This window comes from Nelumbo lutea, chromosome 1 (genome assembly GCF_056320005.1).
Source record: "Nelumbo lutea isolate HS-2025 chromosome 1, American lotus-T2T, whole genome shotgun sequence".
Taxonomy (NCBI): Eukaryota; Viridiplantae; Streptophyta; class Magnoliopsida; order Proteales; family Nelumbonaceae; genus Nelumbo; species Nelumbo lutea.
Window position 1 is genome coordinate 67776945 of NC_142684.1, and position 72089 is coordinate 67849033.

The following is a 72089-nucleotide window of genomic DNA, read 5'->3' on the forward strand; positions in this document are numbered from 1 at the left end:
ATGAGTCAACAATTCAGCTTTTGTGTCAAATGCAACGTTTTTGAACCGTCATTGACCCGGACGGTTGGACCGTTCAACCTAGAAACCATCGAAGCAAATGTGTAATAGAAAACCTTGGTCAAATGTATCAACCCTAAATGTCATAATTAAATAATAATAAAACTTAAAAATAAAAACGTGTAATAGAAAACATTGGACATATTATTAAAGAAAAAATGAACAAATGAATAGGATCCGGTTAGTTTTGGGGAAGCATCTATGAACAATTAATGCTATACAACAGTCTTGAATCCTGGACAAAAAATCAGCTCAAAGTTAAGAATTTTTGTTTGAGAATTCAGAAGAGTTTGCTGGCGAATTCTTCTGTTGTCTTCTTGTTTCCTCTAGACGATGACAACGATGCAAGATCCCTAAGCTCCGATAGGCTCCTCCCAAGCTGTAAAGCGACCTTAATTTCAAACAGTTCTCCATTTTCTCTCTTCTCAACCTTTTCTTTTAGAGTGGCTTCAACAGACTCTTGCATAAGTCTAAAGAATCCGGCAGAGCTCCTGTACATCTCGAAAACCATTCCAACTTGTCCACCGTGCTCCAAGGTGTTCACCACGCTTGCCAGAGCTCCGGCAGTGACACCTAACAACACTGCCCATGTGGCAATAGGAGATCCCACGAAAGCTGATCCAATGGCGCCAAGGGCAGTTAGTAAAGGACCAGTAATCGCCAAGATCCTGTTCATTTTCAGAGCTACGTTGGCTAACCTCAGGTACTCTGCACTATCCTTTCTCTTCAAAACCCCAACCATCTGCTTCATTTCCTCTTCAAGCTTCTTAGTCCAGCCATTTCTCTCTACATTGCCACCAGGGCCACGTTGTCGTTGTTGCGGCCACCATACAGCGGGTTCTACAGATTCAGGGAACTTGTCAAGCATCGCTCCAAGCAAGGGAAGTGGATAGGCCTTGTCAAGCGCTAACACCTTATCCATCGCGTCCTTTACGTCCATTGGAGTAGGAGTGCCAAGAGCAAGGGTTGTTCGGATCTGCCCGTGAAGCTGCTTGAACAGCCTTGCTGCGTTGCGTTGTTCTTCGGCGAGCTGAGATGGTTGGATCTTGTTCATCACCAACAACAATCCAGTAGCGCCCAAATATAACAGAGTGGATGAAAGCTTGAGTCCCACAAGAGGGGCTCCCATTCCAGAGGTTGCTGCAAGTCCGGTCATGGTGGCAGCAGCCATGGTCATTGTGTTGATGGATGTTAGAAGGAGGTGGTTCCAGTTATTCCTCTGCTCTTCAATGTTTGCGTGCATCTCGGCTCTGTCAGCAACAGCCTCCATTATAGCGGCGTATAGCTCGGAAATCGCAACGGAATTGGAGCTGGAGATTCCCTCATCGTCTCTCGTGGCTGTAGTACTAGTAGTAGTAGTAGGAACAATTGGTATGAAAGGGCATGTTTCGATTTGAGAACTAGTAGTTCTGGCTGTATAACCAGTTCTCATATTCACTTCCTCCACCAAGTCCCCGGCCGGAAGCTTGGGAAGAGAGAGGAAATTGGATGGGGCTTCTGGGGCCTGGAGAGTAGCTTGTATTCTTCTTTGGCGACGTGATGATGACCGGAACGACGAACACACGAGACTAGAAGATCCAAGCGCTTCCATGTTTAATAATCTGCTACTTGCCTTGGCCTTTTGTTGCTGTTGTTTGATGGTGGGTATTGGAAGGCTTTTGGATTAATTGGCTTGAAGATGTGTGAGACGATGAAGCAGCTGACTTTCCCGATCACATTTATATAACGAAGGAGAGAAGAGATCTAGAGAAATGAAAAGATAATAATTCAGTCCTTGTCAACATTTTGAATGGATCAGAGGTTGGACTGTTTCTTTGTTTTGGTTGGTCTCCCCTTCTCTGCTGTGAGACGGGATCTGCTGTCTGCATTCTTATGTTTTGACTTTCAACAGAAAATAAACAGTGAAACGTTGAAACGGGCGGACTGTACTCTTGCCCCCGTTTGGCACGTCTCTCTCTGCGTTCAGTCTGCTGATCGTCTTTGCGTTTTATTATCCGTTTGGTTTGTAGTAGATTTAGTTGTTAAAAGCTAATAAGGTGTCAAAAAGATGCAAAAAACCCGTTTTAGGCTATTTTAAGAAAGTTTCAAATGGAGCCTTTTTATTATTTTTGGGAAATTGTTCAAAATTCATCATCCATTTTTTATGACCATAACTTTTCAAAATGCACTTAGTTTTCATTTTCCAAAATTCACCATCCGTCAAAGTATCGTTAGTATTCATCGGCGAAAATTGTCTACGTCAGCACAAATACAATTTTTATGACCAAAATACCCCTAAATGGCGAATACTGTTCATCGTCCCGAACAGTGGCGGCGATGGATTCAAGTCGCCTCCATTTATGACCAAAACATCTACTGTTCCTCATTTTTTTTCTCAGTTTTTCTCTCTCTCCCTATCTCTTCCTCATCTCCATCGAGCTGAAATGTCAATCGAAATCACTATTCTTCGTCTTCAATTCCGTCTCCATGGATTCAAGTCGCAGCGGTAGTTCCTCCACTCTGCGGTGTCGAACGGGACGGCAAAGGAAGGGTAGTTGAGATCAATGACGCTACTTTCTTGGTGGCGTCACACGTGAATACAATAAGACCAGGATCATCAACGGTGATGTCGTAGACAAGACCAGGATCCCAACCTTTTCTTTTCTATCTTCATAGTTTAACGTTCTGTACTCGGAAGTCCACCAGTCTCAACGTTCACTTCTCATAATTTCAAAATGAATACAATAAGAACAAATTCGAATGATTAAGTTACCGAAAATCGCAATAACAATGCCTTGCCCATCGTATTCAGGATGAGCTTCGACAAATCGGTCGGCTCCGATCTCCTTCATGGGCATCAGTGAAGCTAAGAATGTCGACTCTGTTAGTTTGAAAGAATGAAGAGAACCATTTTCTTCAGCAGATACAACAAAGTTGGAGAGAATAATTTTCATATCTCCGGTTTTCTCACCCACTGCAGTCGTCGGCAATAGATGCACGTCGGCCACCAGTCTCTCGTTCTTATCTAGTCCGATCCCCCTTTTCCGTTGCGATCGGATTGCTCTGTAAAAGTTTCTGGTCCGATGAGGTGTTTTGGTGTTGCGTGACCGATCGACAGGACAAGCCCATCAAAGAGGAAGAAAGACGATAGATAGGAGGAGACAAAGAGAGAGACAATAGATGGGAGGAGATAAGGAGATAAAAATAAGGCGGAAGGCGGAAGAGCGAAGAAACCATCGAAGAGGAAGAAAGATAAGCAGGAGATAATGAAGGCTAAAATAGTAAATTAATGATGACTGTTAATCAAGTTACCGTTATCTCACTGACATGATATTTAAGAGAATTCATAAAAAATGATGGTGGGTTTTAGATAATTATTCTTGATTTGTCTTTACATGTAAAGATTTACAAAAGATATGCCTGAATCAAACGGTGTTCAATCTGTCAAAATCTTAATATGCAGAAACTCACTGCACTGGATCACCTGCCCATGTTTACCCATAACACACTACGGGTGAATTGGGAATATCTCCCCTGCATATAGCATGTACTAGGATATTCTTCATATGTGACTGTAATGTTATATGGGTAGATGTGGGCAGATTTTGTGTGGATAGAAAATCGGGATTCTCTTTTTACTATGAGAATTATCAAAAAAAGACTTATCAAATGAGACTGTCACTTCAATCTCGACATGCCATTTAACGCTTTGAATTGGCCTTTCTCGTTCTGATTAGACTGTTGTTATAAGGAATTTTTATTTAAGAGGGATCAGAATTTTTAAGCCCAAAGTACATTTGGGGTAACTCTGAATTAATGACAATTCAGAGTATTTGACATTTTGAATGTTTATAAATCTGAAGTGGAAATAAAAAATCTGCAATGAACCTGTCTGTATTTTTCCGTTTTTATTTTAAGAGACTCATCACCCAACGCAACAGTGAGACCTGGACCGGACAAGTGGTCAGATCGTTTATATCATTTCGTGGCCCCAAAATTGGGTAGAGGGAGAGGGGGTATCCGGTGTGCATGTTCCAAATAGTTGAATTAGTCAAACTTGAGGGTAGATACATAAAATTTTACAATGCTGGAAAGTAGTGTTTTCAGTTTATTTTTTTACATAGTGTTTGTTGGCCGGAAGAATCAATAGGACCATCGACACCAACTGGTGATATTTATTGAAAAAATCAATACATGTCAGACTCAGACTTTGATCACACATGTAATCATTTTAGTGGCTGGGTCATGTGTTAAATAGTCTGACTGGCAACGATAATGGCAACAGTGACGGCAAAGCGGTGACAACAAACACATATCTGAGATTCATGTTCTCTGATCTTCTTCTTCCTCGATTTGAGATATGAATTCAGATATGATTTCATATGTTTTTCTCTTACAGCTTTATACTGTCCGTGGTCAAATGAGTCAATAGTTTGACCATCCAGATCAGCGACTTCCAAAACATTGGTTTTAAAAACCATGATTATCAGTTTGCATTTGATCGTGTTTATTTCTAGTGTAAATATGGATTGTTATAAAACTCTTTTTCCGACTTATATTTTCATGTGTTTGTTTTCAATGTAAGGTTTACATTGAAAATCAATGTAAATCTCCCCATCCTTTGTATTTTACATTGACAATTGATATACTTTTACATCGGTTATCGCATAAAAATTGTTCCAGCAACAGTTGACTAAAATTTTAATCCCATTGGCATTGAACTCCACTAATTGACTTTTACATCGATGGAATTTATGCACAAACTCAGCCTTAGGGGTTAAAAGAAAATTTCTATATATCTTTTAAGATCACATGATGAACCTTGTTCTGATAACCAATTTAGAAAGACAGTAATGGTTGGATTCTTGGCTAATAAACTATTAGGAGAATAATAACAATAAACAAGTAGCCATTTCGGTGGGTCTTTACGTCAATACATCTATGAAAAAGACAACAAAGCTTGGTAATTAATTAAAAAGGTGTAGTATTCCTGATTAAAGGTGCAAATGGGGTACCCAATTTGAAACATTTACATCAGGCCAAGGCTATTGGAAATTTAACAAAATCCCAACTCAAAGTTGCTCAAATTGTACTTTTATTCTTGATGATTTAGTATATTTGATGAATTTGAATTAGTTGAACGCTTTAACTGTGTAGCGGATTGTGGAATTAATGATAACGTTTTCACCCCATTGATGAAAGTAGATCAGATAAATACAATATTGTAAATATGTTCGATGAACATTTAGAAAATATTTTGACATTTATATTTTAAAATATTTACAGTTTATCCTTCAAAAAGATTAAAATTCACTTTTAATAATTGTCAAAATATTTATCAAATATTTACTATATTATGCCTACTACATCCAGCCACTGATAAACGAACCCACATTTTGGGGTTAAATGTTTGTGGGTCTCATGTATTTTCTAACTGATGTGGAACATTATTCTTGATTAATAGCGCATATTGAATAGCTATTACTTTCAGCTAAACCCATCTCATATTTGATAGGTGTTGGGACCTGCTGCAAACACTTTGTATAATAGGCTGCAAAGTCAATTACAGAGGAACATATTCCAGTGTTCCGTATGTATGGACCCATATGAGCCCACGGTATTTATAAATGCCACGTATATAGAATAATCTTTAATCAAAATTTTGGAAAAAAAATGAATTAATCATTTATGGTGAACAGAAAACAAATGATCATATGTAATTGGATGAGGATGTGATATGTAACTTGGACGGGACCATACAAGTAGAACCATGCATGGGAACCATCAACTATCGATCAAAATGTTTTGTTTTTTGTTTTTTTTGCTTTTCTGGTTCTTGGTAAGTTGGTTTGGTCAAATAGTGTTATATACTCTAATATTTATTCTTTTAAGTTTATATTGATATACCTATGAAAGATTATAAAAAATTAAAAACTATGTTAATTTTATTTTAAATTTTAAATTTTTATTTTCATTTGAACAAATTGAACGATTGAATTGGCCATCCTTTTATTCCCTCCTTCCCTCTTCCTTCTTCTTCCCTCCTTCGGTTGTGTTTGGTAGAGGTGAACTTGGACCTCGAATCTGTGTTTGTTGCCACCACTTCGCCGTCACCGTTGCCATTATCATTGCCAGTGAATGTCGAATAACCATCCTCTTCCTTTTTATTCCCTCCTTCCCTCCTTCTTCCCTCCTTCGGTTGTGTTTGGTAGAGGTGTAAATTCAAATTTACATGAATGGAAAATTTGATCCCAGTTTAGTGATCAATCAAAAATTGAACTGTGGTGTTTTGGAATTCTTATCTCATGTTGTTTGATTGTTTCGATGTAAAAGTGAAACTCTGCTCTGGAACTTTGAAACTCTGCTTTGTTTTGAAACTCAGTGCAAGCATGGTAGCATAGAAGAACCTGGAACAGACGTTCTCAGGCTTGGGGAAGGAGGAGATAATAACAAGGGAGATTGCTCGAAAGGTTCACGACTGAAAGATGCAGAGGAGTTCCTCAACGATGATAAAGCATAGAACAAGATGTTATTGGCCAAGGTCCAAGCTTGCACTGCCAGAAAAAATACTGCAACTGTAGAAGAGGAGATGACGAAAGGAATGTTGCTACGCTACAAGAGCATAACAAGCTTTTCTCAAAGAATCTCCTCAGATCCTTAGATGGGTATTGATTCTTGACGATGAAGCTAAAAGAATCATAGGATACTCAAATGCAAAGAAGGATGTCAGAGATGGTCTGGCGGTTTCAGGCAGCCTCAAGAGGATTCACTATTTCCGACACCGAGTCACAGAATGCAATGAGTGGCAGAGAGGGATTGAGGAGGAGCTAGTAGAGTTGGAAAATATTTTCCAACGATTAGAAATGAAGGTTTGTAGGTGAGGCAGTTCAGTCTATTAAATAAATAAACCTAAAGGTTAGAGCCGACCTTAGTGCATGAAACCCAAACCCTTTGCCTTAGGCTTGGTTTGGAAGGAGATCTGCTCTGAAACTCCAAGGAGTTGAAATTGAGCCTGTGGATCTCTTTCTCCATTGACGACAAGGATTTCATCTCCATAAGCCCGCGCTTTGAGTATGTCAATGGCTGGTGATAGAATGTTAATGTCCGACAAGCTCTTCTTTGGACGGAGACCATTGGATAGAGGGGGATTCTCACGATCAGTGGAGAGGAGGTCTTCTCACTCTCTCTTCGATTACATCGATTTTATCAATGTAAATTTTTCATTGTTTTTCAATGTAAATATTGGTGAGAATGGACTTTTACATCGATTCATGAGGTAATATTAACACCTCTACCAAACATGTGTAAAATCGAACTGGGGTGTAAAATTTACTCTAGTTCGATTTTCCACCTCAAACAAACGTGGTCTTCCTTTCCTTTCTCTTCTTTTCTTTTTTTACTTTCTCCTTTCTTTCTTTCTTTTCTTCTTTCTTTTTTTTTTCTTTCTTAGCCGACAACATCTCTTCTCTCCTTTCTCAAATCTCATAACTCATATAAAATATTTGCCTTAATATGCAAATCGTCCAAAGTTCGACCCGGATGGCTGAACCTTTAACCCAAAAACCGGTAGCTAGAGCGGTTCCACTTCTAGGTCGGTTAGTTATTTAAATATTTAAATAATCTATAATATATATATATATATATATATATATATATATATATATTTGTTATTTGAATGTTATTTATTTAAAGCTATTACATATTATGAAATATTTGAAAAGCATTTAAATTGATAATCTAGAAAACATAATTTAAATTGTTAGTACATAATTTCATGATATATTTTGTAAAAATATAAAATTATTTTTTGTGTTTTTAATAAATGTGTTAAAGTTATTATATAAGTTTGTTTGAATATTTAAATAATTCTTAAATTTTTTAATCCAAACTTTTTTATATAGATATTGATAAAAAGTAGGGGGAGAGGATAAATAGGAATTAGAGATAATTTAAGAGAGATATTAGCTACCAAATTAGAGATAATTGTGGAGATAAATAGGAATTAGAGATATTCTGAGAAAGTAGGGGAGTTAGTTTAGGATAAATTTTAGGAGAATAGATTATTTAGGTTATTGGGAAAATGCATCTCATTTGCTATTTCAAAAATGACATGGAATAAAAAACAAAAAATTCAAAAAAAGGAGAAAATTTCTTGACCATTTTTTTAATATATATATATATATATATATATATATATATATATTATTTTTTGTTACATTAATTGATAAATATTGTTAATATAAATTTTTAAAATTAATTAAAAAGGATTTATTAGAGGTCATGATCTACTTATATACAATTTTGAATTATAAAAATAATTAAAATTTTTAAGTTAATTAACTTTAAATAGATTCTTATTAAAGTAATGACTATTCAAATTCTATTTAAAAAAATAAAAAATATATTAAATAAGGGAAACATATATACAAATTTTACAATTTTATAAAAGTATTGATAATTACTGTAAGGCTTGATTTCATTTTCGACAGATTAATTAATCTATGATATCCTTAAGGCTCCACGACAACTTTTCCTACCAAAACCATTATACCGGACAAGTCTCGACAAATAAAATATTTTTATATATCAGAATTATAATATAAAGTAAAATAAAAATAAAAACTAAAAACGTGTGTCCAAAAATAAACAATACGAACATATTAGCTTTTCAATTATAAATTTGAATGCCATTTAAACATAATAAGAACAAAATTACCAAAACAATTTTAAACATTTTAAAAGAACAATTATGCATATTTTACCTTTTTTATTATCCATTTAAAATTATATTTTCCCTATATTCAATGATAATCAATATAGATGTTTATTGCAAGTATAATATACTTATACACAATTAAAAATAGCATAAATAAGTAAAATTTACAAAATCAATAATACGAAATGAGTTTGTAGTTATAATTTAATTACTTTTTTAAATGAATAACATTAATATAATATTTCAAAAACTAATTAATAAAATTTGTTAAAATTCACGACCTACTTAGTAAATACACCATTAAATTCGACACTTGGCAAATGTTTTCTTGGCCATTTTAGACACATACCTCACATTTGTTATCTATTTCATTAGTGTAGGAGATCAAGCCAAGTTTACTCATGATCTTTATGGATTTAAAATTCAAGTATTTTAATCTATCATGCCATAAAGAAAAAAGAATTAACAATATAAGTAAAACATTTTTCTTGGTTAATGCTTAATTTGAACATCCTATTACAATCATATCTATTTCCAACAAATATTTCATTCTTAGATATAATTAGTTTGTCAGATTCAAAGACAACTTTGAATCCCCTTTGTAAACAAGATTTATTGAGACCAAATTCTTTCTAATATAAAGAACAAGAGAACATTTAAGAGAGTCAATGTCTTTTCGAAGGTGAAGTTCAATTCTACATTGTCATTTTCAGCAACCTTGGCACATGTTTGGTTTCCCATATGTACATCCTGGCTATTGGTCACTTCTTCATATGTTTTGAATAATGACTTGCCATTCAGACATAGATTGTGGTGCTTGAATCAAACCACCATCCAGAAGATGATTCTTTCATATTCACTTTAGTGATCTTGGCCATTAGTTGGTCTTCTACCACATTTGCGAACTTGTTACCACCTTTCTGATGTTAGTAGACTCGAGCATAGTGCCCCTTCTTTCCACAAACATAGAATGATCATTTTCTTATTGTTCTTATTCTTGAAGTTCACGTCCTTCTTCTTCACTTGCAATACAAGGGAAATGTTCTTCAATCACAAGTTACCCTTGGAGTTCAACATATCGGCTACGATTTTATCCCTATTGTCTATAATTTGAGACTCCTCTTCAATATGAAGGTGTTGTTGAATTTGCTCTAAGTTAAATTATTTTTCCTTGTACAAAAGCTTCTTCTTGTAATCCTTCCAAGATGGTGAAAGTTTGACAATTATTGCTCCCACTTGGAAAGACTTAGAAAGGGTGATGTTTAGGGATTGAGTTTTGTTGAGTATCACTTGCAACTCGTGAACTTGCTTTAGTATGGGCTTGAAGTTAAAGCATTCTAGGATGAGATGTTTGTTCGTACCTACTTGCACCTTCCAATGCCTTCCAGATTTCTTTAGGAGATGAGAGTTCTATGTAAAAGCTATAGAGTGAGCCTAACAAGGCGTTCAGTATGTTTCTTCAACACATAAGTTAATATTCTTCTCGTTTCACTCTTTCTTTCTTTTAACTTTTTTGTGTCTTTGTCAGTGGGTTCAAGAAGAGGTTGTAGATTCGAATCTATGAGATAGTATAGTTTCAACATAGTCAGGAAGAAGATCATATTGCCTTGCAATCGACTGAAATTAGCCAAATCAAACTGGTCAAGTTGAACAAAGTCTTGGTTTATCATCTTGATTGAAGTCATGCTTGTTTCCACTTTTATATCACAAATAATATTCTAAAATTGTTGGAAAATGAGGTTATTGAAATATGGAGGTGAAGCTTTAAGGCATATGTAAAGACAATGTCTTTAAAACATTATATGCTCCCACTCTGTTTAATGAGTTTGCTATTAGGTTATTATCAAATTCATTCTCAAGATACAATAGAGTCTTGGGTGAGAAACTGCAACTAACAAAATTGAAGATTCTCCAATGAAACCTTTTGTGAGACAATAGTAGATCGAACTAAAAGAGACAAGAGTGGTTTGTAGTAAGAAGTGAAAATTTGTGTGTTTAATTCACCTTAGTTTACATCCTTTTATAGACTTGGAGAGTCATCTTGAGAAGGAATGTATTGGATCAAAAGGGTTCTTTGCTTGGTCATGATTTCATACTTTGTGACTATTATCAATTAGTTAACAGTTAGTGACCATTAACATTTGAATGAGATATCTTTAGAGCAATAGGGTAGGAGGCAGTAAAAAAAATCTGGGCTGATCACGAAACTGATTACCAACACTTTGATACCATGTTACTGATTCAATTTGCATAGGTTTCACTCCTAGAATGAGAAATGATGAATCAATTTTTGGTGAAGTATCAATCTTTTGTGCTAAGTACCTCGTCATTTGGTCTGCTTCCAAGTGGCCGATGACTTAGAGGCCTAAGTGGAGAACTTTTGCTAGATGAGGACCTAGATGCTGAGCTGACCAGGCCGAACTAGGGGCAGATTTGGTATCGAGCTGACTGAGCCAAGCTGGGCAGGTTAGGTGCCGAACTGGTCCGAGCTGGATAGGTTAGGTGCCAAACTGACTGGATCGAGCTGCATATTAGGTGACAAGCTGACTAGAGGGTCGAACTGCCTATTAGGTGCCGAGCTTACTAGAGTGTCGAGCTGGATTGATTGTTGAGCTTAGTAGTTCTTTAGAGACCTACGGGGAACCAATGTTAGAGGACCCAGGGTGGCTAACCCGACGAGGTCGCTCCGATACTTAAATCAGTACTCTCATAATAGACTGCGAGCTAAAAATCACAAAGTATGAGAGCTAGAATATGCTTACTTGCCCCCCTCATGTCATTGGGGTTGGTGCCTTTATATAGGCATTGTTTGGCATGGTATTCATGCACCATACCCGAGATTTCCGAGAAGTCATCTAAGTGGTCCGAGATTCCCTGAGGCAACTGCCATGCACGTTGACGACCCTCCAGATCTTGGGCCAACTTCCAAGGATCATGGGAGTGTTAGGATGTGCATGCCGAATTTGTCGGCCAACCGGCCTGGCCTAGGCCTCTAGGTTGTGCTTGGGCCAGGCTGCCAGTTCGCACCTATGCCAAGCCGCCAGGTCGCACTAGGGCCAGGCTGCCAAGTCGCGCTTGGGCCAGGCTGCCAGGTCGTGCTTGGGCCAGGCCGCCAGGTGGGGCACCATCAACTTGGCTAAGGCAAGTCATTGCCTAAGTGGTTTTGGGTGTCACCTAGTTGTTCCGAGGCGCCATGTGTCACAATATCATTGGAGGGCCAAATCCGCCCTCATCATTTGCCCCCCACTCCCGAGTTGAAAGTAACTCGGCGAAGGGAGTAGATTGCTCCTTTTGGCCTAAAATGACTAATCTGATGAGCTCGTAAGCATCGATTCAATTCCTTAGGCTCTGGGAGTGACTCGCAGTCCACTCTCCTTACCCTTGATTTTGCCTATGCCGAAGAGGCGACTGGGTGTTATGTGGTGCCAAAGTCTTTACCAGTTCGGCACTTTAGCCCTTAGGCTCTAGGAGCGACTCGTAGTCCATTCTCCTTGATCTTTGATTTTGCCCATGCCAAAGAGGCAACTGGGTCTTATGTGGTGCTGAGGTCTTTTATCAGCTCAGCACCTTAGAGCTACGGTTACGCTGCATCAGCCTTGTTGGTGACATCGGTTACCCACTGCTACAAGAAGCCACTAGGAGCTCGACCTATGGGGGTAGCACTACTGACTTTAGGTCACCAGCTCGCATGGTAGCCTTGGAAGGCTCGACCGGCAGGGGCGTCCATGCAGTCTGTTGGCCGCCTACTCCCGCGTAAGCCACGAAGAGCTCATCTTTGTAGAGGGTACCTCGCGAAGAGGACTGATGAGGCTTTGTCCGAATTGAAATAAAGTTGGTAAAGCTGCTTAGTCTGTTGGCCATCAACTTCGTGCATAGTCTTTGAGTTCATAAAAAGTGGAAACTAGAAAGTGAAAGCTTTTAGTTTCTAAAATGTGAGAACTTAGCTTTCGGGAAGAAGAGGACTTAGCCTTTCGGAGGATGAGAACTTAGCTTTTTATAGCGTTTCCCACAGACAGCGCCGATTGATGAATCAATTTTTTTGTGAAGTATCAATTTTTTGTGCTAAGTATGTTGTCATTTGGTCTGCTTCCAAGTGGCCGATGACTTAGAGGCCGAAGTGGAGAACTTTTGCTAGATGAGGACCTGGATGCCAATCTGACCTGGCCAAACTAGGGGCAGATTTGGTGTCAAGCTGGCTGAGCCAAGCTAGGTAGGTTAGGTGCCGAATTGACTAGGTCGAGCTTCATATTAGGTGACGAGTTGGCCAGAGGGCCGAACTGCCTATTAGGTGTTGAGCTGACCAGAGTGTTAAGTTGGCTGGTGGCGAGCTGGATTGATTGTTAAGCTTATTTGTTCTTTAGAGACCTGCGAGGAACCAATGTCAGAGGACCCAGGGTAGCTAACCCGATGAGGTTGCTCCGATACTTAAGTTAGTACTCTCATAATAGACTGCGAGCTAAAAATCACAAAGTATGAGAGCTAGAATATGCTTACTTGCCCCCCTCATGTCATTGGGGTTGATGCCTTTATATAGGCATTTTTTGGCATGGGCTTCACGCACCATATTTGAGATTTCCGAGAAGTCATCTAAGTGGTCCGAGACTCCCTTAGGCAACCGCCATGCATGTTGACCACCCTCCGGATCATTTGGAACGTGGGCCAACTTCCCAGGATCGTGGGAGTGTTATTATATGCATGTCGAATTTGTCGGCGAGCACGTCTCGCAGGTCGCCAAGTCGGCACCTGTGCCAGGCCGCTAGGTCGCATCAGGGCTAGGCCGCCAGGCCGCGCTTGTGCCAGGCCACCAGGTCGCGCCAGGGCCAGGCCGCCAGGTGGGACACCATCAACTTGGCTAAGGCAATTTGTTGCCGAAGTGGTTCCGAGTGTCACATAATTGTTCCGAGGTGCCATGTGTCATAATATCATTGGAGGGCCAAATCCGCCCTCATCAAAAAAGAAAGAAAAGCAAGAGAGAGGGAAAAAGGGAAGACAAGAGAAGAAGAGTTGGGAGAGAAAACCCTTAATTGGATGTAGAGAGAATTCAGTCATTCTCTAGTCGGCCAAATTACATTTTTGTTTTTCATATATATATATATATATATATATATATATATATATATATATGAATTAGAAAGATAATTATGCCCCTAATTAAGTGTGGGACATAACACTTAAACATAAAAGGCATAACATTACTCACTTAAAGAAGACAAAAGGATGCCCTTTAACAGCTGGCTCTAACATGAATAATAAAGTAAGTCCAATTTCAGCAAATTAAGGTAATGTTCATGGATACGATGTTTCCATGGCCGAGCTAATTTCCATCGATATAACTCTATTTAGACCAAAAAAAAAAAAAGAAAAAGAGCAATCAAGTATTTTTTCTTTTTTCGTTTTCTTCTCTGGCTATGCAATTCAAATAATTTGGTCTTTCAGAAAGTTGCACGTAATTCTTTGTTTAACCACTACAAAATAGACAATGGTATACTAAATGTTTTCGCACCTGTCCATTAATTCCACAGGCACAAGGAAGCACATAATACACAACATCACAGAATTCTGATCGGGGTTTGTATGCATGTGGCTTTTAAGAGGGGATGAGAGTAACTAATTTTGGTACTTCTTCTACAGCCTTATCTTTCAGAGCTTCAGTCACTTTCAGAGCCTTTATTTCACCATGGGCAACTCCAAGTTCCTATGATAATGAAGTTTGAGAGGGGAGTTACTTTTCATACTAGATGATAAAATGGAAATTTATAGTACTTTTTTACATATGCAACTAGACCTAGCAAAAAGTTGATACAATCCAATCTGAAAAAATAGAGTTAGGGTCTCATATTTAGCTACCCGAATTTGATAATGGTTCAAACCGATTCAACCTGGAAAAACTGGGTTGGGTTGGGTCATGGGTCAACCTGTTAACCCAATTGTCATGTCTAATTGGGACTATTTATGCATTATTAGATGTTTTCACTCTTTAATTTTTACTATTCAGTTTTTACTCTTTATTGTTTACTCTTTGAATTGTTAAATGTTCAATTTTTTTTTTTTGAAATTTTAAAGTTAATTCCTTTAATTTTGACATTTTCATGTATTATTTCTTTATTTTTTAAAATTTCATTTATTTTTTGAGATGACTCAAATTGACCCATGGGTCAACCCTAACCCAAACATTTAGGTTTTGTTTGGTTTGAAGGAAAAGATAGGGAAAGGAAGAGAAACATAGGGAAACCTATGCAAGGTTTGTAAAGGTTTCCCTACATTTTCCCTTCCTTTCCCTACTTTTTCCTTCAAACCAAACACAACCTTAGGGTTAGAACTTAACACATGAAAACCCAACCCAAAATTCAACCTGACCCAAAATCAACATAAACTGTCTTCACCCAATCCAAACCCAATGCAATTGCCAGGTCTATATGCAACATCAAAGATGCCACGAGCTTAAGCTTTGATCAGAATTTCTTATATAGAATAAAAATAAAACTATAAAAGACAATAAGGTAAAGTTACTAATATTCTACCTCTTGGGTTTAAAGTGTTCACGACTTTCTATAATGATTATAATCTGTTTGGTTAAAAATAAATAAGTAAACTAATTATATTTTCCAATCATCTGAGGGTAATCAGTGAGAACATGGATGCCTTAAAATTAAAAACACACAAAACAGAAGGTATCAAAGTCCAAGTCTTAATGTACTTTACTCCCTCCATAAACATGTAGACAATTGGTGCTAATTTTATTTAAACAGTGAGATACAAAAGGAAGGCAGAAATCTCCACCTCCACAACCCCACTAACACTCTTTTAAGTTGTAGAGAAGGATGAGGACAAATTAAATAGGGAGACATGATATGATTAACATGTGGGTTTGATGTTTGTCACCACTTAGCTGATTAGCTTTTTGAAAGTAGTGGTATCAGTCTATTACTATCTGTCAAAAGCTAATTAGCCAAGGCTTATTGGATTGGATAGTTAGCCACGTTGAGTGGTTGAGATTGGTTTGAGTAGGTGGCTCTAACAGCAGAGTAGTATTAACTTCATACAACAAGGAATGAACGAAAGATAAATTCCTATTACCCAACCAAAAATCTCTACTAAATAAAGTGTTTACACGTCAATTTATAGGCCCAGAACCAATTTTCTAACATTTGTATAATAGACCTGTTCACGGGCAGAGCTTCGGACTTGACTTTACATTTACACTGTATTGAAGTCGGGCTTCAGACTAGTTTCATTGAAATTTTGACAAAAGCAAAGCCCGAACCCGGCCATGAACAAGTCTACTGTATAATTAAACAAATAAACTCTAAGAAAGCAAGCAAATGAATAGATAAGGATGATGAATGTCTTCGACCAATGGTAGTCGGTGGGTAGTAGAAATGAGGGGCTTAGGCATACAAAGGTAGGTTTGATCTTAAGGCCATGTTCGGCGTGAGAATTTATTCTGATAAATTTATAATTCTAAAAATCAATTTTTAATTGTGAATGCTCCTTCAAATAGGGGGAACTTTCCTGGCTTTGATTGCTGGCTTCATTGAGGCATTTTTTCGAACAGTGGGGTGGGTTGGCGGGTAAGCAATGTAGGGGGTGTTCTAGCATGGTGGCATCATTTCGTTGCAACCCATTCAAAACACATACAGAGGTAATCAGCTTTTCTCACTTTGGTTGCTGGCCTCATTGAGGCATTTTTTCGAAGGGGTGGACTGGTGGGTAAGCCTATGGGTTGAGTGTGCCCAAAGGGGAGGAATGCCAAACACAAGGGGAGAGGGTCTTTTGTTTATGCTGCACATAGAGAAGGGGATGTTTGGGCCAAGCTTTGCAACCTAGTAGCATATGGGGGAATTGGTGTGTGGGTTGCAGATGATTTTTATGGACTTGGTCCATTGATACAATTCGTCGAACAGGTGTTGGCTATCTCTGTTTTCCAACCCAGAACAATTTGTAGAAATTGCTGGTTATTAACAAAGTAGAGAAGGGAAAAATGGGGTTTTCGAGAAAACAAATAGGGGTATGTTTAAATTTATCCAAAATAAAAAGTTAAAATTACAAGCCTGACCTTGCTCGAAATCAACACTAGATCTACTGGTGTTGTTTTGAATCTGCTGGTTTGAAGCTTCGCAGGATTAAATAACTTAACCCAACTAAAAAATTATCATCTTAAATATTATTTTTCGTATTTAGTGGAACGCATGAATCCCTCACAGAGGTAGTATTTTTTATTATTTTTTTCTTTTTTAAATAGCACAGCATCACATTAAGCTTAATTTGGAAGGAGTACAATTATACAAATGCAACTTTGTAAAGTATAAAACCTTGTATTTTGTATGTATTTATATTTTACATTTGTATTTTTTTTAAACTGAACCTTAATAACTCTCCTTCAAAGTGATGATAGTGGAAACCAAATCTAATTTTGCTTGAACAAACCAGCAAAATTACCAACTGAGCCACCCCTCAATTATCATCTTAAACGTGTAACATAGCATGAGAGAGAGAATTGAAGTACCTATAGACGTTTTGTCTATCAAAAAATAAATCAGTCATCCAAGCGAATTAGGATGGATTCCCCACAGAGCGCCCCATGTGCAGTACTCTACATGTACATCCAACCATGTATTATAAATGTCTTCAGTACTTGACAAGGGAATTCCCGTGCAATGCACGGTTGGATGTGCATGTAGAGCGTGCTCCATGAAGAGTCCACCTTGAGCAATCCATTGGCTCTAAATCGAACTGAGGGTTATGGGTATAGGGGACGGATTAGAGCCACCCCGTTGTGTAGCCTATGAAGCCGAATTAGGTTATGGTTATCCATTGGATTAAATTGGGTTTTGGATAAATATGAAGTTTTTTCTTCTCTTTTTTTCTTTTCCTTTTATTCTGATAGGCAACTAAACGAAAAAGTTAGTTTACATAACTTTTCCAACTCCTTTTTTTTCAAATGAGGTCGATAAAAGAAGATCGGATTGCTAACCCATGTATAAAATTTGTTTATTAGGCTGTGTTAGGTTCGGCCTCAATGGGAAAATGGAGCACCTAACAACGCTTCTTCACAGACCAAGAACTACTAGATCACCCCTTTCATTCTAGGGTGACGGAGGGATCGTACCATTCACGCCTTTTTTTTCATGCTTTTTCCGGAGGTCTGGAGAAGGCTGCAATCAATTATCTCTTGACTCGAAATGGGAGCAGGTTTGAAAAAGGATCTTAGAGTGTCTAGGGTTGGGCCAAGAGGGTCTCTTAATGCCTTTTTTACCCCAAATAGATATTAAATAGAATGAGCTATTTTTTTTGCCACTGTAATTTTGAAAATGAACATTTAAAGGCCCTTCAAAGGTAAGTAAATATATCCGAAACATATAAAATGCAGTTAATCCCATTGTGGAACAAGCTATTATCGCGAAAATCGGTGAATACAACCAACTATCATTAAGAATTTCATCTTTTGACCAAAAACAAGCAAGAGGTGGAATACCACAAAGAGAAAGTGTACCTAATAAAAAAGCAGTTTTTGTAATTGGCATATAATGCAAAACTATGGCAGGGCAAATGTTTTGGGTGTAAATATTAATTTATTTCTGTTTCAAATTTAATCTTACCTTGTTTGGTTACAGTACAAATGATGTAAAATAAGGCTTAAAGCAGAATAAAGTAAAGGGGAAATTCCACTTTAGTACCCTGAACTTTGGTGGTAGTGTCAAGTTAATACCCGAACTTTCTAATGTGTCACTGCAGTTCCTAAACTTTCAAAAAGTGTTAAGTTGGTCTCTACCGTTAATCGACCGTTAGTTATCTATTGAAAATGTCGAAACTACCCTTCAAAAGAAGACACTGTTCATTGTCTTCTACCTTGAGATTGAATCGATTATCTTCAAAGAAAAAGAAAAAAAACATGAAATATGATAGAGGGAAACAATAACTAGAAGAAAAGAAATAACTAGACAAGAATATGTTTCAGAACAATGTCTTCTTTTTAAGGGTAGTTTTGACATTTTTAACAAATAACTAACAGTCGATTAACGGCAAGGACCAACTTGACACTTTTTGAAAATTTTGGTACTACAGTGACACATTAGAAAGTTTGGGTACTAACTTAACACTATCCCCAAAGTTCAAGGTACTAAAGTAGAATTTTTCTTAAAGTAAAATTGAAAACAAAATTAAACTAAAATTTGCATTTTTTTTCATTTATACTAGTGCAAATAAAATTGCACTGCAATCAAACACAACCTTAATGGATGTGATGCTTGGTGGATGGATTGGCTATTAACCCCCATCCAACCCAACCTAAACGATCCAATTGTCACCCTTAAAGCCATATTGGTGAATTAATTCAGAAAGTTGATACAGAGGAAATTTTCAATTATATAAAGGCAAGATATGCACCCTGAGTTTTGTGAATGATGGTTGCATTTGATTGCAGTGCAAATCTTGACTAGGTGCAAAATTTATCCCCAGTTCAGTTTTGCACTCATTAGTAGTGCAAATTTTATATTCCAAAAATCAATGCAAATTTTACAATGCTTTCTTTTTATCTCATTTCTTTCTCATATAAGATGAGGATCACATCTTGCATCCTACCTTATTCTCAAATAGATAATCCTTCTCTAGCCTCCATTCCTTTTTATATAAACTGGAAGTCATTTATCTTACTTTTTATTTTAGGATAAATTTTTTAAACTATCCCTACTATTTATCTAATTGACAAACTGTACCATTATTCTTTGACTATTCTTTAACTACCCCACTGTTTTTGACAATTGACTACCTCTACCCCTGCTGTTAAGGTCAGTTAAAATTGGTACACACTTGACACTAAATGATGTATAATTTTTTCAAAACCCTATATCACCCTTTGGCCCTATTCTATAAACCGGGTGTCTATTGTCGGGACGTCGGTCTTTATGGCACTTGGAGTCGCTTGTGGGGATGAACAGGGATTCCCTACCAACATCTGAGCTCTTGGTACATGGTGATTGAGATGGCCACTGGACGCCCGTGGACGGAAGCCTTGGTCTCTTCCCTTTATCGGGTAGACATGGTAACATAAAGATCAAATATCAAAAGGGAAGAGCAAGAAATCCAATACCTAGTTGACGGAAATGGTGTATGCTTCAGGAGACAAGATTGGTTTAAGATTCATAACATCACGTCACACCCTTAACACCCGATTCATACTACAAAAACAAATGGAATCACGACATTACAAAAAAAAAAAAAAAAAAGGGAGAGAAAAGAAAGAGATGGAGAATACAGGGGAACAATAGAGCAGCTGGAGCAGTCGTTAGGATTCGGGAGAATACAGGGGAACGGGGAGAGAAAAAAGAAAGAGATGGAGAAAGGGTGTGTGTTAGTGAAAAAGGGAGAGAAAACCAAAGGGAAATCTAGAGAGAATGGATGAGGATGAGAGGAATTGGAGAGAAATTGCCGCTACTTTGCATTCCTCTTCAAGTCGAAGACGATGAAGATTTTTGAGAAATCTTATTTTTCTGAGAACATGAGAATCTAAGATGTCCAACTTCTACAAGCCCCAGATTTCATTAGGAATCTTCTCACCAATGAAATGGTTGAATGGTAACACGGATTTCAACTGGAATTTCTCCATGTAAGCATTGCATTTCAATAAACATTGAGCAATGGGAGAAATTAGAATTTGAAATTTCTCCAATGCACATAAATCCAAGCATTTTTATTTTTTTTAGGGAAATTGTCTAAAATTCACCATGAGTTTTCAACATCTCTTAAACACAGCACAACTTTTTAAAATGTCTAAAACTCACCATATTAGTAAGTTTTTATTTTCCAAAACACGCCTTCTGTTAGTGCATCATTAATGCTTCTTAACAGAGGTGTCCATGTCAGCATAAATAACAATTTTCATGACCAAATTACCCTTGAATGGTGAGTTAGAGGAAAATTCGTCTTTTTTAGTTTTCAATTTTCTTGTTTTTTTGCATTCTTCTATTTTCTACAATCTATAAAATTTCCTGTATTTTTGTTATTTATTTACAGTTTCTGTGTTTTTCTATAATTTTTATTTTCTGATTTTGTTTTTCAATTTCTATAGCTTCTATAATTTGAAAATAATTTTTTATTTTGTTTGAAATTTCTATTTTTTTTGTAATCTCTAGGTTTTTATGTATTTTATATTTGAAAATATTTTTTCAACCTTTTCCCTTTTTCATGTTTAAATATTAAAATGGTAATATATTAACACCCATTAATTTATTTTATAGTTTTCTATGAAGGTTAAAATGGTAATATATTAACACCCGTTAGTCTATTTAAAGTCAATAGTGATATGGTGAGTTTTAAACATTTTGAAAAGTTGTGGTGAATTTAAGAGAAATACTAAAAACTCATGGTGAGTTTTAGACAATTTCCCTTTTTTTTAATGTTTATTCGATAAACATTAAAACCAAACAATGGTTTCATGCACAATAAATGAATAAACACCAAATGCCTAAATAACACTAATGTGACAACATTTTTCCAATAAATGCCTATAGAAACAAACATAGTCTAAATCTAAGAATAAATCATGTTGAATGATGATATTGTCCATCTAATTGAATTGTATAATAGTTATAGAGCATTCAAGATAAATATTTTAAATTTCAACTTAGTCCGTTGCTCATGATAATCAATATCTCTACTTTTCAAACTGGAAAGATCATATCCTCCAAATTCGCTTCAACAAAGAATAAGTTGTATTTGATTTGAAAGCAATCTTTACTCCGGAACAAGAAGAATATATAATTCATTTCTAAAAGAAAATATTCTCTAACTTCTTAGATGAAGTTATTCTTCCAGTATATAACAAGGTCTTGGCTATTGGCCCTTAGGTCTAACTTCTTAGAAGAATATATAATCTTTATTCTAGTTCTCAATCCATAGAAAAGGTTGGGGGGTCTTAAACTCTTAGGTCTTGGCTATTGGCCCTTGGGTTACCACTTACCACATGCAAGATACGGGCCTTTATTCTTTACTTGATATTTTTCTTTTCTTTTAAAAAACATCTAAAATGCTTAGGAGTTGGAGGAATCCCTTGTGAGCAAGCCAGTAGCCGACAATGCATGTCAGAATCAGAGATAGATGAAGGTAAAGGGTACATACAATACATCAAGAAAGTTTTCTTTTTCTTTTTTTTTTATTTTCTTTAAAAAAAAAAAGAGAGTATAGAAAGGAAATTCCCTTGAACTTGATTGTGTCGTATTGGCCGTTATACCCAATCTGGCTGGATTGTGGCCCTACCTCATCAAATAATCTGCTTCACTCTCAATCTTCTCATGCCCTTGCTTAAATCTTAAATCACTTGTCCACCTTGCGGAGTGTGGACCATCTGATCTATCTAGCTTCACCGTCTGATTGTGATTTGATGGTGATGTCGCAACAGATCTCTCTGTTTCGGTTAAACAACAGAAGCTCCGACGCATGCACTGACAAATTGTGCCCAACCAAAATTCATTTTATGCACAAGTGGATATATAGATCATAGATAGATGCATTGCGAATTATCCGGGGGTAGCCAATCTTTTTTTAATTTGCTTTGAGGAAAGGGCAATTATGTCATTTCGTATGAGGGTACTTTTGGAAGCTACGCCTCGGTTAAAACTTTAAATATATATTACAGTGCTGGAAATCCGAAAACAAACATTTTCTCATCAGAGAATCTTTGCAGAGGGGGTAATCTCCTCTCTCTCTCTCTCTCTCTCTCTCTATATGTATATATATACAAAAAGCCTCTTAAAAAGGAGACCAATATCGATCGTATTGTCTCCCCTTGTAGCATCGTTGATCTAAGCCATGGAGATCCCGGAAAAGCTTCTGAAATTCAAATATCACTTCATCTTTGGGGCGCTAGCTTCCCTTGTACTTGTCGCTCTCATCCAACTTGCGCCTAGGTTTGTCACCGTTCTGGCATACTTTTGGCCGCTTTTAGTGTCCACAGCTTTGTTCCTGGTTGCCGTCGTGGTGTTTGGCCGGATTTCGCCGACGGCGGCTGATGGTGCAGGGGAGAAGACGGGCGAAGGGCTTCTGGATTACGTTGCGGGGCATCCATAGGGAGTGGAAGAGCCCCCGAAATCGGAGTGAATAGCTCTCTAGCTGATGCTGATCCAGCTCATTGAGTTTAAAACAGATGAGTAGCTTCGAGCCCTTTTACTCGCGATTCTCTCTTTATTTTCTTTTTCTGGATGTTGCATCTTTTTGTTTCTCCATCTCATTTTGCCTGTAACTTTCTGTATCTTGGCTACCTTACCTAATCGGTTATCTTCTAATCTAACCGAAAAGGGCATGGAAATGTAAATTTCGGAAGAAAAGAAAGAAAATGATGTTAATGACAGTTCAGTCCTTGCTGCTCGAGGCATATATAGTTGATTTGTAGCCAGCGAGATTCGACTTGAGTTGAGAATGCCCAACCCAAACCAAAAGGATCAGATAACTACCATTAATGCTCGTCTCGTTTTCCTTCTCGCGCACCATCGTCATCAATCATCCTGTGAGGCTGTGACCTGCTGTATGTATATGTTAAGACTTAAGACTAAAAAAAAGAGTAGAGAGTGCGGACTACGCACCTGGCACCACTCTTCTACTCTTCTCTCACCTCACCCAAACCCAATCAAATCTGAGAATTTCTACTTCGTAATTCTAAAATTAAATATTATATTTTATATATCATATGATTGCTTAGCCCTTAATTATGCTTCTCACGTAAGCCCTAAAATCACGCCCACTACATACAACAAATTAGCATACCTTGGTATGGTACGTCGGTACTCGGAACTCGGAAGGGTAGAATTAGAATTCCCGTGTCCAAACTTCATCCCCTATTCCCCTCCCATCTCCACCGACAATTAATTTCTTTCTTTCTTTTTCGTCTGGGTGGATGTGTATAAACAAACGATGGATTTGTAAAGTTGAGTAAAGTGTGTTTACGATAGTGTTTATTTTTCCAAATATTAGTGTACATGTACATAGTACTACATACACAAATGTTATGTTATGGTGGTCTCGAACACTCTGAACCGGGCCGTGCACGTCTTGTATAATATAACTATAAGCTTTAGTAGTAGAGGAGTACGCTGTAGCCGTACTCTGCTTGAAGTTGAGACTTGAGAGTGGAGACGGGAGAGAATAAGCGAGATAGCACGTCGTCACTCGTCCGGATACACGTGGTGTGGGGGCCACCACCTTGGCAGTATGTTTAAGAGTAACATCATCAAATGGTAGTAGTAGTAGTAGCAGCACTATCACCAGCTCGTATCTCGTATGTTATGTAGATGTCCTACGATAGGAAAGAGCGACAGCAGTAACAAGTAGCAACGGTTGTGTTGAATTGTATCTCTACGACTCTACCCCCAGATCCAAATCAATGTTTTCTGTGGCCGCACTAAGCACTACTACCACTCCTCGCCTCGACCCTCGACCTCGAGGCCTCCAGTGTTTTTCCTTTTAACATAGCACTCCTGATTCTTCATCCACTTTCCCTTTTCTCTCACTGTTGCCAGCTGTGCAATTTCATGTTGATTTTTGTCGGGTTTCATCTCCTAGCATGTGGGACCCGTGCAATGGTGTCCTGATTGTCTGAAACCCATAAAAGTTGCGATTTGTGACGCGACACCATGAAATGCACGGCCACACGGGAGGGATGACCTTGGGGCAGGGCAGAACCAACCCAAAGTATGTGGTAGCGCACGGTATCAAAATAGTTAGTTTGGCACCGGAGCATTTTACAGGCGATTCGAGTTCTAAAACACACAACACCCCCACCCCCCCGATCTCCGAACTTTAAAACGTGATAATTCAGCCTCAAAACTTTCAAGACATGTTAATTTAGTATCTATCTTTACTCAGTCGTCAGTTATATGTATCATGTAATATCATGTGTGACTTAAAATTTTTGAAAATGTTCATCATTTTTCCCCATCTGATTTCCTGCACAAGTTCTTTCAACTATGTTGATCTGAGCGACTCTGTTTCCTAGTGACAGTATTGTGCCTAAAATTGCCAATTCCATAAAGCAGATTGGTTTGGTGCATCTCTGTATTGAAACTAACATGCTAGAGTTAATCTTCAAGAACCTTTCTCTTCAGGAGAAATTGACTAGCTAGGTTTCCTAGCGATGGTATCACCATGCTTTGAACCTAGATCAATACGGGGTGTCTTTGGTTCAGATAGAGATTTTGGAGGGAGATTCAAAATTTCAAAAATCTCTCCTCCCTCTCTTGTACTCTTTGAGTTTTATCTTTTCCTCTTCTCTCCTTAAATGCATGGAAAGACCTCTTGTCCCATATTGCTTGAGAAATGAGTTGAGTTTGAGTATATCTATAGACTTGCTCTCTCTATGGGTAGGGACCCATAGGAGGAAAGCATTATTGATGTTCACATGCATGTGAGGGGGTTGAGGGTATTTTTCACATGAGCACACCGAGTTGAGTCGGGCCGAGTCTGGACAAGTCGTAGGCAAGGGCAAGGGCATGTGTACGTGTATATGCGCGCTACACTAAATCATTTTGGTTTTGATCGGACTTTTGAATTTCAAAATTTATTTTTAAATGTTTTCCTCTTCTTCTTTGTGTCTCTTCGAATAGGTGCATTGTTCTAAAGAGACATCTCTCTAAAAGGACACTCCTGTGTCTATTCGGGTGATTGAGAACACTATATAAAAGGAGTGTTGGTTGATCCAGAAACACAGAGCAGTGCACACAACACAATTTTCTCTCTTTCTCGAGTGTCGATTTTCTAAGCATCATCCTTGGTGGTTTGCGGAGGTCTGATAAGCGAATGCATGCCTACTAGTGGCTTGTGGGTTGTTTTATCTTGACAACCAATTTGCAATCACCCAGCTGCACCGTAGGGGGAAAATGCAATGTTAAGGAGAATGACCAAGTGTGTCACGACTCAGACCTCATTCTCTCTGCAATTTCTCAAATCTACAGTTCTCAACACAACAGTTCTACAAGTTCTCAGTTTAGAAAGTGATTACCGATAATTTTCACTCTGCCTTCTTTATTATTTTCCAACAATCTTAAAACCGCATTTATGGAACATATCTCTGCTAACCCCTTCATGAGGAACCGGATACTGTTACCAATTCCCGATTTCTCTATGACAGAACCTTTCAATGGAACCAACTATAAGCGTTGGAGATAACGCCTTCTATTTGCCTTAGAGCAGTTAGGGGTAGCCTTTCCCTTGATTGAACCGAACCCATTGAACATGGAGGAACTAGTCCATTCTGTTTTTGTGGAACACTAGATTATAGCCGACCACCTCTATAAAAACCATATCCTCAATTGCTTATCCAATGAACTATACAATGCCTACTCTTCCTATAATTTTGCCTATGAAATTTGGAATGCATTGGACAAAAAGTATTCTCTAGAAAATGCTGGGAATAAAAAATATGTGATTGTCAATTTCCTATATTTTACAATGAAAGAAGACATGAACATGCTTTCCCAAATATATGAGTTTCAAGTGCTTGTGGGGGAACTAGCAAAGGAAGGCATGATTTTGCCAGATGAATTTATTATTAGTTCTCTCATAGAGAAATTGCTACATACATGGAATGATTTCAAAACAAGTATGAAGCATAAGAGAAATGACACTACTATACCAAGTAGTGATCTGAATTAAAATAGAAGAAAATAATAGAAAAGAAAGATGAGGATGAGAAAAATCATATTTTCAAAACCAATCTAGATGAGGAAACGACTATAAAATTCAAAAAGAATTTGAATATGAAAAATGATAAGAAATTCAAGAAATAACAAAAGAAAGGAAAATACTATATATGCGGCAAACCCAGACATTACAAGAGAGACTGTCGGTACCAAAAGAAGAAAGACTTTGGAAAACCAAAGTTTAATTTGACTAATGATGTTATTGCAGCAATGGTAACTAAGGCAAACTTGGTTGATAAATCGAAGGAGTGGGTACTGGACACTGGTGCTACTAAGCACATATATAGGGACCACAACTCTTTCTACGAGTACACAACTCAGTTTGAGGGAGAGCAAGTCTTCATGGGAAACTCACAAACATCGGAGGTCATCGATAAAGGAAAAATGCTCCTGAAACTGTCTTCAGGAAAAATCTTTATACTGAATGATGTGCTACATGTGTTAGATATTAGGCAAAATTTGGTATCGAGAGCACTCCTCAACAAAGTAGGATTGAAGCTAACATTTAAAGCAGACAAAGTTGTGTTGACTAAAAATACAGTATTTGTTAAAAAATGGTACAATGTTGGTGAACTATTTGTACTAAACATTTCTGATATTATTATGACTAAGAACACTTCTTCTACTTATATTGTTGAATTGTTATGTTTGGCATGCTAGATTAGGACATCGTAGTGCTCCTTATTTAAAATGATTAAATTAGGAGTTTTGGATGTTCCTATTGATTTTACATATGAAAATGCCAAGAATGTGTAGAAGTAAAATTCACTAAGAAACCTTATAATAGTGTACAAAGAGAAACCAAATTATTGCAACTTATACACAGTGATCTAGGAGACCTTAAATATCATGAAGTTAGAGGAAGAAAAAGATATTATATAACTTTTATAGATGCATTTTCTATATATGCAAAAGTAGTCTTACTTAGATCAAAAGATAAGGTTGAACAAGCTTTTATAACTTACAATACTAAAGTAGAAAATCAGATAGGAAAGAAAATAAAAAGACTTAGAATAGATAGAGGGACTGAATATGATAGAGAAACCATCGAGAATTTCTTTGAAGAAAACGAAATCATACAACAACCCCTTATCAACTTGAATCTAATAGAGTTATAGAAAGACTTAATATAACATTAAAGGAAATGATGAATGCTATGGTTATTAATTCAAGTGCACCTCTGAACTTGTGGGGGAAAGCAATCATAACGGCTTGTCACTTATATAATCGAATACCACCTAAGAAGAAAGGACAAATACCTTTTGAATTGTTGCATAATAGGAAGCCTAGTTTAAACCACCTAAAAGTTAGGGGTTGTTTAGCAAAAGTTGGAATACCTAAACCTAAAAGAAAGAAATTGGGATTAAAAACTTATGACCATGTGTTCATTGGATATGCACAAAATAATGCGGCTTATCGGTTCCTTGTAATTAAAACAATTGATAATGTTGTAGAAAACAACACAATAATTGAGTCCCAAGATGCAGAATTCTTTGAGCACATTTTTCCATTGAGAAAAACAATAAATAGGGAACCTTTCGAAATCCAAGTAGAAATAAAGAACAATTGAATGCTCAAGGAATTAGTATTTTACTTAGCCAAGAAAACACTAATTCTAGGAATCAAGAGCCAGACTTAAGGAGAAGTAAAAGACAAAAGAAAGAAATAAACTTGGGTGATGAAATGTTCACATTTCTGATGGACAAGGACCCAATAACCTATCAGGAAGTCATTACCTTACCTGATGCAATACTTTGGAAAGAATCCATAAAAAGTGAAATAGACTCTTTAGTCACTAATCACACTTAGGAACTTATAGATCTCCCTCTTGGAACTAAGGCATTGGATTGTAAATGGATTTTTAAGAAAAAACTGAAAATAGATGGTACAAAAGATAAATTTAAAGCCAGATTAGTTGCTAAAGGGTTCAGACAAAAGAAATATGTAAATTTCTTTGACACTTATTCCCTGATTGTAAGGTTAAGTACAATTAGTCTTGTTTGCTATAGAATCCATTTACAAACTGGTAGTTCATCAAATTGATGTAAAAACAACTTTATTGAATGAGGAATTAGAGGAAAAATATATATTAAGTAACCTGAAGGCTTCATAATGACAGGACAAGAAAATAAAGTATGCAAGCTAATCAAGTCTCTATATGGCTAAAAACAAACCCCCAAACAATGGCATGGAAAATTTGATAATGTATTAGTAACAAATGGATATAATAGAAATGATTTCATAGATGCATCTATAGCAAGTTTGTAAATGATAAAGGGATTATGATTTGTTAATATGTTGATGATATGCTAATAATGGGAACAAGTTTAGAGGTAGCAAAAAAATAGTTTTTAATGTCCAAATTTGATATCAAAGACTTGAGTGATGCTGATGTAATTTTGGGGATTAAAATCCATAAAAAATCAAGGAAAACTTTATTCTCTCCCAATCACACTATATAAAAAGTATTCTTAGAAAATTTGAACACTATGATTGTAAAACTATTAAAACACCTATTGACTGTAATATTTACTTAAAGAAACATGTAGGAGAACATGTTTCACAAAAGAAGTATGCAAATATAATTGGACCTGTGTCTTATTTAATGAATTGCACAAGACGAGATATAACTATAGTTGTTAGAAAATTAAGTAAACATACTCATAATTCTAGAAATAAACATTAGGAAGCTCTAGTAAGATTATTAAAATATTTAAAAAGAACTATAAATTTTGGTTTATACTACTCAGGTTTACTATTGCTTTATAGGGCTTTACTGATTTGAATTGAATTTTAGATTCAAAGGATAGTACCCCCACCAATGGATATGTTTTTACCCTAAGTGGTGGAGTAGTATCATGAAAATTGGTAAAGCAGTCCTGTAATACAAGCTCAACAATGGAGGCCGAATTCATTGTATTAGATTTGGCAAGGTCGAAGAAAGAGTAGCTAAGGAACTTATTAGCAGATATACCACTTGGGCCATGGCCGGTTCCATTTATATATTTCCATTGTGATAGGTAAGCAACAATAGTTAGAGCCAAGAACAAAACTTACAATAGTAAAAGAAGGCATATCCACCTAAGGCATAACTTAGTAAGCTAATACCTCAACGAAGGTACAATCACTCTAGATTTTGTAAGGTCTGAAAATAACATTGCAGATTCATTAACCAAACCACGGACTTCTAAAGTGGTTTATGAGGCATTGGTAGGAATGGAACCCAATCTACGTGAAAGGAGATCCCTAGAATTAGGTTGAATGGGAAAGCACTATCATTTTGTGTCCCATTTCAAATGCTTAAGTAAGATAGTTCCCATTACAGTTTGAGGAGGTTGAGTGTAAGGCTCTTAATCACTTAAGAATAGTGTATGCAATGCACGTTAAATAAATGACTTAGGTGAGTGAAGTGTAGCCGCTTCTGAGAGAGATCTAAGGGCTGACTGTCTAAAACACTCATGATTCCAAGAAGGGAATAAAGCTGAAATGATCCAAACGAACTAATGAGTTGAGTTGGTTGGTAGGTTAGCTAGTTATGAAAAGAGGAAAGGTTGAAGGAGTCTAACTTCACTCGTACTTTATAACATAGTCTGTCATACCTAAGTGTTGATTAAAGTCCAAAAAACATCACCATGAATACTTTTCTCACCACGATGCTTAGATTTCTCGATCTTCTTGTGATTTTGAATCTTGTGGGGATTGTTGAAGGGAGATTCAAAATTTCAAGAATTTTTCCTCCCTCCCTTGTACTCTTTGAGTTTTGTCTTTTCCTCTTCCCTCCTTTGAATGCATGAGAAGACTCCTTGTTCCACATTGCTTGGGAAGGGTGTTGAGTTTGAGTATATCTATAGACTTGCTCTCTCTATGGGTAAGGACCCATAGGAGGAAAGCACTATAGATGTTCACATGCATGTGAGGGTGGGTTGGGGGTGCTTTGCACACACGTGCATTGAGCCGAGCTGGGCCGGGTCAGGACGGGATGGGAGTGTGCATGCACATGTACGTGTATACGCACGCTACACCTAATCGTTCTAGTTTTGATCGATTTAAACAATTTGACTTTTGAATTTCAAAAAAATTATCTTTAAATGTTTTCCTTTATCTGTTTTGTGTCTCTTCTTCTTTGTGCCTCGTCAAATAGGTGCATTGTTTTGAAGAGACATCTCTCTAAAAAGACATTTTTGTGTCCATTCGGGTGACTGAGAATGCTCTATAAAAGGAATGTTGGTCGACCCAGAAACACAAATTAGTGCACACAACACAACATTCTCTCTCTGTCGAGTGTTGATTTTTTTAGCATATCCTTTGTGGTTTGTGAAGGTCTGGTAAGCGTGTGCACACCTACTAGTGGCCAATGGGTTGTTCTATCTTGGCGACTAATTTGTAATCACCCGGTTGCACCGTAGGGGATAAATGCAGTTTTAAGGAGAGCGAGCAAGTCTCAACCTTCCTTCTCTCTACAATTTCTTAGATCTATAGTTCTACAAATTCTTGGTTTGGAAAGCAATTATCAGTAAATTCCATTCTGCCTTTTTTATTATTTTCCAATAGGAGAAAAATATGCAAAGGATGTTCAAGATATACTGGAGTTTGGGACATGCGACCGTATCGATGGTTTCATTTATGAAGCCATTCAAGTAGCATTCCTATGTTTTTGACTCATCATAGTGAGGGGATCATGAATAAAAGTGAAGCTAGTGAGAAGATCATGAATGTCACTATGACTGAAGAGATCTTTTTCTCTTAACAAATCGACAAACCATAAACTTATCTTTTTGTTTTCCACATATCACCTATTCCTTGAACCATAAAAAATCAAAATAGCCAATCTAGGATGAGGGGAAGAGTGTTTGTTAAAAGTGATTGAAGCCTTAAAGGGACCCTTTGGGTTTTTTTTTTTTTTTTTGAAACGCCAATTTTGTCCACCTTTGGATGAAGCATGTTGTCTTGTTAGAGAGCTCGATTATGATATGCTTCTTTCCCTCTCTCTTGATCCTAAAACTCTTAAGACTCCTTTTGTAATCATGATTACTATTATTATAAATATATAGGGTTCGGCCTCTCATGGTCACCCATTCATTCTAACTTCAATCTATTGTGCTCTAGTTTCTTTAATTTGGTATCAGAGGCAAAACGCCATGGCTTCCAATGGTGACATAGATTCAGTTCAAAACTCAGTATAATGCTCTCAGTCTATCACTTCCTTGCCTAGTGGTTCGATTTCTTCTTCAATCTTGACTACATCACACTACCTCCCTATCAAGCTAATGGGAGAGAGCTATCTATTATGGAAAGCGCAATTGCTTCCGGTTTTCTATACCCACAAGGTCATGGGTATTGTTGATGGGACTACCAAAGCTGCTCCAAGGAAAGTTGTTGACACAAATGATCCTAACAACAAACTGTCGAACCCTGCCTTTGCTTAGTGGTTTCAACAAGATCAACTTGTCCTCAATTGGATTATTTCCATGCTCACTGAAGGGATTTTCTCTAAAGTGGTAGGACTTCAATCATCTCATGAGGTATGGACTGCACTTGCAAAATCATTTTCTGCACACTCTCATTCTTGTATACTTCATATGCGTAGATAGTTGTAAAGTCTTAAAAAGGGAACTCTTTCTATAACTAAATATATTAATCAAGCCAAATGTCTTTCTGATAATCTATCTATTGTTGCCTACCATGTTAACTCTACAGGTCTTATATTTTATGTTCTAGCTGGACTAGGTCCAAAATATGAATCGGTGGTTACCATTGTAACCAACCGATCTGATATGGATCAACTAGGAATCAATGATGTCTTGGGTATTTTACTTAGTCATGAAGCATGGCTGGATTAGCATCATACCCAAACTCTAGATAAATCATCAGTGCCCAACCACACCTCTTTCAAAGGCAAAAATCAGTCACCCCAAGAGTAGAACCAAATTTTTTCAAATAACCAAGGCCAGGGCCATGGTCATGGTGGTAGCTCCAATGATTGTTTAAACAATAATGGTGGCAGGGGTTGTGGTCGTTCTACCATTGTCTGTCAAGTTTGTAATGCTCCTGGACATGGAGTTCTTAAATGTCAATGATTGTATGATCTTAATTATAATAACCTACAAACTGATGATTCTTAAATGTCAAGTTTGCACCTATTGTGAGGACCCAATAGAGACGGGCTTTACTACTTCCAAAGTAGTCTCAACATCAAGAACACTTCTCCAGTTGCTTTTTTTGGTGAACGCACTACAATACATGGTTAGCATCAATGGTTGGGTCATCCTACTCTTCGAGTGGTGAGGCAAGTGATATCCAAATTTGGGCTACCGTTCTCTTGTAGTTGTGTTCCCTCTATTTGTGAGGCGTGTTAGTTAGGTAAAAGTCATAGGTTGCACCTTTCTTCTTCCAATAGTTAATCTAGCATTCCAAAGTTAGTTTATTCAGATTTTTGGGGTCCTGCTCAAGTTTAGTCAAATAATGGTTATAGATACTATGTAATTATTATTGATGATTATAGTAAATTCACATGGTTGTTCTTAATGCAAAACAAATTTGATGTATTTGATATTTTTCTTAAGGTCACAAGTCATGTAGAAGTTTTATTTGGAAAAAAAATTAAATGCCTCCAATCTAATTGGGGAGGAGAGTACTGACGTGTATCACCCTTTCTTGTTGCTCATGGCATCACACATCGACTTGCTTGCCCTCACACTCATGAACAAAACGGTGTTGCCGAACGCAAACACCACCACATCATCAAGTCTACCCTGTCTTTAATGGCTTCCTCAACTCTCCCGTATTCCTTCTAGGATGATGTCGCCTCCACTGTAGTCTATCTAATCAATCAGCTTCTTACACCCCTGCTACAAGGCACATCTCCCTTTGCCATGCTCTTTGGTAAGACGCAAAATTTTAATCTGCTTCGTACTTTTGGTTGTGCCTACTACCCTCTTCTCTGAAGGAATGAAGATCTATCGTATGGACGCCCAAATCTTGCGGAATAAAGGGGTGAATTTCAAAAATTTTTCTCTCCCTTCAATGATCATTCTTGAACCATGAACTGAACCAGATCTGAACCAAAAGGAGTATGAGAGGATTATACCTGATACGGAGAAACAGTATCCCCCAACGAAGGTAGGCAGGACAATTCATTTTCTAGTGGTCGGTCTTTTTGTAGAAGTGACAGGCATCCGATGCTTTGTCTTTCTTCTACTTCTTGCCCTTAGTGGCTTTCTTCTGAGGCTTCTTTGTCTTCCTCTTCCTCTTGCCTGTCTTGCTAGCTTCAACAAGCATAGCTACGGGCTCATCCTTTTTAATCAGTTCTTCAGCTCTTTGCAACAAATTGCTGAGCTCTTGCAGGCTGGCATTCAGTTTGTTCATGTTATAATTCATGATGAACGGGTTAAAGGAAGGAGGCAAAAAATTAAGGATAGCATCTATCTGGGTCGCAAGGTCCAGTTCGGATCCTAGAGCCTCTAGTTCGTTGATGTATCCCATCATCCAAAGACAATGGTCGTGAACTTGTTGGCCTTTGGACATTTGTGCGATCATGAACTGTTTCAAGATCTTTTGTCGAGTAGAATGATTCTACTCTTCATACATCATCCTGAGAGTGTCCAATATGTCTTTGGAAAGTTCGATCTGATCGAATTGCCTCTGTATTGGGTTGTCCAAGGAGTCAATGATGTAACACCGGGCTAGAGAGTTTTTCTCCTCCCATTCCTGATAGTCTCTCCTTCGGGCCTTAGAAGCCTTATCACTCGGACGCTCCGGTGCAGGATTCTTTGCCACTTTTTCTACCTTATCAGAAGTTAGGACCAACATAAGGTTCCTGTACCAATGGGCATAGTTTGGGCCCTTCAACTTGTTGTCATTAAGCAATTTTGCAAATTGTCCGTTTGCCATCTTCTGATAAAAGAGCAAACATCAGTCCACAACCATATTTGATTCATGTTCATTTCATAAATATGGATTTTAATCTACGTTCCATTTCCATTTATTCATCTCTGAGATTTTCCTCATTTCTTAGTGATGGAGACTACGAGTTGTCTTTGGAAATGTGGGAAATCACATAGGGTGCATGGAGCCAACTGTTTCAGCTGCATAACCCCAACACCTTTCTATGAAGGATCATATCCACTCATCATATGAGTTTTCCCTTTGGCCTCTGTCAGACAAGGTTTAGAGCTGTTTTCAGGTAAACCTTTCAGTCCAATGAATGCTTACCCATTATATTCGTGAATGCCAAGGTATCGTGAGAGGGTTCCCATTTTTGGTCCCACATCGGCCTATGACGCCCCTATCATCTTATGAAACACTCAGACAAGCCCAACAGCAAATGGATAGCCCATTTTCTGGTGCGTTTCCTCATTACTGAAAGACACATCCTCATGTTAATGATGAAAGGCCTTTAGAGAGTTCATCATATGAATCCCCCCATCACATTCACTCACATTAGCTGGAGGGAACAGTTAATTACGCCCTAGTTTAGTCTAGGTCAAACCAAAGTGGCTCCCACTAACTTTCATAAAGTCAGATTTCGATGGGCCTAAATCGACTAGGGTTCCGCATGTAACCTCTTGATGAGGTGTGGGGCCCACCACTGAGGGAGGTCATCCAATGACCAAAAGGGACACCATGGCAATGATGTGCATTCAGCCATGATGTGCGCAAGAGCCACTGTCGATTGAGCATGGGCCAAGCACTTATGGCCCATGTACGTAGCACATCACACATCCATACATCACATGCAATGATAAATTGATCCAATCAATTAATTATCTGTAAAGCCCATTTGAAGCCCATTTTTAAATCTATAATATTAACCATTAATATTATCTAGGTATATGGGTCGAATGGTTCAGCCCATATAGTTTTATGTGTTAAGTGGGCTTTTAGCAATTTTAACTGTTTAAAACTGGGCCTTTACAGGTTGGGCCGAATTAACCATTTAATTAAATATCAATCCTTAGGCCCATTAGTGGGAAAAATAGGGCTGACTTTCAGCCATGATTAAACCCTAGATTCGTTCCAAACAATTTGAACCAATCTTGGTTTGAATGGGTCTAGGGTTTGATCTTTAATTCAAGAAAATAATCTGAAATTAAATTCTGATAAAAGAACAATCAAGAATCAGTCTATCAGGGCTGTTCATACAATCCTTCCTACAAAACAAAGGTTAGATCACAGGCTGCAGTTTTGCAAATTGCAAATTGCAGATAGCGCTTCTCCCATCTACGAAATCTCCTCCTCTACGAGTTCTCCTCTTCTGCGCCGTCATCTTCGATCCAAAATAAAATAAATAGAAATCTTAATTTATATTAATAATTACATCAGACCAAATAGCTATATATTCAGTCTAAAAAAAAATTATTTTTCAGACCAAATGTAACAAAATAACCCATAATCCGCAAAATCGTAGGTTCCCTATGCAAATCAAGATTTCGATCTCCTCTTGTACGAACAACCCATAAATCAAGAAAATTATAAAGAACAATTCTAAACAATAATCAGATTTTTATAAAATTAATTTCAGATTATTCGCTCATTAATTTTGGGAACAAAACTCCCAAAACCCATATCTACGCAAATCGGGTAGAACGCCTTCTGCCCATTTGCGCAGGTTCAGATCTGAAGCAAATTGGTTCAAGATTTGAACCATGGCTCTGATACCACTAAAGGAATGAGAGATCCATCGTATGGACACCCAAATCTTGCGGAATAAAGGGGCAAATTTCAAAAATTTTTGTCTCCCTTCAACTGGGAATCGTATTCCCTATTTAGAAAATCTTATTTTCAATGATCATTCTTGAACCATGAACTGAACCAGATCTGAACCAAAAGGAGTAGGAGAGGATTATACCTGATACGGAGAAACAGTATCCCCCAATGAAGGTGTTCACGCCCAAGGAAGGATCCAAAGACTGCTCTCACTGAAGATGGCGCAGTGTAGGATGGAGCAGAATCAACAGTATTCTTCTCCAAGAATTTCGTCCTTCATAAGAAACAGTAGGATGGTATGTGAACACAGCTTCCTATCAATTCTTTCTCAAAGAATTGATGTCAAGATTGAATCTTGACTTCTCCCACAACTGGAGATCGAACCGGATGTTTGGCGGCTGCAGGAAGGAAGCGGCAAGAAAGTTCTTTACAGGGATTGCAGAAATCATTCTTCTTGTGATTTCAACTCTAAAGAGGATCTGATTATGTGATTCTTCTAAAGGCTACCACCCCCTCCTTCTTTTGTAAACCTAAAAGATCAGCTCCTCATCTAATTAGGGGTTACTGATCCAAATCATATTTGGATCAGATCTCTCTTTAGGTGATAAGGATAAACCCTTATCTTATCTGCAGATTAGATCAGCCTTCTCCTAATCTCATTAGGAGGTTTCTAGATCTGAATCATATTCAGATCTGGACTCTTTGAGTGGATAGGGTTAAGACATTATCTTATCTGCTGACCCATCTCAGAATTCGCCCATATTTAACTTATTAAATAAGTCCAGTTCGAAATGGGTTTTAGGACCATTAAGATTATGTGCTCACTTAACGTTCCTAACTGTTGCCCAGTTGGACTTCCTTGTATGGCATGGGACCCAAGCTTTGATCTACACATCAGCCACACGGGTTCGGCCTAGCCTTTGTTACAAGGCCTAGCCGAATACACTGTTATGGACGGTGTACCTCCTGAAACCCATCAAATGGGCTCTATGGGCCCAACACTTACCGTAAGTGGTCCCTGGGCCAAGCCACCTTGTAACACCCAAAGACTGTGGATAGATGCAAGATTAGCCCATCAAGTATTATCTTCAATGGTCTTACACTTAACCTCTCAGCCCATAATGATCATACATTGCTCGATAAGAGAGGACCTCTCCCTCGACTGCAAAGAACAGTGTTGCCCTCTTTGCTTATATGGATCCCAGGAATTAAAACCTTCTTGCAAATATTTTAGAAACCATAATATATATACTTTTATATCTCATATAAAATATACTTTGCAAAACAAATCTCAACGATTGAAATCGACTGCCAACAGTTTTGGTTTCCATCAATGAGAGTGCATCCCCGATCATTACCTTTGTCCGACAAAGGGGTTGATATTGTCACTACGATCACTCACTCAGATGAATTCTCAGACTATCCCAACATACCCAGGTTTTGACCCCCGCTAAGGATCTCACTGATTGGTACATCAAAGACAACCCAATCCGACACCTAGTGTAGTATCATAATCGAGTCTAGGGATCGGGTGTAACTTTCCAGTTTTGCCCATCAATCTCCAAGGTCCAAGGCAATATTGAAAATCTGGTCCAGTTCATAGATTTACTTAATCCTACACTGTATGTGCCTAAGGTCTCACCCTGACAGCTGAGACAGGCAACCCCAACCAACTTGGTGGCACCACAGTGTCAGCCTTATCAGGATAGATCTCCCCGGACCGACCCAATGGCTGTGAACATTCTAAACTAACACGAGTCTCATTAAGTGTCTAATTTAAAGGGATTACACAGAAACATACCAAGGAAACATGAATCAAATTTTCACTTTTATTCATTTACAATAAACTCATAAAGTCATTCATTCTGATTGAAGCTAAGGGCATAAAAAAAGTGTCCAACATTCTCAAGTCATACAATCGCAACAATGTATCTTATCAATCTCTTCCGTGCACATTTGTTGGCTATAGTGACTTTTAGAAAGGATACAAATGTTTGCATCCTCCTTCTGGTCAATTATATATTGCCTATCATGTTGTGTTCGTTGAGAGTTATTTCCCCAACATTGCTTCTTCAATTTTGGCTGCTTCCACTAGCTGCACTAGTGCTACAATTAATGTGCCATTGAATATATCCTTATCAACATCTCATCTGACCGATCCATTGGATCCACTGCCGCCCCCATCATTTGCTCTTTATTCCTCTCCCCATCGGCTACATCTACCTCTATGATAGTACAACTTCTCCTCCACCACGAGGTACTCATTTATTATAGGACTTGTTTGATGCCACGTAACCTGTTCCGACGCCTGCTCCTCGTCAATGTACTTTGCTCACTCTGTCTCAGACCGGTACTCTACCACCTCGCTCCAACAATGTGACTCGGTACCCATTCCGAAAGCATTATTAGCCACATTGCCAGATGCCATTACTGAACCATTGTGTTTCTCTAAAGCCTACAAAGATCCTTGTTGGCACGAAGCTATGTCTCATGAGTTCAACACTCTTGTAGCTAACAATACATGGACCCTCGTTCTGTACCAATCACACATGCATGTCATCAGCACTAAGTGGGTTTAGAAGGTGAAATGGTGGGCTGATGGTTTTGTTGATTGTTGCAAAGCCTGCCTCATTGCTCAAGGTTTCAACTAGGTTCCAGCCTTCTAGGGGTTCATTTCATAGACACTTTTCAATCTATTTGTGAAATTGGTCACCATCCACATCATTCTTGCTCTCACCACTACCCTTGGTTGGCCTCTTCAATAGTTGGACTTTGATAACGCTTTTCTTAATGGTTATGTCTCAGAAGAGATCGCTTGCCAGCCTAAGGGCTTTGAGGATCTGATTTCTCCTTCTCATGTTTGTAAACTTAACAAAGCTCTATAGGGTCTTCGGCAGGCTTCGCATGCATGGTACTCTCGCCTCGGAACTCATCTCTCTCAACTTGGTTTTCACATGTCAGCAACGGATCCTTCCTTGATCATTTGTCACAAGGGTTCTGTTATTCTCTATTTGCTGGTCTATGTGGATGACATCCTTCTCACTAGCTCTTCTTCATCTTCTCTTGATGATATAGTCCATACGCTTGGTCGTACATTCTCCTTAAAGGATCTTGGCTCTGGTCGCTATTTTCTTGGCATGGAGATCATGCCACAACCTCATGGTATTGTTCTTACTCAACAATGATACATTCTGCATCTCTTTAACCACACCAACTTGGCCGAAGTTAAACCTCTCACTTCTTCCATGGCAGCTAATATTAAGCTTTTTAAGTTTAGTGGTGACTCTCTTTCTGGTCCATTTGAGTATCGGAGCATCGTTGGCACTCTTCAATATGTCACCATTATGAGGTTCGATATCTCCTTTTCTGTCAATAAGGCTTGTCAGTTCCTTCATTCTCCAACCATTAAACCTTGGGCTGCCGTTAAGAGGATCCTACGATATCTTAAACAAATTGTTGATCATGGTTTGTATTTTTACTCTACACCGGCTTCGCTCACTCTTCGAGCCTTTTCCAATGCTGATTGGGCTAGCTATCCCAATGATAAACGAGCTATTGGAGGCTATCTCATTTATTTGGGTTGCAATGTTGTTGCTTGGAGTTCTAAAAAACAACCCACCATTGCTTGATCTAGTATGGAGTCTGAATTCCAGGCTTGTGAAAATGTTGTCACTGAGCTTCGTTGGGTCATAGTTTTCAAGATGCCAAGGCAAGGCTAAGCGTTGCCTAGGCCATGCATTTTTTTAAGTAAAAAGCACATATCTTAGGGTAGTCCCCTAGGTTCCATAACCAACTTTCTTTAATAACTATCCATAATTTTAATAAGAAAATTATAAACTTCATGTTTAAGTCTAGAAAATCAACATATTTATGAGAAGAAAAAGAAGAAAGGAAAGAAAATTCAAAAAATATAGGGGCTGAACCCCTATTTCAGTGATAAGAAAAGAAGAAAAAAAAGATGGAAGAAGAAATGTGTTGATTAGATAAAATTTTAAGTTATTCCCTTACTTATTGGTTCAGATTTTGAAGTCATTGAGGGTTCAATACAGTAGTTAGCAATGTTTGTGTTGATTAAACCCTAACAAATAAGAATATAATAAAAAGAAATTAGTTTACCCTTGGTGGCAAGCCTCCAAGGGCGCCTTGTCACCTAGGCATCACCTTGACAACTATGCTTTGGGTGTATTCATTGTTACATGATTTAAAACAGTTTACTACACACGTACTTGTCATTTGGTGCGACAATATCAGAGTCACATATCTTGCCACGAACCTCGTGTTTTCGTGCTTGTATGAGACATATTGAGGTTGACTTTCACTTCCTTCGAGACCTTGTTCTCAAGCGCTCATTCTCTATTCAGTTCACTTCCTCTTATGATCAAGTGGCAAATCTTCTCACTAAACCACTTAGGTGGCATTTGATAAATTTGAAATTTTAGATATGAAAAGTTAAAAAGATATTTTTTGTGTCTAAAATATAAAAAGAAGCATATGTGCTTTTCTACTTTTAGAAGCTCTGAATCCATAAGTTTGTTTGTGTTGGATCAACCCTTTGCCATCTGAAATTTACTGATTTTACTAATGGATCAAATCTAAAATTTACTGATTTTACTATTTTATCCCTATAACATACTATTCGGAAATATTGAGTTCAATTTGCATTATCTCATAAAAAATAATTTTCAACCTAAAAATAATATTGAAACAATACAAATAAAAAATAAAAAATTAATAATTAATAATTACAAATTAATAAATGAAATGGTTAAAATTAAAAAAATAATTAATGACTATAAAAATATTAAAATAATTAATAATTTACACAAATAAAAATTAAAATAAATTTTAAAAATTAATAAAATAATTAAAAATTACTAGTTAATAAAAATAATTAATAATTAATAAATAATACAAGTAAAATTAATAAAAAATATTAAAATAATTAATAATTGATAAAAATAATTATTAATTAATAATAATAATTATTATTATTATTACTCACCGAACTATCGCTGTTGCAAATTGTAGCAACGGTGGTGGTGGAGGGAAGATAGGGGAGAGAGATAGAGAGCGAGAGAGATAACCGCCGCTATAAGTTGCAGCGGCAGTGACGGGAAGATAGGAGAGAGAGAGAGAGAGAGAGAGCTACTACAAGTTGCAATGGGGATGGCAATAAGACAAGACGGGAAAAGAGAGAGAGAATTGTATGAAGATGAGAGAGAGATGTTGAATGGTAAAGGGTATTTTTGATTTTAGGCCATGTTTGAAACACATCTGAACATGTTAAGTGACGGGCCTGAGTTTAAAAATTTTAGATTTGAAAAAGATTTTCAAACCCTATTTCAGAGCCGGCACCACTTGAGCCAGCGATTTCAAGCTGGCGGTCTTCAAGGTTGCTGCTATAGAAAGATCTGAGGTGGCGTTCTTTCGACGACCGCCGCCTACAAAATTAAACTAAAGAAGAATAAAAATTGGGCGGCGGTCTTTAGAACTGAAACGTCACTTTTTAAACTGAACCGGTCTAAATAACCCGACGCTGAGAGATCCAAAAGCCAAAACTCCCGCGTTCTGCTAATTCCCACGCGGTCTTTAGAAATGAAACAACGCTTTTTTTAAATTGAACTGGTCTAAATAACTTAATGCTGAGAGATTCAAAAGCCAAAACTCCCGCGTTCTTCTAATTTCCACCTTCGACAAAATTCTAACCAAAAAGGGTTCTCTCCATAGCAGAAAACCAGTTGCAGTGGTGAAAGTAAGATCTCTCTCTCTCACACGCACTCACTCACTCACTCTCATTCTCTCTCTCTGTCACACACACACTCACTCACTCTCATTCTCTCTCTCTCTCAGACACACTCACTCACTCACTCTCATTCTCTCTCTCTCTCTCTCTCTCTCTCAAAATATCATCACTGCCTTCATCGTCAACGATTCTTAAGAGCAAGCACAAGAGGTATGTTCACCAAGACGTATGTAAACATTTTTTTTTTCGTTTTGCTCCAACTGCATGTTATTATGTTAACGATCTGATTTTGATATGTATTTACAGGATATGAAATTTGGCTAGCAGAGTTTCTTGGATACGATTATTGACTTCTTTGGAGTAGCTTTTGGGAGTGTGGGGGTGTTGGTGGTGGTGGGATCTTCATTCCCATGTTTACCCTTGTGAAATCATCAACAACAATATTAAGATGTAAGAGATATGTTGTTATTGTTTCCTCTTAACCTTTCTTTAGTAGTGTCGTAGACCTGACTTCTTTGGAAGAAACTCTGCAATTATGTTAAACCCTTCTTGTAAAGGGAAAGAGTTGTAAATTCTTCTACTTTATAGGATGAGGAGAAAATAAAGTGGGAAGAAACGATTTTCCAACTCAAATCCTTTCTTAAGATATGATTGTAATTCTCTGCTTTTCTAGATAAATTTTGGTTGACTTTTTTTTTTTAATCTATTACTGTAAGAGGATAGCTTACTTTTTTAAGTAATCCTGGTTCATCTAAGATTTTGTCTTTTCCTTTTTTTTTTTTGAATTTATATGAGGATAATTTATATTTCAATTTGTCCTAATTCAAATGAGACGGTATTAAGATGTTTCTTTAGGTAATCTTCTAATTTTGAGCCTTTGAGGATGTAATCGAGGCCTTTCCCTTGAGATTCATTCTTGTTCTTGGGTTCTTAATTACATCATCTCAAGATACATTGTTTCTATATTTCTTTCTACTTCTTTGTATTCACATGCTTATTTAACTTATTTCTTCCTAAAGATATTTGAGAATCCTATTCTGGAATTCATAAATCTGGAAGCTGCAGACTTCAAGATTTCCATTACTTTTATATTGGTTTTTAAAGCAAATTCTTGCTCCCACCTTTGATCAGTTTTCGTTCATCTGTTATTGCATTGATCATGTCTTTAAATCCTTGTGCTTTGAAACAAATAATGTGACTGTGGACATGTGTTTTAGCATCTGTATTTACTTAGTAATAATTTATTCATAATAGATGAAATGATACTTAGTCTTTCTAAGGGAGGAAATGGAGGAGCAGGAGTTGCTGCTGGAATTTCTTTTGCAGCTACAGCAAAGGAAACAAGAAGCTGTTGATAAGTTGCATGCTAATATTTATTATCTGTCTTTGACATTGAAGAAGTTCTGAAGCAACAAAAGATGCTTAAGAGAAAAAGGAGGTTTATACCTAGATCTGAACAAGGATGTTTTCAGCTACAGGCTATGACAAAAATCCCTTTGTTTTTCTTTCTTTTTCTTTTGAACCTTCTAAACTAGCTGCTTCATTTTCTGTCCATTGCTAGTATGCCTTTATGGATGCTATAGAATATTTTGAATTACTTTTGATATTCCAATTAATTGCTTAGAATTCAGCCCATGTAAATTTTAGTTACTATTCCTATCTTTATAGTTAAAATACTTGAATATAATTCTAATATTTATATCTTTTGATTTGTAGGTTCAACCAATATGTTAAGTGGATTTGCATTGGAAGATGTGCTGCATTATTATAGAATTTGATTATTTTTTTTAAGTTCTTGTACTAGTTATATTTCAATTGGATATTGTATTTGAACAATGTCTTTGGGATACTTTAATATATAATCTTTGAATTAATAGATTTCATTTTAAATTGATTTTTATCAAATGGTTTTTCTGTATTAAATAGGTATGAAAATTCCAAATCAATAAACAATTCAGATGTCACAAAATGTCAGAATTAACATGGTATAATTGTAAAAATAAAAGTGAAAAAAAGAAATCTAAGCCAGCGGTCATGGAACCGCCGGTTTAGCCACAAACAACACCTAAGGCGGCAGTCATTTAACACCTAAGCCGGCATTTTGGACTGCCACCTAAGAATCCTGTAGTGAACACCAAACAAAGGTGGTGTCTGAAAAGCAATTTTTTCAGATTCAGACGTCTAAAAAATGCAATCAAACACCACCTTAGTGGACCTCACTTTACTTCTCTTCAATTTAAGCTTCATGTCCTTCCCAGACGCTTCACTTAAGGGATCATGTTAGAGAGTTCGAATCTGACATGATTCTCTCCTTCTCTCCTGATCCTAATCTTCTCTCTCATCTTTATTATTCCTAATTATGATAATGTTGTACTCTATTTAAAACTCTTAAGACTCCTATTGTAATCATGATTACTATTATTATAAGTATACAAGGTTCGGCCTCTCATGGTCACCCATCCATTCTGACTTCAATCTATTGCGCTCTATTTTCTTCAACTTGGCTCAGGGCTTTGATTGTTGTTCTTCGGAGGCTTTTGATGATAACACATTAACACCCTTGTTTTGTTTTGTCGCCCAAGCAACCTCTTCAAGCTGCTGAATGCTCTATAAAATGATTTAAGATTTTGATTTTCGCCTCCTGGGCGGCCGAAGAATGCCTCGAAATGGCCAGGAGTAGAGAGATGCATGGTTAGAAGAAGCTTTGTGATAAAGATGCCGCAGGTCCAGAAGGGTCATGACACCTTATCCCCAGGTAACGTAGAAGACAGCATCAGCGCCCTCATGGAAATATGTTAGGAAGGTGTGTTGGGGTTAGCCTTGAAAGAGTCTCAAAGCTCTGTTTGTCAACTAAGGGTATATTAAACTTTTTTTAGTTCGTCCATTTTGAAATGTGAAAAGAAAGAAGAGGTTTCAGTATTTAAGAGAAACGTTTACCCTTAGTCTTAATGGAAGGCATGCAAATGGTGTAAGGATTTTGGTATTTTTCACTTGAAGCTGAGTGAGATATATGAAGGGAGACCGCTTCTCAGTGACAAAAGGGGGAATTCTACAACTCTTATATCATAGTACATTCCCTAAACCGAATAACAAGCACCTTCAAGAGCATTTGTGCTTTTCAAATGCCACTTAACAGTTGATTAATGACAGGTACTGGATTGACACATTTTGAAAGTTCGAGTATTGAATTGTCACATTATAAAGTTTGGGGACCAAAGTAACACTAGACACAAAGTATGGGGTACTAATCAGGAATAGAAGAGGCAAGGATTTATGACTTATGAAGGAAAAAGAGAGAGAGAGTGTGTGAGCACAAAACAACATTGCCACCACCAGAGGCAATAGAAGGCTTTGATGCAGAAGAAACATGGAGAGGGGGGGGGGGGAGAGAGAAGAAACATGGTGATCGAGGGAGAAAGAGAGGGAGGGAGAGTGAGCGCTATCGCTGAATAAATATGGCACTAGATGCAGAAAGAGAGAGGTGAATGCCCTGAAGTAGGGGTGTCAATCGATCGGCTTTGGTTTGGATCCAATCTGATCCAAACCTTATCAAATCAGATTTGGACGGTCTATTATAATTATTGGATTGGGCCAATCCAAAATAAATTGGTCCATATTCTTATTGGTTTGAATTAGACCTAAACCAAATTTCCAATAATCCAATTATGAGGCCAAACCCTTGTCCATTTTGAAATCAATCAAAATTGAAAACAACATAAAATCACTTTTATGAAAGTACTTTTATGAAAACATTTTTATAAAAGCTCTTTTATAAAAGTAATTTTATGAAAATTATTTTTACGAAAGCACTATTATAAAAGTACTTTTACGAAAGTACTTTTTACAAAAGTAGTTTTATAAAAGCACTTTTACAAAAGCAAAAGTACTTTTACACGAAAGCACTTTCACAAAAAAAAACTTACGGAAGTACTTTTACGAAAGCACTTTTATAGAAATACTTTTATAGAAGCACTTTTTGAAAACCACTTTTATGGAAGAACTTTTACAAAAGCACTTTTACAAAAGTACTTGTATGAAACCACTTTTATAAAAACACTTCTACGAAAGTACTTTTATGAAATCACTTTTTTAAAGTACTTTTACAAAAGTACTACAAAAATACTTTTATAAGTCTATGGAAGTACTTTTCAAAAAGTGCTTTTACAAAAGCACTTTTCCGAAGTATTTTCAATAATGTCCTTTTGTAAAAGTACTTTTATGAAAATATTTTTATCAAAGTACTTTTACAAAAACGTTTTTTCAATGCTAAAAGTGCTTTTATATAATTTTTGATATTTCATTTGGTTTGCATTGGATCCAATCCTATCATTTACATTTTAATGGATTGGATTAAATTTGGTTTGTATTGGATTTGGACTGAATTGGGTTCAGTCCATTTATAAGTGGACTCACATCCGACTAGATCGGGTTGGACCAAATTCGTCTAATTGACACTAGCTGAAGGGGAAATTGAGAGGGAGAGAGGGTGTGTGAACTAGGGGTGATCATTTCAGCTCGGGCCGGAAATTCTGGGCTTGGGCCTAGGTTTTGTGTTTAAGCCTAGCCCAGGCCCGGGCCCCCATTAGACCTGCAAATTTTAGGGCCGGGCTTGGGCTTAATACTTCAAGCCCGGCCCGCATATATTTAAACTTATACATTTTGAGTATAATGTATACATATGTATACATGTTATTTTACATTATATTATATATTTTGATATATAAATATTATAACATGACATGTATAATTTATATTATATAATATATAAAATAAAAGTTTATATGCATGTTATGTCATTTAATATAAAATATTATAGATATATAATATTTTATTTATGAAAGATATTGGCCTGAAGTTAGGCTTGACCTGATTCAGGCCTGTGTAGACTTGGGATAGGACTTATGTTACAAATTCAAAACCCCGAACTAGGTCGAGCCTGGGCCTAAGCTATAGCCCTTAGACTTGGACTAAGGCTTATATTATAGGCCCAAAACCCTGGGCTGAGCTGGGCCCGAACATAAGCTATATCCCTTACCATAAATGCCAAGCCCGGCCCCGCCCATGTCACGTCAATGTGAACTCGAGATGAGGAGAGAGGGGAAATGAGAGGACAAGGCAAACTAAGCGATAGACAAAAGGTTTCTGACAGACAACCTCGAGCAGCAAGCCGATACACGTGGCATGCTTACAACCGGTTTTTTGCCTAAATGAAATAGCATCACATTGTTAGGGCATTATAAGGAAAAAAACCCAATAAATCACTTAGATTCCAAATAACGCATCCGTACACGTTTCATATATTTGATACATTGATATATTGATGTATATTTTTTGGATAGAAGATATTGATAGATAGAAGGCCTCAATGAGTCAATGGAAGCCATCTTTCTTTAATCCCAATTCCCAACAGACATTATACACCACGAGCCACAGCCACGGCGCGTAACTTCAAAGTCAGGAGTCCGATTCAGTTTTACAAGTTCCGAAAGGCCCGACGAGAGAGCTAGACGGGAACCGGAAAGAAGGGGTTTGAACTTTGAAGAAGATCTCTGCCGAAGAAAACCTCCTCCAGTTGCCCTGCATCGGTACGAAAATGTTGGGATGCCATGTGAAATGCTTCCACATGAATGACAACCGTTGATGGTTCTAACTCATGTCTGGAATGCTGGTTGTAACTCTTACAGCTCTAATTCATACAAGGTAAACAAGATATTCTCACCTGAAATGAAATTCCATGCAGTATACAATACACTGGTTCTGCTATTAAACCTATAGATTTTTCTCTTGCAGCCTTAAATAATTTAAACAAGGATTGAGAGCCCTGATTTTCTGTCTCAGAAGACTTGCTGAGGGATGATACTGATCGTTCAGCGGCTGCTGCAAGAAAACAAGCACGGATGGAAGAGAGGTATATACTACGTGCATCTTAGCTGTGTTTCGGATGTGACAATGGTTTCCTTCGTTTCTATGCGAAACAGCCAAAGTGGGTCTTTTTATTGGGATATTTTTTCTATGAAATATATATCATACCTGCAACTTACATACAACATACTGCCAATTTTCTGACTGAAATGACTGTCTAAGTTTTATCCCTGGGTAGGCTATAAAGAATTTAAAGTTTCCTTCTGGCATACAAAGCTTGTTGGTTTTTTTAAATTCCTTCTGTTTCTATTGCAGATCAGACACTGAGCAATCCATGACATATTCATTCGTTTAGGATGCGATCGGCATAATTTAAGTGTGGTATGCAGCAGTTGGATTTGTCTAAGGATATATCAGTTTGGGATGGCAGATTAAATGGGATAAATTGAGAAGCAGAAGAGGATAACAATGAGGAAGGATCAAGCCACTCTTCATATGGCAATGTGGCACCTACCCTGTTAAATCCCCCATTGCACATGGTGTCTTCCCTTTTCATAGCTCATATCCCGCCATTATTGCCTTTGCATGCAACACAATTTCACAGTTAATCTGTTGCATAGAAACAATGATATTGTGCAGAATAATAGGGACCTACGTTCTCTACTTCCTTGTTTTACTCATGTTCCAAGAATAAGTTAAGCATTCATAAGATCTTAAATATTAAAGTTTATCCATCATGATTTTATAAATATTGTACACTGTCAATTGTTCTGTTTTTTTACTCCAAGTTTTGCTCAACTCTGGCACCATCTAATTGGTTCCATAAAAAAGTTGTGTTTGCGACTTCCCTGACTTAGTTTTTATATAATGTCAAAATTGCTTACCCTCAAAGCAGTCCAAATGATCCTTTTTATCTCTATACTTAGTTGTTTCTCTCTAGCAAAGCTATTCTCCTTTGGGGATTTACGTTGATATCTGCTCATGAATTGTAATCTTGAACCACATAGGCATAGATAAAATAATGGTTCTTGAACCACTTCGTTCTCTCTGATCTTCCCTATAGATTTTAGATAGGCAGATCTTACTTCCTTGCAGAACCATAAGAGCAAGGAACTCTGTCCTTTATTTGATTACAACCATGAAATTTGACCTAATGGAAATCAGAATACTGCCTCCTTCCTCAGACAGAAGCAGATGACAGATGATAAGGATGAGGTCCCTCTTGCTCATGTTTGATTCAGCTTGGTGAATTTTTGGCTTGAACCTCATGCTCAAATGCCTGTCCATTGCTGCAACAAGAAGCACTAAAGTGGAGGACATTGCTAGCACTTGTTTTCTTTTCTTCCCTCACCAAACTGGTGACGCTATTACTCATAAATACAAAAAGCCATCTACAGATTACATGGCAGCTGGTCAGAAGACAGAACTAGAGATGATGGTGCAAAGACTAAAAGAGGAGTAAATTTTGAGATTGAAGCATTATCAGCGACTTTAGTTTCTTTCTTGTTGTCTGAGGAGTTCATGTTACCTAAAGTTCCAGGTGGTCTGTACATCAAGCGACATAAATATTTGCCTTCACCATGTAAAATGCTATTTTCATTCTCAAGGAGCTCTTTCACGATGGAAAAATGCAAAGGGAAAAGAACAGAGCGTCAGTTCTCTTCTTGGGATGATTGGGAAAGCAATAAGTCGGATGCTGACAATGTTCCTGACTGATCAACATCAAGATTTTCAAACTCCTCCATTAGAAGTGCGACATCCTCTTGGCTAATCTTTCCCATCTCTTTGAGTTTGTATATGATAAATTCAGCAGCACTGAGGGAAATGAAACAGAAGAATCCATAATCATTAATTCATTAGAGGAAAAGTACGCCATTAGCAAAAGCTAAGCATATTTGGCAAAATAACAGAGTGATGAAAAAAAAGTATGATTTCAGTCTCAGCATGTACATGTCCAATTTGATGCAAATCTCACTTACCCAACAACACCATCCTCATCAAGATCTGCTGCCTTAAGATCTACAGACGTCATCCTCCTGGTGAGAACCCACTTAACAAGCAAGTGCTGTCTGTGCTCGGTGTTGAGCTCAGCAAGGTAGAGGAAAAACTGAGCTAGACAGATAGTACTGGTCAATATCCAAAACACAGCAAAAATACGGCCCATCTCAGTTGAGAAGGTTTTATCCCCATATCCTAAAGTCGTTATAGTGGAACACACACAGTAGAAGGCATCAACAAGATCCAAATTCTCAACTTTATTTAAAAAGATTGTCCCAACCATTATTAGCAGCAAAAGGAGGATTAAGATCACAAGAAACTTGTATTTCACTCTTTTGGTCTCAACTTCCTTGAGAATATCAATAGTTCCAATTTGATACATGTGTAAAGCTTTAACTAATAGCACTTCCTGTTTTTCTACAAGATAGTCCGCTGCATTACTAAGAATTAGCCCAACAAGAGCCATTCCCATAAAAACAAAAGCACAAGCAAGTAGTTTTGTGGGGGTGCTATCAGGCACAAGGTCTCCATATCCAACAGTAGTCATTGTAACAACACAGAAATACACAGCATCGAGAATCTCATTTGTTTTCTTGCCTTTGATTGGTTTATTAACCAGGGCGAAGCATATGGTGCCTACACCCAGGTAGAGAGTCAAGAACAAAACCACCTGTACAAAACTAGGATGGAATTCCCCAAAGATGGATTCAGAACGTGGAAGCAAGCCTCCACCATCTTTCAATCGGAGAGCAATTTCTGCAGTGGGAGCACTTTTACAGCGGCGGAACCTCCTTTTCTTAGTGGCATTCTTTTGACTTAGTTGAGAAGGAGGATCTAATAATCCCACAAGCAACGGCTGTTCTCCACTGTTATTGGCCATTGTATGATTCAACAGAGTTTTGTTTACCTTCAGGATTCCTGCACAACTATAGTAGCTTGTTATTTTAGCTTATGTTTGGAGCATTGCTGTCAAGGAAACTAGGTGAACATAGTCGGCACTCGGCAGCAGTTGCTGATCCACCAAGGAACCAGGCTAGAGCTACTCTAATTCAATTGGAGATACGTAAGACTGGAGATGGGCAACGGGTCATTGACCATCCAGCACTCGCTATAATGCTGAAAAAGCCCTTTTAACCTCTACTCATGTCTCCTCAATCCAATTCATTGACCCATTTTAGGTCTGGATGCAATTTCAACCTACTTGAACAGAGTCCAGATTCTCTAGTCCAAATGATTGATGAATATCAAATTCCAGAGTAATTTTATCTCTGAAACAGATACACTGATTTTGAAAAATGACCTGCATGTGCTACAGACATGGAGGACTAGAATATCTACTTCGGTTTACAGAATAAGAAATCAAAACTTATTTCCATTTGTTTTCTATTGGATCCAAGGGAGAAACTAATATCATTCCCATATTTGTTTCTAATGTTTAAATGACTTAGACATGGGTTCTTAAGCACCATACCTGATACATCAACATAGTCTCATGCCAGGGGTAAATACCAACACACTCAATTGCCTACTTGTCCCTGTCCCAACCTTAGCCATGCTCATGGTTCCTAGCAACCTAGGTGCCACATAGATGGTGCATTAGAAACACTGCTTTAGGCCAAAGGCATAGTATTACATTCCAAAATTAAACCGGGAAGTATTAAGTATAGTAAATACTCAGGATCAGCATAACCACCATACCAAAGTGGTTACAGATTGAATAAAATGCAAGTATATAATATAGGCTGCTTGGTCTGTTCTTCACTTGTTAATTTCGATCAAGCATGGAGAAAGGAAATTAGAATGAAGCTTGGGGGCCTCAAAGTTTTATAACTTTATATATACAATAGAAGTAAACAGAAGATCACATGTTTAGTTTCCATGGTGCAATGAAAAGATGAAATCCCAATAGCACAAACAAAACAGAGAGTACGCCAGAAATCATCGGTGTTTCAGGGTATTGGAAGACGAGGAGGAATTACCAGCATTAGCATTGCGGTTGTGGCATATTGGTATCTACAATATTACAGTTTTGTTGTGTTCTAAGTAATTTAAAAATCATTTTATTGACTAAAATTTACCTGTAAATTTACAAAAAAACAAAAGATTCGTTATTATCTAAAAATGATTTTAATTTGACAATAATTAAATTACCATCAAACTTGCATAGAATTATTCCAGCACTTAATTATCTGGGTGTAAGAGGGGGAGGGAATCGTTCTATATCGGCTAGATGCATTCAGACAAGGAAAAGAAAAAACAAGAGTACTTAGACATTTCGAGATGTCCTTCACTCACCAAAGGGATAAGAGAAAAAAAAAACGGTAGAAATAAGGAGAAAAGGCCTGAAAGATGTCATTCACTCACCAAAGAAAAAGCCTGAAAGAAAGACCGTAACAACAGACATAGATTAAAGAAGGAAAGGAAGAGGAAGGAGAATCGGACTTTACCTCCGACAGAGAGGTGGTTTGCTTCTGGAACTTGGAAGAGATTTGCTCAGGTCACCGCCCAGAATAAACTGGAAGATATGAAACCGACTATTATTCCGTTACCCAATAACTGTAATCCATCTTGTCTCCGCTTAGATTAGATTTAATTTTCAGTAGAATTGGGAATGTGCCTGCAATGACGATGTGACACAGAAGCAAGGTTCAGTGGTTGGCTCATGTGGCCGCAAGGTCCGCCGAGTCACTCCCTTTCACCGAGTTCAGATGATAAGATCCGAACTCCCATTCCGTTCCCTTTGACTGTGGCCGTATAATATGCCACGTGGCATTACAGTGAGGACCCAACGTGTCGGGTTGGAGTCTATGTTCGCTCCTTCACTGAATCGAGCATTCCAGCGATGGGAAAAAATACTTTTCCATGAAGCAGCTCTTTGACACACTGCCGTCCTTGTTAATTTTACTCATGCCATTGTGAACGTCCTCGCGATTTATCTTCATTCTTCAACAATGATTTCGGGTGGAGTTCACTTTTGGGTTTTGGCTACTCGCACCACTTACCTCTTACATGGATATTTATATAAAAGTAGGGCTGCAACTGGGCCGGGCCTTGACCCAGTCCAAGCTTCTGCAGTTCTGCTCAAATTCAGCTTGAATTCTCAAGTTCTAGGAGACACATTGGACTTGGATTGGGTTGGGGCGAAGTTGGATTGGACTTGGGTTTGGGCCTAAGGTAGTCCAGCTTGGCCCAAGTTCAACCTAACCTCACCTTCTACGATATACTTATCCATGTTTATATGCGCGTTCTATATTTCCGATGAGCACATACGTATATGTGTATATAAATTGTATTTTTATTTTGGGTCATTCATAAATTTACTAAAACCTATTTTACAGTTTGTGTTTTATTAAAACATTTCCTATAATTTGTAATCAATTTACTTAATCAATCTTCGATTAGATGAAAGAGGAAAATTACAGTTTTAACCAGTGTTTTCAAACTGTTGTTGACTCGGATGGTCAGACCATTCAACTCGGGACTGGTTCTGTTTCACCCTTAACCTGTTTTTGGTCCAAAAACCATTGACTTGGTCAGAAAACTACTGACCTGGGCAGTCGAACCGTTGACCCATTTGACTCGAACAACAGTTCACGGTTAATAAGGAAGCAGAGGAGATTGAGAGGTGTGGAGGGACTGAGACAAAATGATCTCAGATCTGAGATCATCGGAATCCCTGAGAGAAGAGAAATCAAATCTCATATCTTAGAACTGAGATTTCAATTCTCATCTAAGATCAAAGACAGGTACCAAGGTTGCCCCTTGCCACTGCATTTCTATTCCTGCCGTTGCCATCACTGGTGAACACCGTCGTTGTTGCCGTCTCCTCCTCCTAGTCCTTCTTCTCTCCTTCCCTCCATTTCTTCCTTTCTTTCTTTTCTCACATTCCTTTCTTTCCTTTCTTTTCTCTCCTTGCTTTCTTTCATTTCTTTCTTACTTTCCTTCTTTTCTTTTTTTCTTCTTTCTCTCAGTTGACAACCACATATATGTCTCTATTTTCTCATAAAACACTAAAATAATGAAGCCCTAATATTCAAGTCTCATCAAATCGCCTGAACTATTCGACCCAAACAATTGAACCATTGACTTGGAAACCAGTGGCCACAACAATTCCATTTCCAGTCAGTTTTTAAAACCTTGGTTTTAACCTCAACATCTATTCAAATAAATTTAATCAAAATAAATTAAAAACAAAAATACCATTTTCCCTTACTAAAATACGATTTTTCTCTATTTGGTCAATTTTGTTTTCTATACAAAAAAAGTGTTAGGGGTACTTTTGGAATAAACAACGATGGATCCATACCCTTAAACATTTTTCACTTACTTTAGGGGTACTTTTGGAATAAACAACGATGTATCCATACCCTTGAACATTTTTCACTTACTTTAGGGGTACTTTTGGAATAAATAACCATGAGTCCATGCCCTTTAACACTTTTCCACTTAATTTAGGTGATCATATTACTATTTTTAGATGGCAAAACAAATAGTTCTTAATGAAAGGTCGATTAAGTAAATAGCAAGGTGAGCATGAGTTGGTTCAGCTCCATGGCAGAGCTTGGAACCTACCCTATGGGGGTTCGTTCCAAGTTTTTGGAACTGAAACCTACCCAGTTCCTTTGTTAGCTAGGAGATCAGCACAACGATTTCCCTCTCGTAAGACATGGGTCCACCTAATATTCATTCTCTGCACTAAGTTCTTAATCCTATGCAAGATGTAAAGAAAATTCCAAGGATAATCTGGTTTACCCATTAGAATGTCGATAATTATCCTGTTATCACTTTCAACCTCAATCTCTTTATAGCCTCCTTGCAAATAAAGGCTTGGACCATCCACATTCATCTTGTGAGCAAAATTACTTGGAAATTTCCAGCTAACCCATTTGTATTTGTTTTGTTTTGAAGTTTTCAAAGGAATGTTTAGCACTTGAAGTGAAAGAGGGTCGTTATCCATATTTGAAGGATCATTAGTAAGAGCATTGATGCCCCTCAACCATTTCTTAATATTTTCTATAAGTAATAAGGATGAAGAACCTTACCTTCATATATACATTTATATTTTTCTTTCCGTATGGTCCAAAGGATTATAGATGGAGTGATGCAAATAACTTAATTCACTTGAGTATCTCTTTTACAAGCATTCCACCAATGAAGAATTAAATCCACTACATGTTGATTAGGATAGATGGGAATGCTAAAGAGATTACTAAAGTAAGATTAAACTTTAGAAGCCATAACTCCAATGGAAAATAAATGATTAAATGATTCCACTCCATGATTACCACAACAAAAACAGTTGGAAGCCAAATTAACACCTCTTCATGATATGATCTCATCAACTGGAGCAACATCATTCATAAATCTCCACATAAAAATGGTTATTTTAATTGAGAGATTAACCTTCCAAACATATTTAAACCAGTAGATGTGCTACCCATGATTCCTATGATATTCCAAACAGATTTTGTAGTGAAAGAGCCACTTTGATTAAGTTTCCAAATTAACCTATCATCTTCATCGCTTAAACAACAATTTGAGTCCATAGCTCTCTGTTGAATGGCATGAGGAATAATTCCAACATCATGAAAAGACCATAGCCCTCTTGGTTCAAAACCTTATTTAAAGTAAAATCCACAACTTTAACATCACTTTCATCAATTTGACAAATCAAAGGCCCAAAGCCCAACCAGTTATCATACCAAAAGGAAATTTCACCTTTCTCTATTATCCATTAACAAGAATTAATAGCAATATCTTTGATCTCCAACATCTGTTTCCAAAATCTACTACTAGAGGAAGGAGTAGTGAGAAAAGTTAGATATGTGGATTTTATATATTTTGATTTCATAAACTTTGCCCACATGCCCTCTTTTTTAATGATTTTAAATCAAGCTTTTAACCAGAAAGCCTTGATAATATCGAACATGGATCGCACTCCCAAACCCCCTTCATCAATAGGGTTACAATTTTTTGTCCATTTTTTGTTTCCAAAATTTAAGGCTCTCCACAAAAAAAAAAAAAAAAAAAATAGCAAACATTCTATGGACCATGTGGATCACTGTTTTGGGAGGAAAAACAACTCCAAGGACATGGATTAATTGACTTTGGAGGACATGCTTAATTAAAGTCAAACGCCCCCCACTACTTAAAAGCTTGGCCCTCCAACCATCAATTTTGTTTTTTATTTTTTGCAAAATAGGTTCAAAGTCCTTAATTCAAAGACATTCTTTTTTTCCAATAGGAGCACCCAAGTAAACAAAAGGAATATGCTTTTGAGAAAAACTAGTTACCTGTTTGATCATATTCACCTTTGAAGCACCCATGTTTTGATGAACAATGAAGCAAGAATTTTCTTTATTCACCAATTGTCCTGAAGTTTTCTCAAATGCTGAAATAAATTGCATCATGTTCTGCAGACCTCTTTTATTACCTTTTGAAAAAATCATTCTGTTATTAAGGAACAGGTTATGAGAAATGAAGTCACAACCTCTAGGAAGAGCAAAAAAAGGAACATATCCATTTTCATAAATAACACGCAAACCTCTACTCAATACCTCTTCTGCTATAATAAACAAACTTGGTGAAAGAGGGTTGCCTTGTCTTAAACCTCTAGTCGAATGAAAGTATCCTAATGGAGTGCCACTTATAATTACAGAAAACCAATAGTTGCACATGAACAATTTAATCACTTCTATCCAGATACTGCTAAAACCAAAACATTGAAGAGCTAACAGGACAATTTTCCAATTCATTCTATCATAAGCTTTTGCAATATCCAATTTAAGAATAACATTACCTCCTCCTAATTTTCTATTAATCTTAAGTAGCACCCTTGCTAATCTGTTTGCCAGCAATTTTGCATAAATCTTATAACAAAAGTTACAAGGGCTTATTGGTCTAAAATCTGCCAAATACTTGGGATTTTCTTTCTTTGGGATCAAAACAATAAAAGTTGAAGTGTAGTATCTTGGGAAACACTTAGTGTAAAATATTTCTTTAATGGTCTTAATTACATCCATGCCAACAATGTCCCAACAACTAATGAAGAATGAGCCATCAAAGCCATCTAGACCTGGAGCACTTTCATGGTTCATAGAAAAAACTATTGGATTTGATCTCTTCATCAGTAGGATCCAGTGCCTTTGCTTTAATATTATTAATGTTTGAGACTTCTTTGTCATCAACCCAAATTTTATTAATATGTGAATATTTTCTGTGGACCTTAATAGAGGAAGATAGTATTTAGAGTTTCGATCCCCTTCTCTTAACCGTTTCTCGCAAGATTTTAGTCCTAAAAATATCTCCCTTTAAGCTAGCATTTGGTTTAAATTATCTCTAGAATTCTGGACAGCAGCTTTATTTTCATCAGAGTTGTCTCTCTCTACTTTAGCTTCTGCCTCACACACCTTCCCATTCAGCTTGTTGGACATTGGCAAAAACATTACCAAACACACTCTTATTCCATTCTTTTAATTTCCTCTTCAACAATTTTAGTTTCTCAGTTAAAATAAATAAGGTATTTCCATTCAACTGAATTTTCCAACAATCATTAACCAACTTTTTGAAATTGGGGTGTAAAATCCAGATCCTTTGAAAACGAAAAGGTCTTTGACCACTTTTAGGTTCATTGAGAATAGAAACAAGAAGAGGGGTGTTGTCAGAGCAATTTCTATTCAGGTGGTATTAGAGATGAAATCAGTAAATTCAAAAATATATAGGTATCATCACTACCTGCCTTCCTAATCTTTCATTGCTATTTCTAATCACATTAAAGTCTTCCCCCTATTAACCAAGGGAGATTACAGTTGTTTGAAAAAATCTTTAAGGCATTGTTCATTTTTCGGTAAATTATTTACCCGGGTAAATGTAGTTACTTGGGTAAGTTTTTCCTAGGAAACACTTATCCGGGTAAGTGCATTTACCCATATTCTTTTATTTATCATGTAAATAAGACAATGACCGTTTTAACCATAAAAATCTATTATTAAAAGGGGCATTTTTGTTCCATTTAAGTGTTGGCAACTTTTCCCCTAGGTGGGAAAGTTATTTACCCACCTAAGATATGGGTATCACTTACCCGGGTAAGTAGTACGTAGGAAAATAAACTTTCCCTGATTCCCACATAAATCTGAAAAAAGAACATTAAATTCTTGGTCATTGGAAACCAAAATCCCATCAACCAACTTTCCCCCCTCTCAAAATCTGAAAAAACAACACCCCCTAAATGTCTCCACAAATCCCTCATTTCTAAGTAATTACAACTAGCATAAACAGCAATAATATAGCAAGAATAGGCTCCTTGGATTATAGAAACTTTTAAGGTAATAAATTGCTTGGAAATTTCAACTAGCTCCACATTCAAGAATTGACTCCAAATTCCAAAAGGCCCAAATTTTACAAGCCATTACTATCACCTGTAAGAAAGCTATTAAGACCAAGATTCCTTGCAATTTGAGAGGCTTTAGAAGCTTCTATAAAAGGCTCCATTACCATTATTATGGAAATCTTATGGATTTGAATTATTATTTTTTTAAACACCGAACCGATTTTGTGTTTTCAATTCTTCTAGTATTCCAAAACAGAGCATTTAGCATGGCTAAAAAGTAGGAGAATTAGTTGGGATCGCACCTTCATAACTGGTTGGTTTTCTTACTCTCTTTGGATGAACCACCCAGTCATCCGATTCAGCTCCCGTTTCAATGTTTTGTCTGGCCTCCATGTGAGATGCCGGTGTCTCCACCACCGTTTCGTGTTCTTCCTCCATGATCGGAGTTTCATGCTGATAGGTGTCCTCAGTTTCAACAAATGAACCTTCCTCTTCATTGGTCGATTGCTCACCAACTTTTTTTTTCCAAACTAGCATGAAAAACATTAAAAACTGAAATGTCAGTAGCTTGATTACCAATTTTATTCTTCAATCCATCCGATGACCTTGGTCTTACAATACCATCAGATTCCTTTACCATTATAGGAGTCAAATCATCTTTAGACTTTGCATAAGGAGAGGGTGCTCCAAATGCTTCTTGAAGCGCATCTTCAATGGATTGATGTATTTCAGTTGTATTGTAACTAATTCTTGATTACATACAATGTTTATGATTTCATGCGTTGATGAAACTTCAACAAAATGAGGTTTTTCTTTATTATTTGTGGAGCTTAATTCCCTAAATTTACTAATGGTACCCGTTGGCCTCCACTCCATTCTTGCCTCTATCATGATATCTTTCTCTTGTTTATTCTTCCTCATTCCACCCTAACTCTGATTTCATTTTTCTTTTTCTTATATTCCTTGGCTTCATGACCAATTTTCTTGCATTTCTCACAATAAACTGGAATATTTTCGTAAGTTACTTTTTGGAAGAAGCCATCTTTTCCTATACCGCCCCACACCTGATCAATCAATGGCTTGGTAATATCTACTTCCACACAAACTCTGGCTTCCTTAGCCATGGCACATTTCAGAGTCGCTAAATGGACTTTCAACACTTTCCCAACATTACCTGTGATTGATCTTATGAAATCTTCACCAAAGAGATAGACTAGTAATTTGGGCAAACTAATCCAAAGTGGTAGGATGGTAGGATCTTGTCCAGGGTTGAACAAAGGTGTCCATTTAAAGAATCTGAAAAGAAAGCCTTTAAAGATAAATAATTTCCCAGAGCCAAACTTTCAAGAAATCTTCTTCACAATGAAAACAAATGATTAGCTTTTACACTAATTATTCTACACATTCAACTATTAAAATGAAAACAAATGATCAAATCACTTAAGTAACTCAATGGTTAATTGAGGCCATGGCCTTTGTAACCATAAATGCTTGGGTTCAAATCTTCACACCCCCAAAGTTATTTTGGGGTTTATTTCAAGGCAAATTCAGTTCCAAGGCAGGTCCCAACTAGGTCGGATCCACTAAGGCCAACCAAGGTCAGTTTGGGTAGGGTAAACCCCTAGACCGTGAAACTGGTTGGGTGGGGGCCAGTTCCAAGAATTTGGAACCAGACCCTACCTTGTAACAGATTGGGTGGGGTTGGTTTGAGGTCGGTTCCATTGGGTTCTAGGTAAAAGTATAACCTATCTATTTTCTCACCCCTAATAAATAGGTTGCAAATTATAAGGGGTGTTTTAGTAAAACGCAAACTATGGGGTAAGTTTAAGTAAATTTGGGAAACTATAGGGGGTTTCTAGAAAATTACCTTTTTATTTTTTACACTAGCATATACATTCTAAAGTATATTTGTAATATGTGTAAGATTAATTTGGGCCTACACTCATTTCACAAAACATGTATGCAAGGATACATTCCATGGGCAATTATTGGAGATCTAAACGCTATAACAAACAACAAAGAAATATCAGGTGGTCGGGTTGTTAGTGACAGAGAGACAAGAGTGTTCAATTCTTTCATAAATGATTGTGAACTCCTGGACGTGGGCTTCCATGGCCTGACTTATACTTGGACAAATAGAAGATAAGCGCACCTGCTCATTAAGGAGCGTTTGAACAGACTCTTACCCCATCCATCTTGGCTGCAGTTGTATCTGAAGGTCATGATAAAACATTTGCCAGCAATTGGGAGTGACCACAATCCCATCCTCTGTAACTTAGTTGGCTTCAAGAGACGAGTGAAACCTCTAAAGAGATTTGAAGCTCTTTGGACTTCTTGTGATGGATATGCTAATATTCTCTCATCAATTTGGACCACTCAATCTGTCTCATTTCCATAGAAGTGCTTGAATTGTAAGTTTATTTTAAGGAATTGGTTTCATTCCTCCTTACATTTTTTCTTAAAAATTCAAGAAATCAAAAAGCGCATTGAGCAGATCCAAATGGGAGACTTGGTAAACATTTCATTAGCAGAAGAACTTTCTCTGAGAGCTGACTTAGAAAAGTGGTATGATATTGAAGAAATGTATTGGAAGCAAAGATCAATATGTAATTGGTTAAATCACGAGGACAGGAACTCTAGATATTTTTATATTGTTGCTTCAAAGAGGAGGAAAAAGAATAGTATCTATTGGCTAAATGACAACAATGGGGATTGGATTTCTGACCCCAAATTAATCGAAGATACCATTTGTTGCTATTTCAGATCTTTGTTTACCTCTTCCCATATGGACCTAAATTCAGTGGCTGCAAATTCCTTCAGTAGTTGTATTTCAACTGATGATAACCGATCTCTTTGTGAAACTCCTTCTGGTGATGAAATCAAAACTACTCTCTTTAATATGGCACCCCTCAAAGCTCCGGGCCCAGACAGACTTCATGCCTTGTTCTTTCAAAATGGCTAGAATACAGTTGGTGAAGACCTCTGTCAGTTTATCCAAACCTGCTTCAATGACTCTACAATCATCTCTACAATTAATGACATTGCTATTTTCCTAATCCCAAAAAAGGAGGATGTTTCTTTGCCTAGCCACTTAAGACCAATAGGCCTAGAAACCATTACTTATAAAATTGTTGCTAAAATTTTAACAAAAAGATTGAAACCTCTTCTTGGGAAATTGGCATCTCCTTTTCAAAATGCTTTTACGCCAGGCAAACAAATTGTTCATAATATCATTCTGGCTAGAGAAATAATGCATTCAATGAACAAAAGATCTTCTACCCCACTACCCCAGGTCATTTTATTCTCAAAATTGATCTTTCTAAAGATTACAACCGTGTTGAATGTCATTTTCTTCTTCACTATATAGAGCTCCTAGGTTTCTCTGAGGTTTTCATCAGTCTTGTAAGTAACTGTTTAGCTTCTTCATCTATGCACATCATTGTTAATGGTACTCCCAATAAACCTTTCAAGCCAACTAGAGGGCTCAGACAAGAGTGTCCTCTCTCCCCGTACTTATTTATTATTTATCTGGAATTGCTATCCAGAATGCTCTCTGATGCTCTTAATGCTGGTGAAATCAAATGTTTTAAATTTAGAAGATCAAATTTAAAGCTAAATCATCTCCTTTTTGCGGACGTTTTACTGATTTTTGGGGAAGCAACCACATTGGAGGCTCAAAAGCTGAAAGTGTTACTGGATCTGTTCTGTACTTGTTTTGGTCAAGTAGTGAATTATGATAAATCTTCAATCTCCTTTAGAAAATGCACACCTCTTTCATCAAGATCTAAAATCCTGGATATGTAGAGAATAAAAGAGATGAAGTTAGAGGATATGTACCTGGGTGGGCCAATTCTCAATACCTCAAAGAAGCACTCAAACTGAAGATTTACTGTAGATAAAGCAATGTCAAAATTTAAGAAATGGAAATCAGGAATCCTCTCTCATGCAGGTAGATCTGTTCTCGTTAAATCTACTCTAGCATCCCTCCCCCTTTACCATATGGCAACCTATGCTCTTCCATCCTCCATCTGTAAGGAGCTAAAATCAATTTGTCGTGATTTTTGGTGGGGGAAGGCATAAAAAAGAAAGACCCATCTACCTAAAAGCATGGAAGTCATTTTTACTCCCGTTGGAGAAACGGGGTCTTGGCTTTAGAGACCCAAGTTTGATGAACAGAGCTCTCTTACTTAAGTTGGCTTGGTGTTTTCTCATAGAAACTAATTCTTTATGGGTTAAAATACTTAAAGAAAATTATCTTACCTCATCAAATTTCTGGAAACAAAATCATAGAAGTTCACACTCATTGTTGTGGTCCAGCCTATTAGCTTACCAAGAAGATCTCATTAAGGGTTGTAGATGGTTAATCTCAAACAGTTGGGATGTAGATATTTTCAAAGATCCGTGGATTCTTAATGGACTGATTGAAAAGCCAAATATCTTGCTTGCAGCAAGGTGGCCATTCTCATGAATCAAAACTTACGAACGTGGAGCACCCAATTCTTACATATGCTCTTTAATGATGACATTATTAATCAGATTACAAAGATTGTTATCCCTCAGGTGAATCCTTTAATTAATGACAAGCTAGTTTGGTCATTTACTCCACATGGAAGGTTTTCTTGCAACTTTGGATATAAACTATTGTGTCAAGATGTTTTGGAATCTTCTCATGCTTCCTGGGTTTGCGAAAATCTTAACTAGAAAGAATTGTGGAAAATGAAAACTTTAATTCCCTGTGTCAAGATGTTCTTATGGAGATGCTATAAGGGAGCTATTTCAGTTAATGTAGAGCTGGCTAAAAGATCAACTAAGATTGAAGCAATTTGCTACTTGTGCAGAGTTTCAGACGAGACTGTGGATCACCTCTTATTTCAATGTCCAACTATTCAGCCCATATGGTTTGCCTCCTTGGGTATCTGGACTGAGAATACTCAAAATAATAATTTATGTTATTGGTTACAGCATTGGAGACATATTGACAAAATAAGGAATCAACATTCTTGCTTTCCAATGTTTGCTCGAGGGGTCATTGTAATGTGGCTCATTTGGAAGCATAGAAACAAAGCGATATTTGAGCAACACCCTTTTAATCCATTACAGATGCTTGTGGCCATTGAAACTCATTGTGCCTTACTTTCCAGATCTACTATTTCATATTCAAACACTAATAGTGTTCACTCTCAAATCAGTACGGATCCTCAGACGGTTCAGAGGTGGATCAAGCCTCCTACTGGAATCATTAAAATTAATACAGACGGTTCAGAGATCACAATGGCTATTTCATACTAGGTAGATGTGCTCCCCTCCATTGTTCTTCCCCGACAGAAGCTGAAGCCTTAGCAATTTTGGAAGGTTTGAGGTGTGCCATTGCAGTGGACCTTGTGGCTCTCATCATTGAAAGTGATGCAAAACACATCCTCGACATTCTCTCTTCGGGTGTAGACTCTCCCTGGAGATTACATTATACTATTCTAGAAATGTAGGCATCTTGCTTTTGGCTTTGTACAACTGGTTTTATTCATACATCTCAATCTTGTAATCGCTTAGCCCACGGGCTAGCAAATCATGTTGTCAGATACAATCATGCTATGACCTGGTCAACTCCTCCAGATTTCATCAGGTCTATTTTTCTAGATGAGATGTAACCTGTTGTTTTGAAATAATTTTTTGCTTCTGGCTTAAAAAAAAAGGATACATTCTATGCATGTGTGCAAGTAAACAATAAAGATATAAGTTAACAAAGCTTAGCTTTTATGACTAGCAACAAAACTAAGGAAAGTATTCCCTTTGTATTTTTAAAACTAGCAAGAACCCGTGTGATGCGCAGGAAAATATGAAAGATTGAGTAATTTTATTTACTATTAATTAATTGATAAATTAATAATCAAAATTTGTTGTTAATTAACTAAAAGTATTCAAAGTTAATTTTAATATTTAAAATATTAATATTTCTATTTTTCATTTAATTTTGATTTATAATAAATAATTATTGTTAATTTATCATAAACAAATATTTTTAATAAATTTAATTTTATTAATCATGTGTAGTAATTTTAATAACATTTTATTTTTCATTTAATAAGATTTTAATAACAAATAAATTTATTATTTTTAAATGAAATTTTAATTGACTTTAAACAAATAAAAATAATTACAAAACCTATCATTTTTATTAATTTCACTAATAATTGACAATTATATAGGAATGACAAAGAGGCAGGGCACCCCATCCTTGTTTCCACCACATAGTCAAGACACTCTACCCCATTCCCACCCCGTCCCCAGTGTTAAGCAAGTTCAAGGCAAGGCACTTCCTGTTAGGGACGGGGAATCCTTGAATTTTCCAACCTCATCCTCAATGTCGGGTGAATTTAGGGCAAGACACCCATTCCTCATCAAGGATGGGGAATCCTCGAATTTCCCAATCACGTCCCTCGTGTCGGGTGGGTTCAAGGCAAGGCACCCACTCCCCGTCAACCCAATAGTCAATTTGATGACAAAAAATGATCAAAAGGATATACTGAGTCTTAGGCGCATGGTAAATTTCTCAAAGTACACTAAATTGTCTTTAATTTTCAAAAATGTAATTTTATAAAAATTTTGAAAAATTTATTACATTTGTGTAATCTTGAAAAATTATTTAAATTTATTTATGAATTATTATTTAAAAATTTATTTTCTTTTTAAATGGTTTACTTATAGATTTACACTAATTTATCTTATATTTTCTAATATAAACAAATTAATAATTTCCTTTTTCCAATATTATACTAATTTATCTTAATAACTTGTGTAATTATGGGTTCAAATTATAGTCTTCCCTTTGCATACTCATTTATCTTTAATAATTTTCAATAATTTATAATGAAATTACATAATTTTTCAATAGTTCTCCAAAATCTATCAAATGTAATAAGTGTTCCTAAAATTTCCAAAATATTCCAATAATTTTCAATAATTATTTAATACATTTTAAATAAACTTTCAAAAATTTTATATCTTTTAATTTCCAAAATGTTATTTTACGAAAATGTAGTTTTATGAAAAATTTTATTACATTTATGTAATTATGGAGATTTATTGAAAATTATTTTAAATTGTTATTAAATATTTATTTTTATTAGGTAGTTGACTAATAAAATTACACTAATTTATCTTTTATTTTCCAATATAAATTAATTAACAATTTTATTTTTCAACATTATAATATTTTATTCCCCCATCTGCATTCAATTATTAACTATAATAATAGCAATAAATAAAATTTTATACTTTTTGATAATTTTTAAATATAATTATCAATTTTATAGAAATTAGTTAAAGAGTTTTCAATTTCTATAAAATGTTGTAAATTAACATTTAGTATAACAGTATTTACCCAAAATACTTTTAAAACGTCATGATGAGTTAATTAATAACAATATTTATTAATTTTTGATAATCTACTAACTATACCAATAAGAATATTTAATTTTCGTTAATTTACTAACCATATTTATTAACTTTTGGTAATAATACTGTTTAATACTCATTGAATATGGGTTAGATTAAATATTAATCATATTTAACTATTTATTAATTAATATGAATATTTTAAATGAGAGAGTGTGATATAGATTTGGGGAAGAGATTTCAAAAATTGATTGGGGAGGGGTAACATGATACATCCCTAATGGCTTAGAGGAGATACGTTAGGAGAGCTAGAGATTCTTGGAATATTTTTAGGTAGTTGGATTGGGAATGGTGATATAACTTAATGGGAGTGGTGGAAAGGGAAGAGGAGAGAGAGTCAAAGAGAATGTAGGATAAGGGTATTGGAGCAAGGAGAGGCCTGCTGATGTGCATGCACTATCTTGCTATATATATATATATATATATATAACAGATTGGCCAAACAGGATTTCCGTAGCTGACCTCATATATTTTTTTGGTAAATGACCCATATATTTGGGATAAGGCATGGACGATGATGATGATGCATGTATTTATGTATCATATAATGACATGTATCTATTTCAAAGATGGACCATAATGTCCAAATGAAAGGTAGAATTGCAATAATTGAATAGGAAACTTCCCCACCCTAGCCAACCTACCTACGTGGCTTAAAAAGAAAGGGATTAGAAAAGACTCTTTGCTAATCAAATGTTTCATACATGGCGACCTCTCCTGCGTTGTTAATAACACCAAATTGAAAAAGATTTAATGCTGGGACCTCTTTTTTAATCTTCATTGGCAGAGCTCCCATGGATCTGTATCAACCCGTAGTTTCAGAACATAACAAAATCTCTCAAGTCTGAACCTGTAGTTACTTAACTGTAACTGAGAACATGAAATGTAAAATAACTATAAAGTCTAACATGAAATGTAAACAAAGTTATTTCAGAAGTATGTTCTTTGTGAGCAAGGAATTACGTGAAGTTTCCTCTTACTATAAATTTCATTCGCTGACTAATAGAGATAAAGAATAACTCCTTCAGATATTCCGGCTGTCCTGTATCAATCACCATGTGAGAAGGGTCAAATATACAACAATCAAACAATTGTTGCCCCAAATAGGTCAAGACTTGAAATTGACACAGGAATTGTTCCATTCCGTAAGGTTCATCTGGATTGGATCCTCTTACTGTAAATTTCATCAGCAAATGGAATTGTTCCATTCCATAAGGTTCATCATGAGCTCCAACTTAACCATTCAGGGGATTAAGAATCAGAACAGCCCCCAGTTCCACTTCAGATTTGATAACTGCAGAAATGTCCATGTAGAAACAATTATCATAAAGTCATGCTCCACAGTCCCAACACTGATAGAATTCACATAGAGAACACCAACTCTGTTCGGATGTATAATTCCATCATCTCAAATGGTATACATATGCAGAGAATCTCTCGATATTTTCACAAAATACATCTTGCTGTGTTGTGCACTAACTGATCCTCACTATATATAGGCGACGATTGTGTATTGATTGGATCTGGTTCTATATATATATATATAAAGAGAGAGAGAGCCCCTGATGAACTTGTTATTATAATTATTAATAACATGTTAAATGTATGTTTTCTTTCGGACTAAAATAATTTTTGGAAAACCTTATCTTTTTGGTCTTGTTAACTTATGATGTGTTGGGTATTGGCATTGTCCTCTTCCCTTCATCTGGTTGTGGTTGTAGATAGTTGAATGCCGGTGAGTGCTGAAGTGGACTTATGCCTATGGATATTACCTGCCTGAGCATGAACATGCTAAAAGATTGAGGCCTACAAGTTCAAAGCCTTGACGCAATGGTATGGTTTAAATAACTTGGCACTCTGCTAGCATCTTCATGAGGTTCTGATTGAACCTTTACTCTCTCTCACTCTCTCTTTTTCTTTCTTGGTTCTTGAAATGTGGCGATGTTGTAGAGAGGAATCTTTTTTTCATCTCTTATGCACAATTTCTCTCGTGGGTTTTTATCAAGATAGAAATTATACGAGTAGCCACTCTTTAGGGAGAATCACGAAATCAAGTAAACTCTAACCAAGTTTCAAAACAGAGGAAATAATATTTTTCTCCCTCTTTGTGTGAAGCTGTTAGGAAACAATTTAGTAGGGCTTAAAACCAAAGAACAAGCATACAAGAACACAATCAAATTTACGTGGAAAAATCTTCCCGATGTTAGAAGGAAAAAGCCACGGTTACCCAAAAACTTCCACTATCAAGAAAGTAATTGTACAAAGGTTCTCTCTAGATAAAACTAGATGCATACAATCAGCAAATCATCAAGAAAATACATTTCTTGGAAACTAACGAATATTTCAAGATAATGGAGAAATCTCACATAAAACAGAGGTACTGTTTACGGACTCAGATCTCACAAACTAGTGAGCCAAACCAGATCTCCACCGTTTGTTCAGATTGAAAAACCTTAAGTCACGAACATGCCTGCAAAATTTCAGCTCAATCGGACCACAAACGACCTTCGACCGAAGCACAAGATGAAAACTGTGCAGGTTGGAATTCGAAAAGTCATGCTCATTTTATCTTCTCTGTTTTTACACGAGATTCTCTTCTTTTTCTTTTCTTCTTTCAATCTTTTAACAGTCAACACCACTAAAAGGTTATTTCCTTTGAATATTTTCATTTGGGCAAAAATACCCTCATCCATAGGCTCAAAAATACCACATGGGCTTCTTGGGCCATCCTCCACATAAGAGGGAAACCCAACACACTCTGCCTCTACAAATTCTCAGTTTCTATCATCCTGCTTCCTGCTTTACCTTCTTCCAATTTCTATTATTGTTCGGTCTGCAACTCTACTTCTTTAGGACAGAGATGATGAAGATGAGTGAAAATAACTCATGTCAAGACAAGAAGCCTTACTTCTTCAAGATTATGCTATCGGGACTCCCCACCCAACAGTTGGTAGTCTCAATCTTTTACCTCTGTTAGTTCATTTCCCCTTTATCGGCCTTTTTGGTTTTTAATATGTGAAAATGCTTTACTAAAAGTGAATGACGAGCTTTTTTTCCCATTCTGCGTTGTTTTGCAGTGGATTCCTCCAAATTTTACGATGCACATTTAAAAAAAAAAACAGTTGGAAGAGCAATCCTAGAAGATCGTAGTGGTTATCGTTGGTTCATCAAATTAAGACAGACTTCAAGTGGCACATATCTAGGGGAAGGGTGGCAGGATTTTTTAGTAGATCACTTTATACTGGATAATGAATTTTTACTATTTCGATATGATTGACATCTAATATTCAATGTGAAGATTTTTGGCAAGAATGGATGTGAAAGAGATGCCAATACATTTACAGTTAGAATGCAATTTTTATCTTTTATAATATCAATGGTCTCATATATTTATATTTTACATGTGTATTTTATTTAGATAATTGACAATAATTATTATAATATTTGCAACAATTTATTAAATTAAATGTCAACAATTAAAATAATATTTGGCAATAGTTAAGGTAATAATTGTTTGATTGTTGGTACTTCAACAACAGTTTAGAAAAACCGTTGCTATAAATATTGATTGCTGCCTATTTAACAACAGTCTAGAAGGGTTGTTGCCTAAGATGCTAATTAGAGGCAAACTTACAACCGATGCAAATTTATAATTAACATCAGCTAGTACGATTATGGTCAAAGGTACTGCTGAGCAACGATTTTTATTAATTGTTGCTGAAACAAAAAATTTGGCATCAATTTCAATTAGCTGTGGCAAAGCACTATTGCTGCCAACAATTGGTCCAACTGTTGTGAATAATATATTTTAAAACAATTGATTGTTGTTAAAAAGTTTTAACAATGGCTTCGCTAGCCACAACTTGTTCAGTTATAACTAAAACATTAGGCAACAGTTTTTCTTGTATTGTGAACAATTTTTGACTATTTCCAAAGCTTAATTTTCTTGTAGTGGATATGAGATTTAATGAGAGAGAATATGAAAATAGTTTTATTTCCAATTGGTTTTAAATTTTACATTCCATTTCCAGTATTAATAAAAACATTTCTTACTTATCATTGTTTAATTTGTCAGATATATGATATTAAAAATGTTCCCAAATTTTTCATTTTATTTATTAATTGTGGCAATATGAATATTTATTTTAACAATTATTTTTATTTAATATGATGAATATAGAATATTAGAAATGTTCCCAAATGTTTTCGACAAAAATCTATACTTTTTCATTTTTTGTACTCTACCTTTTTTTTTCAAATATTTATTATTTAATTAATGACATAATGAGTTTCTTTGACAACTTGGATCATTGATCCACCAACTATTGGATCAGTTTTAAATTATATATTTCATGTACATTATATAAACAAATTTTACTTATGATATTTAATTTTTGTTTGACATAATTAATATATAATTTTTTATGTCTCTTTTTGAATACTTGTACTTTTCTAATTTTTAAAGATTTATTACTTAACTATCATATCATCGATTGATCCATTTAACGCAAACCACCAACCCGTAACCTAGAAAGAAAAATAGCTTGATTTATAGGTTGACATTAAATTTTGTATTATATTTCCATTAGTGAAAATTATTTATTCTTTAAAATACTTATTTTTGTTCATTACAATGAATTTGTAATATTAAAGATGTATCCAATATTTTATTTTTTATAAATATGTAAAATTAGATATGTCCCCAAAATTTTTTTAATTTATTTATTTTTGTGTTTTTAGTATTTTCTATTTTTAAAAATTATATTATTTGACTATGATATCATTTCATTTCTAAGTTAATTTTAAATTTTGTATTTTATTTTCATCATTAATAAAAATACTTCTTACATTTTGTACTTATTTTTGTTTAGTATCATAAATATACAATATTAGAGATATGTCCAATTCTTTTTATTAATTCATATGACCCAAATGGTTGAATTGCTTACCCACCACTAGGAGGGAAGAAAATGTTAATTTTTCAAATTAATTTTTAAATGTTTAATTTCATACTATTAAAATTAATGTTGTGGATTTAATTAGTAGATTCTAGTGATGAAAAATATATCTTAAATATAAGATTTAATGAGAGGATATACTTTAGATTATAGATTTTATGGGAGAGAATATGAAAATAGTTTTATTTCCAATTGGTTTTAAATTTTATATTACATTTCCATCATTAATTAAAACATTTCTTATTTATGATGCCTATTATTGTTTAATATGTTAAATATATGATGTTAAAAATGTTTTCATTTTTTAATTTCTACATATTTTTTGTATATTATCTATTTTTGAATTTTATTATTTAATTGTGGCAATCTGGATTGACTCATTTGACCCAAAATGGTTTAATTTCTTACCATCACCTAGATGAAAATACTATTTTTCAGGTAGATTTTAAAATTATACATTTTTATGTTATTATAATTATTAATTTATTATGTATGAATTCAATTAATAGAATTTAATGATGAAAAAAAATAAAAATACTTTAAACATATGATACATGAAGGTGAATGCAAGTTAATAACTTAATACCTTAAATAATGAGAATGACACAAAGACCCCCGTTTACATTCTTTTGCGGCAAAGACCCGTTGTACCCATACTACCTTGTACGAAAAACAATGTTCATCTTTTCCGACCTCATGATATAGGAACAATAGCGATGGTAATCCCTTTTACTTCAGATTACTCCACATGTATCTGTCCCCCGATCTCTCTTCTTCCCCTTCCCCTTTCTTTCCTCCCTTTCTTTCTGTTTTTCACGCCTCTCTCTCTCTTTCTCTCTACATCGACAAGATGTCGACGAATCCCTCCAGCGGTGGCGCACACATACTAGTATTTCCTTTTCCTGCGCAGGGACACATGCATCTCACCCACCAGTTGGCGCACACAAACCCTCGTCTTCCCTTTCCTCCATCACCCATGTTTTCCCCCATGCCGTTGAGAACGTCAAGGACATTGGAAACCGTGGCAATACTCCCGTCATGCGCGCCCTTTTTGCACTTTCCGATCCCATCACCCATCTCACGCCTAGTCGATGTAGTTGACCTGAGCCGATTGAATGAAAATCCAGGTAAAGGAAATGAAGAAAAAGTTAAAAATTAAACAATCAATAAATAAAGGCAAAAGAGAGGGGAGGCTAGAGCCTGCTCTTTCTTCTCTCTCAAATCCAAACACAACCCTGAAATAGAGGAAGGCAGGGATGAGAAGCTATTTAATGTTCACCGACCTCCTCTAAACTCTCTCTCTCTCTCCATTTAAGACTGAACATTGTTGTCTTTCTTCTCCTGTGCTCAAAAACCATTTGTTTTCTCTTGTTCCTTGTGTTTGGTTGGAAACCCGCCCCCACCCCCCAGAAGAGGATAGCTCGGCAAAAAAAGCTATCTGAGCTTTGCATAATTTATCTCATCTTTTTCAGCTATTTCGTTACTGAGATCCATCGGCTTTCTTTCATTTCCCATTGTGTATAATTTTCTAGTTTTCTTGAGTGCAAGGGATGAGTAAAGAAGAGTTCTTGAAGATCCATGTATATATGCCATTTCCTCTTCT

General features: G+C 36.4%; 1 protein-coding gene, 2 long non-coding RNA genes and 1 pseudogene across 8 annotated transcripts; 2 read left to right on the forward strand and 2 right to left on the reverse strand.

The window, feature by feature from the left end:
• Window positions 1-182: 182 nt before the first annotated feature.
• LOC148875074 (putative F-box protein At4g22030 pseudogene) lies at window positions 183-1995 on the reverse strand (annotated as a pseudogene). The gene has a single exon (XR_016098683.1). The product of XR_016098683.1 is annotated as a putative F-box protein At4g22030 pseudogene (transcript).
• A 20370-nt stretch (window positions 1996-22365) lies between these two features.
• Window positions 22366-43792, forward strand: LOC148875075 (uncharacterized). Its single transcript, XR_016104873.1, has 4 exons — window positions 22366-42097; window positions 42194-42337; window positions 43214-43325; window positions 43604-43792. It is a non-coding gene; the product is annotated as an uncharacterized LOC148875075 (long non-coding RNA).
• A 3359-nt stretch (window positions 43793-47151) lies between these two features.
• Window positions 47152-48498, forward strand: LOC148875076 (uncharacterized). 2 transcript variants are annotated; one of them, XR_016107233.1, is made up of 3 exons: window positions 47152-47587; window positions 47678-47795; window positions 48070-48498. It is a non-coding gene; the product is annotated as an uncharacterized LOC148875076 (long non-coding RNA). The 2 variants fall into 2 exon arrangements; XR_016107232.1 differs by having other exon boundaries at window positions 47202-47587; window positions 48065-48498.
• A 234-nt stretch (window positions 48499-48732) lies between these two features.
• Window positions 48733-52651, reverse strand: LOC148875077 (two pore potassium channel a-like). 4 transcript variants are annotated; one of them, XR_016107228.1, is made up of 5 exons: window positions 52195-52431; window positions 51219-51320; window positions 49729-50665; window positions 49278-49564; window positions 48733-49140 (listed from the first exon to the last, which is right to left on the reverse strand). XR_016107228.1 is itself a non-coding variant. In XM_088969716.1 (4 exons), the coding sequence occupies exons 3-4, from the start codon at window positions 50625-50627 to the stop codon at window positions 49402-49404; spliced, it is 1062 nt and encodes a 353-aa protein (XP_088825842.1). In that variant the 5' UTR covers window positions 50628-50665; window positions 51219-51320; window positions 52195-52651; the 3' UTR covers window positions 48733-49401. The 4 variants fall into 4 exon arrangements, 2 of the variants coding, with proteins under 2 accessions (XP_088825842.1, XP_088825850.1); XR_016107229.1 differs by having other exon boundaries at window positions 49729-50673; window positions 52195-52429; XM_088969716.1 differs by having other exon boundaries at window positions 48733-49564; window positions 52195-52651.
• Between the last annotated feature and the right edge of the window lie 19438 nt (window positions 52652-72089).

Bases quoted from the DNA above. Each gene is read 5' to 3' on its own strand.
- LOC148875077 (XM_088969716.1), bottom strand. From the start codon at position 50,627: ATGGCCAATAACAGTGGAGAACAGCCGTTGCTTGTGGGATTATTAGAT. The intron at 49,565-49,728 runs GTAAGTGAGATT...CATTTCCCTCAG, and splicing joins GATGAGGATGGTGTTGTTGG to TGCTGCTGAATTTATCATAT.